Consider the following 72,089-nt stretch of genomic DNA (forward strand, 5'->3'; position numbering starts at 1 on the left):
CTTACCCTCTCGTGGTGACGTCATGCACCTCGAGCCAGCCCCAAGTGACCCACTCCACAAGCAGGGCACTTAGGGCTGACCCGGGTGATCCCCTGGAATGACGACAAAGCTATTCAAAGGTATCGGGGGTAGATCTGGGTCGACCCGGGGAAGCTAATCGAACGCACCCTATATGTATATACTTCCTGTCTATCTTCTGATACTTCTGTTACCTCTGAACTGTAATCTGGGTACCTGTGGGGGCAAAGATGGTTCTTGTGATTGGTTTAGCCAAGTAGCGCATATTTGTTGCACAGGCTGCATACTCCCCCACCAGGGAGTTGAGATGGTTTAAGGAATAATTTAAGGCCCAGTGACCAGGGGTAATAAATGTGAAGCACTTTGGGATGCCCTTTAGGTGTAAAAAGCACTATAGAAAATCTTATGTTATCATTTTTATTAATTGTACCACAGGACTCCATACTATCTGTAGCTGTAGTTGGCTACAAAATATATACAAACAAGTAAAGAACTTAATAAATCTGTTGACTATTTACACAAGACTATTTACAATTTGCGTCCTACTTCATCCAAGGTACATGCCCCAACTTTCACCAAAAGAACTGTTTTCCACCTTTTTTTCTCTGAAATAATACTGCCAGATAATGCTGCTTTAAAATGAAAAAAAATACAAAAACTTTCACATTTGCCACGGATAATGCACAAAATACATAGCAAAATTCTTTGTACACGGCTGATGGACGTGAAGATCCTGACAATAATCATGTTTTTGTTTTTAATAATCTATTGTTAATCATTAGCAGATTTTTCGAACAGCCAGTCCAATCGGCGCCCTTTCTACTTGCCTTGGTGCCCTCCAAAACGCAGACTGCTCCAAGACCAAAGAGGCCTTGGCCTAGAAATTGTGAAACTATGAGGCCCGTCTTATCAAACCTCCACCGAATTGATTCGAAAGCTGCGAATGGCACAAGGTAGATGGAGTCCGATTTTGGATTCATCAGTGCCAGACTTTAGTCCCAGGTGCGGGTATAATATTGTACGTCCTCTTCTTCTTTGCTTCACATCAAAAGCTAACAAGAAGAATCAGGCAAAAGGCCTGCCCGCACCAACCTCACCAACTCGCAGTGTTTGACGCTTGATGACGAAAACACAACAGCAACTCATTACATCAATGTCCAAAGAGACGCTCTCATTTTGTCACATGACTTTTTTTTGTCAGTAGCGATATCCTTTAAAGATGGGAGACTATTTTCTGGACTCCAAGATCAATCAATAGCCACAATACCCTGGTGTTCACCCTACTGCCGTCATTCATCTAAAAAGAGCTTATGAGGTTCCTCGCCAACCACTGTAGAACCACTTTCAGCCACATTAGTACTATTATCAAGTTCTCCACATACGATCGCCGCAATGGTCCCCTGAATTGGTTTGCACATGTATTTGTTTGACGCTACGCCGTAGATAAGTCTGTTTTGACCGATTCAGCCATAATGGGTTCAGTACATGGATCCTTCTTCCCATTAGGAATGGTGCTGTTGCACAATGTAGAGCCTTTCTCAACTAAACTTTGCGTGATAAGTTCATCGTATCTTTCTTGCTCACAAGGTGCTTGGCGTTGTGGACCTCCATTAAAGAGGTTAAAATTATCATGCTGTGAAGAAAGGAAAACAAAATTACTATTATCCGTTGTTTAGTATTCATGGTCAAAATAAAAAATTAATGAAGAAGATTAATATTCTGCCAGACCTATCTAGTTAACAAGTGACGCAAGACATGGGTCCAATTTCACGGCTTCCCTTACCGTATGCAAACAATCTGTGCTAAAGAAGTCAGGAAATTAAGCCCTTATGCCAAGCTATTTCGCGGGTTGGCAGGGAATTTTTGCTTGTGCTCATGTCTACTCCACATTACTAGGCATTCTTCGCTTACACAGCTAGCGCAGAAATTCTGCACTTACACAGTAAGCGGAGAATGGTGAATGTAAATGCAGTATTCATTGTGACAATGATATTCTAAATTGATTAATCAATCAATATCAATCAATTGTTAAATTTATTAGGCGCTCATCCAACAGTCGTTGCTCATAGCGTGGTACAGTAGGCTTTTTAAAAAAAAGGTGAGGTTCAGGCAAAGTTTTTAAATTGGCTAATGAAGTAGATTGCCTGATGTTCTGAGGAAGATGATTCCACATCTTTGGTGCTGCGATAGCACCCAAAAAACAATTTCCCAGCAAGTGAAAAACAAAAAACAAAAAACATTTTGGAAACCCCGGTACTATTTTTTTTGTTAATATAATACTTGGAAAACATAGATTCCCTTGGGAACAAATTTTGACAAATGATCTTTCTCAAGAAATAAATAGAACTAATATATTGAAAATTATATTCTAACACGATAACTGTGAGTGTCACTTGATAATATCAGGATAGTAGGCATACTAATGAAACTCCAAGACACTGTTCTCTATTCGCTAAATACAGTAAGAGTTTATTTAGAACTGTATATTTCTGAAGCGATACAAAGAGATCCAGAGAAGTGTCACGATGAGTGTATAAGACAAGGATAGAGAAGAAGGCTGGATTAGGCTCACATTGCATTTATTTCGCACTGGGCTAACCAGGGCCCAATTTCATGGCTCTGCTTACCGCCGAATTCTGCGCTAACGATTCCCCGCTTACGTGCAAGTGCCGAATTTCTGCGCTAGCCTTGTAAGCGTAGAATGCCTAGTTACGTGGAGTACGCACACGCAGAAGCCAAAATTCGCTGCTAACCCGTGAAATACGCTTGCCGTAAGCACAGAATTTCCTGCTTCCGTAAGCGCCAATTCCGTGCTTACGGTAAGCAGAGCCATGAAATTGGGCCCAGGTCTGTCAATGAGAGCAGACTAGAGAAGAATGACCTAAAGGGAAAATAGGACGTCTATACATTGGTCAGTGTAGGAGGAAGAACAGTGTGACATTGTCAATGAGGGGGGCCAGAAAACATTCAAATAGATACATAAATTATGTCAAGTCCCAGACAGAAAGTCTGGACACTGGTGGTCTGGATGGCCATTGTAATAGACCCTTCCCATGAAATATGTAAATTGCACATAGTGCGTGCGCACTAACGTTTTGGTTGGCAAAATGAGGGAACATCGCGCTGTTTTGTACATGACTAATGGCTGCGTGACGCAGATGCGATTGCCCGTCTGCTCAGTGCACAACTCTATGGCGTTTGCCAACCAACAGGGTCTGTACGCATGCGTGAATGTGATTAGCATAATTCATGGGAAGGGTCAATTGGAATGGGCTGTGTGGAAAATGAGAGGCCCTACAAAATACAAGCTTACAATATCAAGATTTACCTGGATGTGATGTGGCAGTTTGATTTCTGTAATCTTGGACTTCTTGAAACAAATATAGAACTTAAATGCGAGAATAAAAATGATTATGATGAGAGCTGCTCCCACGATAATGAGTACTTTGGAGACGACTGCAAATGGATCAGCTGGAACGAAGAACGAAGAAAAAAAAACAATAAATTAATTTTGTAGGATTTGAAAGTTTGCACGGTGGGACTATAATAAGGTGAGGTTTGCGTTAACCTGTATGTAAATCCATTTTGGGGTTGAACAAAGAACAATTTACGAGAGTGGGACTCGAACCAACGACCTCCGGATTAATGTGCAGGCACTCTACCAAATGAGCTATCTACAATGTAGCACTATGATGGAGGTCTCCCTATTTTGTCCATATCTTTGTTTGGTTTCATTTATATGAAGTCACTTTCGAGTAGTGTTGGCTCTTCTATGCGCCGTAGTTTTTATTTGCTTTTGAGTTAGGTTATAACGAGATGAACATGATGTATGTGGTGGTAATGTGTTCCAGTCTTCATAACTATTTTGAGTATGATTGAATAAACCCCCGGAAGTGATGACAAAATTGTTAAGAGCACCCTCATGTGGTCAAAAATACAGCAGATTGAGCTCAGCATTTAACCGTTCTCCGTTTGTATTGAATAATGGCTCACCACGAGGTAAGGCAGGAATGTAGCACTCGTCAGCATCTGATGTTCCAGCAGAATTACGGGCCACTATGCTTATGTTGTAGTCACTATACAGGTCAACACCTGCAACAGAAACACAACACGTTGTGAAAGAACAGTACAAAAAACAATGGGTGCATTTTATTAGCTTCCCTAGGTCGCCCCCGGTCTGCCCCCGGTAGGTTCAAATAGCTTTGACGTCATTCCAGGGGCTCACCCGGGTCATCCCCCAATGCCCTGCTCGTGGAGTGGGTCACATGGGGCTGGCTCAAGGTGCATGAATTCACCTCGAGAGGGTGAGTGATCGTTTGATTAGCTCTTGTCAGGGGCTCACCCAAGTGAGCACCACGGGGACACAGGGAAGCTAATCGAACGCACCCAATAATATTTTTAGCAGTTGAAAGTGAAAAGAAGACCCTATGGTGGTTGGAGAACTGGGGAAACATTGTGTTACCGCACAACCAAATATAAATTGATACCCCACCATGCAATGCCTCAAATCCTATATATATATATAATTCAGATTCAGATACATTGTAAGTTACACTAGAATTACCTTGCAGCAGGTGTTCTGTGACGTTCGGATCCTTTGATATGACAGTTGAGTTGTCACTTTTAGTTATGTCGTAGCTAAGAATCTTCCCATTTCTCTTGTCCTCGGGAAATGGCTGTTTCAGAAGAAGAAAAAAAATGAACTTTCGATTCAGATAATAATAATTATTTATGGTTTTTACCCATATTCACAGAACACCCAGCAGGGTGGATATGTGCACATTACAAGTCTTATTATTATTATTATTATTATTATTGTAATTATTATTATTATTTACTGTATCCTCAGTAATTACTTGATAATAATAATAATAATAATAATAATATTAGTGGCTTCTTTTATAGTGCTCATCACTCAGTGACCCTTCAACTTTCTGAACTTAACCCCAAAGGTATAGGTATATGGGGCTAGGTTTGGGGTCTTGGCTTGCTCTGGTACTGGTTTTATATTGACTGGTATAGGTATATGGGGCTAGGTTTGGGGTCTTGGCTTGCTCTGGTACTGGTTTTATATTGACTGGTATAGGTATATGGGGCTAGGTTTGGGGTCTTGGCTTGCTCTGGTACTGGTTTTATATTGACTGGTATAGGTATATGGGGCTAGGTTTGGGGTCTTGGCTTGCTCTGGTACTGGTTTTATATTGACTGGTATAGGTATATGGGGTTAGGTTTGGGGTCTTGGCTTGCTCTGGTACTGGTTTTATATTGACTGGTATAGGTATATGGGGCTAGGTTTGGGGTCTTGGCTTGCTCTGGTACTGGTTTTATATTGACTGGTATAGGTACATGTATATGGGGCTAGGTTTGGGGTCTTGGCTTGCTCTGGTACTGGTTTTATATTGACTGGTACAAAAACATCCACCAGGGCCCAATTTCATAAGCCGGTAAGCGGCCATTTTGTGCTTAATATTAATAATGGAGTCTTATATAGCACCGGTATCCGCCACAAAAAGGCGCTCATGGCGCTCGCTCATGATACAAAATAAACAGTTCAAAAGAACGGAACAGAAAAAAAGTTTGTAGAGAGTCACTGGTCATTGTTTAACTGCAAAGAGGTGGGTTTTGAGAACAGTTTTGAAAGAAGATGTTGTATTTGCAGTCCTGATGTGGGAGGTCCCTTAGCAGTATTTAAATATTTCATAAAGCTGTTTCCTGTTTGAGAACAGTTTTGAAAGAAGATGTTGTATTTGCAGTCCTGATGTGAGAGCGTCCCTTAGCAGAATTTAAATATTTCATAAAGCTGTTTCCTGTAAGCAAGGGTAAAAGCTGGCTAATCCGTGGTAAGCACATGAGTGATGTAACAATGCAAATCCATAGTGATTGTAATAATAACAATATTAATAATAATAATAATAATAGTGGCCTCTTATAGAGCACTCAGGTCAGTCAAGCATGATGCTCATGGCGCTGTACAAGCAAGAATTTATACAAATACAAAATAAAGTACAATGTATCTATACAACAATGACACTATATGAGACTAACTAAGGTAGAGATGCAGCCGCCGATTTCACAAAACTCTTCCTAACTTAGGATTAATCTTATGACTTAGGACGAGTCTCAACCCTGCACTGCAGCATGGAGACCTTAAGATTAATCCTAAGTTAGGACGAGTTACTCGTCCTAGACAAGTCCTAACTCTTTGTGAAATCGACGGCAGGGTAATCAGTGCAATGTGCACCTACAAATGTTCTGCTGAGTACTTGAGAAATCATGGTGAAACACATCTATGCTTAACAACATTTTTCTGCTACAGTAAGCACAAAAATTGGTTTACTGGTAAACAGCTTTATGAAATTGGGCCCAGAGCCCTAAGGCTTGAACCCATTCTTTATCCAGACTAGATGATTAATCAATATTTTCGTAGGATGTCCCCTAATAACAGTAATTTTCTATTACCATCCAACTGAGGTGAGTTTGATTGGCTCCCTTGATCCTTGGGCAGAGAAGTTTCAAAGTCACTCCAGCTTCTGGAGCTAAAGAGAAAAGCAAAACATACATTGTATAATTTTTCTTATAATAACAATAATAACTGTATATAAAAAGTGCCATATTACCAAAAGATACCAAAGGACAACTTTTTGTTCGTTTGTCGGGGTGTTCTGTTGGTTTGTTTGTTTGTTTGTTTGTTTGTTTGTTTGTTTTGATGATCTTTAGGGTCATCTAACAGGATGGATACAACTTTGGCTCAATTGGTCATCGAATTTGCAAGAAAATAATGGGGAAAAAACACCCATGTTGAACAAATTTGTGTGCTTTTAGATGCCTGAGAAAGGCTTCAGGCCTGAGGTTTTTCTCAGATTTAAAATATTTTAGTGAGAAATTACCTTTTTCTCAAAAACTAAGTTTCTTCAGAGGGAGTCGTTTCTCACAATTGGTTTGTACTACCAACATCTTTTCGTTGCTCAGTATTAAATGAGTTTTTTTACTAATATAAATTTTGAGTAATTACCAAATGTGTCCAGTGCCTAATGACAAAGGTGTCATGATTTTGAAGGCATTTTTGCTGGGATTTGAAAGTGCAATCTTTTAGTATGATAGTTTACTGTATCTCCAGATTTTGAAACGTCTTATGGGTAATAAATCTGTAGGAACTTTTGGCTAGGATTCAAACATCCTACAATCTTTCTGTATCATAAATCAATGCATACTTCATCTTCAACTTTCCAATCGTCCACGCACGACTACCCGCTATGGTCATAGAGCATTCTCAGTAGCTGTACCAACTTGCTGGAACAAGCTCCCTCTTCACATCCGTGACTCATCCTCAATCAGCTCATTCAAGACTCGGTTATAAAAACACATCTTTTCAAACAATGCTAAAGCGCTTTGAAACGCCTGTGGAAAGCGCCATACAAATGTTATTAATATACTCAAATTCTGCAGAGCCTCATGTATAATAACTCTTCCTAACAGTCTTTCCACATAATAAATAAAATCTAATAAAGCGTTGTGGTACCCATTTCTAAGGGTTCATAACTGCCTCTAGCCACCGGGCCATCACGGTTGTCTAGTGGTAAGAGCACTAGTGGCTCAAGCAATGCAAAGGTCGTGGGTACGAACGTGACTGTTTTTTGACATTTGAGGTTGTCTAGTGGTAAGAGCACTAGTGGCTCTAGCAATGCAAAGGTCGTGGGTACGAACGTGACTGTTTTTTTGACATTTGAGGTTGTCTAGTGGTAAGAGCACTAGTGGCTCTAGCAATGCAAAGGTCGTGGGTACGAACGTGACTGTTTTTTTGACATTTGAGGTTGTCTAGTGGTAAGAGCACTAGTGGCTCTAGCAATGCAAAGGTCGTGGGTACGAACGTGACTGTTTTTTGGGGTTTTTTTTTCCCCTAACAAATATGCCTCTTAAGAAGGTTCGGTTTGGATCAAAAGCAGAAGGCCATCTACCCTACTCATATAAAAAAACGAACTCACAAAATTCCTGTTTACCTATTTCATTTGTCGTTCCTTGAAGGCTGACTGTTTTACTTTCCATATTATAATCATCCAACACCACTGTTATGTTGATAGTGTACACACTATTGTGTTTAAGGCCATGGATAGAGCATTGCAACTCAGAATCCCGACACCCCTGAAACCCCTGAAAGGCAAAAACATTCAAATTAGTTCAAACAAAGACATGATCCCTAGCACACAACTGGCCCATGTCCAGAAATTTCAAGACACTACTACTTGTATTCTAAAAGCCCACTAGACATCTTTATTCATCTGATTCTTCAAAAATGAATACCTCGGATGGTTTCAAGTCTCTGATTTGTCAACACCCAATATCACAGGGGGGGGGGTGTATTAATGGGCGGTATAAAGACCCGCTTTGGGAAAATAGCGAGTAAATGGCATCTGAACCAAAGTTGCTCCAGAGTTGTTCCAAACGACCGCAACATTCGATCTTTCGACTTCTAGCGCGTCCAGTCGCTCCTTACTGTTTCAGACGCCAAACTTTTCATGTTCTTAATTAAGAATTTGGTACGGCGCAACTCTGGAGCGCCTGTCTGAAACGGGTGTTACTTGACACGTATCTACTGTCCCCAGTGCGTGTCCCCCCCCCCCCCAAAAAAAAAAAAAAAAACTCCCAAAACCTTACCGTGGTATTTTTTCTCTTTTGCGTATTCTCCAATTGATACGTCACCAAATATTCCAGTTTTAATTGTGCCAAAGCCCGATATTCTGAATATTCCTGAGAAGGACGCCATGACACCTGGAGTGATGTACTTGTTGCATTTGTTACTTTTGGAGAGCGTACTGGAGTTAGAGTAACTGGATGAAGAGAAATACAGATATTATTTTTCTGAACCTTTTTTGTGAGTTCCTTGAGTAATCATTTTCATTTGAAAATACCGTTGCCACAATGAATCCCTGACTTTAAAGGCAGTGGACACTATTGGTAATCACTCAAAATAATTGTTAGCAAATAAAAACGTACTTCAGTAACAAACAATGGAGAGCTGTTGATAGTATAAAACATTGTGAGAAACGGGAACTTCTGAAGTAACGTAGTTTTCAAGAAAGAAGTAATTTTCCACGAATTTGATTTCGAGACCTCAGAATTAGATTTTGAGGTCCCGAAATCAAGCATCTGTATGCACACAACTTCGTGTGACATTATTATCTTGCAACTTTGATGACCAATAGACCGATCCATTAGGCTCCGCCCACGGCGCAAGTGTGAGCAAGAACACGTGAGCCTCTCCAATGTTATTCTGTACAACTCTGTCGCGCGCGCCAAGCATACGTGCACGCATGTCAAACTTTATATTGTCGGACTTTTGGTTGCACATTGGGTTGTGATTGGTCAATAGGCAATGGGGCGGAGCATAATGGATTGGTCTATTGAGTTCAAATTTTCACAGGTTTGTTATTTTGTTCATATTTTGAGATACACCAAGTGAGAATACTGGTCTTCGACAAGTACCAACAGTGTCCACTGCCTTTAACAAAGAAAAGACATGAAAGGTTCTCATAATTACCATGTTTTTTTTTGTTTTTTTTAGTTTTGTCAGGTGAGAAATTTTGAAGGCACTCACCATGATTCACAGAACAATGGCCATGAGCCACGGCCAATAATGTGCAATGGTATGTGGGAATCTTGGAACACTCAAATGAACGAACCATTGAACCAAATACAATGAAAAACAATGGTTGCGTTCGATATAGCTTCCCCGGGTCGACCCCGATCTGCCCCTGGTAGGTTCGAATAGCTTTGACATCATTCCAGGGCTCACCCGGGTGAGCCCCAAGTGCCCTGCTTGTGGAACGGGTCACTTGGGGCTGGCCCGAGGTGCATGACGTCACCAAGAGAAGGTGAGTGATCTTTTGATAAGCTCTTGTCAGGGGCTCACCCGCATGAGCACTGCAGGTCGAACCAGGGAAGCTAATTGAATGCACACATGTGTACAACAAAAGAACTAAAGTCTGAAATCGCCATTTACACAATAACCCCAAGAAAAGGGATATTACAAGGCATGTTTTCCACTACCTAGTGCCCCACTTTGTACAGGTGAAACAAAGCATGGCACAATAGGTGCATGATTAAACATATCACACAACAGAAAGTCTAGGTGGATGTGTCCTACAGCTGTCCAACTGCCAGCAAAAACTTGAGGGCGCTCCAAAGTTGTTCCGGTGGCAATAAACCATCCGTCGTAAGTCGGTCCAGAAAAACTTGGCAGACATCCACATCATCCATCATAACACTAATAATAGTGGCTTCTTATATGCATGTACAGTGCATATTCGTCACTCAGTGACGATTCTGGCGCTGTGACAAACAGTATTTCCTGCAAGGTATTCGTAACTACAGTTGAATTATGAGACTAAATCATGAAGTGGTTTAATTGACAACAACTAGACCCTACCAATTCTGTACCCTTTTTTTTTTTAAATGAGGAAAACAAATTTACTTACGAATATCAAATACATTAATATTTGTTGTTTTAGATTTGACTCCATCAACAGCCAGGGCATTTGAAGAGATGACTGCGACATCAAAGTTAACATCCAGATCTTTCACGTTACATTCCTGATTCCTTTGGCAAGTTTTTCCATCTCTAAAAAACAAAAACAAAAAACCAAGAGATATTTAACAATGTCGGGGGGTGCCCATCGAGGCCCAATTTCATACAGCTGTTTAAAAGCACTGGACACTTTTGGTAATAACTAAAAAATAATTGTTTGCATAAAAACTAGCTTGGTTACGAGGCAATGGAGAGCCTGACAGCCCTTGATTTAAAGCCATTAGACAGTTTCGGAACAGAAAAAATAAAAAAGTTCACAGATTTGCAAATAACTTACAGGGTTTACAGAAGGTAATGGTAAAAGACTTCTCTTGAAATATTATTCCATGAAATGCTTTACTTTTTGAGAAAACATTGAAACAATTATCAATTCTCTACATCGAGAATTATGGATTTATAGTAAACACATGTCATGACACGGCGAAACATGAAAAAACAAGAGTGGGTTTTCCCGTTATTTTCTCCTGACTCTGATTGACCGATTGAGTTATTTTATATATAAGTTGTGATACACGAAGTGTGGGCCTTTGGACAATACTATTTACCAAAAGTGTCCAAAGGCTTTGGGTACTCTTTGTAATGCAAAACAAAATGTCCACAGATTTACACTTTACTTACAATGTTTGAAGACAATGATGGTAGAAAGCCAACCTTTAAAAAAAGTACCCGATGAGGTGCTTTAGTTTTTGAGAAATGTGTCAAACAATGTCAGGAAAGAAATTTTCGTCTCAGTTTTAGCAAGTAAAAGATGCAGTTACCATATTATAGGTAAATAGTTTACATGATAACATAATTTTTGTCTCACTGAAATTAAAATTATGATTGTGACTTTTTTTATTTTTAAACATTTTATATAAGTGCAAGCACTTTTTTTTAATTTCATACATAATACTATTTATTATTGTGACTTTTTTCTCAAAAACAACAGCACCTCAGCAAGTATAATTTTAAGGGAAGCTTACTACTATCATTATCTTCAAACCGAGTAAAATTATTGTAAATCTGTTGTCATTGTGTATTGTGTAACAAAGTGTACCAAAAGCTGTTAGTAGATGTCTAAACTTACATCATGCCACTTGAATAAAAGTGCAATACGTGTGTAGTCTCAATATTTGTTGGCCGTCCATTTGTCCACGAACAGTTCACGGATATAGTGTCCAAGCTATAACAACTGATGTTTGTGGCCTTCGTAGGAAGTACTGCGGACAGCAAAAAGAAAATGGTTCTCCATAACAGGTGATTAATGTAAAATCTTTTGTTTACCCAAAGAAATCACTCTGCGGCAGTTAAGTTATTAATGAGATCTCCCCATAATCCATGAAAGGAAAGTAGTAGTCCCGTCCGATCTCCTATCTTTCAACTGGGTAGTAAAGAGTTTTGAAAATCTATTCATAAATACCAGTTTCGCTATTCCTATTGGTGGAGAGCGCATCACGTGGGTGTGCATAAACCTTTTGTCAATGCACAGTAAAAAGTGTTAACAACATGGGCGTGACACGCGAGCTTATAAGACAGTTTCTTCATTCCTATTGGTCGAGAGCAACTGCCAGGACAGTTGTGCAACATCACGCAATACGTGCGACGTGAACAGCATTCCCTTATAAGGAGTTGTTTACCCGAGGGCGGCGGAGGGCTATTCCATTTCATAGCTGGAGGGGTGTTGTGTTGAAAGAAATCATTGAACAATTATAATTTTTGCATTTATTTCACTTTTTGATGTGTTGATGTTTTTTGACCGAAAAGGTATTTATGAATGGGAATCAAAGTGTGTTGAATCGGTTTTCAACTAGTGGTTTAAGCCCGCCGAGGACTGGTTCTTGATAACTTAAAATTATTAAGAACCAGGCCTCGATGGGATTAAACCACAAGTTGAAAACCTCTTCACCACACATTGATTCCCTTACTCGCGGCAGGAGAGAAGTCTCCCAAATAAAAAAATATATATACTCCAGGGCAGTAGAATATATATGTATAGCAAGAAAAATTCTTAAAGGGTATTTTATGTACTTTTTCCTAACACACAACACAATGTCCACAGATTTACATTAAACTTACACAGTTTGAAGATTATGATAGTAGAAAGCTTCCCTTGAAATTTTTTTAACTGAGGTGCTGTAGTTTTTGAGAAATGAGTAAATAATAACAAATAATTTTCGTCTCAGTTTTAGCATTTAAAAACATATTAACCAGTTATGCTATGGTTATGGTATAATACCATATCTGGTTAATGGGATTTTACATGCTTAAATAATTTGTGTCTTCCTGAGACAAATTATTTTGTGACTTGTTTTACTCATTTCACAAAAACTACAGAACCTCAGTTAGTGATATTTGAAGGGAAGCTTTCCACTACCATTATCTTCAAACCCTGTAAGTTTAATGTAAATCTGTGGACATTTTGAAAAAGTACCCAAATCCTTTAAATGAACGTAATCTATCCAGCATGATACACATTACCCCACCAAAAATACATAATTAATACTGAGTTCTTATAACAGCGCTTTATCATACCCAATAGGTGTATCAAAGCGCTCAGTATATTTTCCTGCAAGGTATGCCTATTCCTTTATAGCACCATGTAATGGTTTACAAGGTGCTGTGAGGCAATGCTGCCGATCAGACCAGGAAAACCTGACAAGTGCACTGGGTTCTTTTACCTGCATTACACAACACACGGGACCGACAGCTTTACGTCCCATCCTAAGGACACAGCACTAATGTTAAAGTGTCTCGCTTAAGGACACAAGTGCCATGACCAGGACTCAAATCAACACTCTGCTGATCAGAAACACTAGAGGTTGAGTCCGTAGTTCTTACCTGCTTGGCCACGACACAGTGATTAGCAATGTTTATTCTGTACCGTCATGATTATCTATGGGGGTGTGGGTGTGTGTGTGTGACAGTTATGGTGATGCAAAGGAAGTTACGAGCAAAGGAAGCAGAGTGTGGTTAGAGTCCCAGTCGCAACACCTGTGTCCTTAAACAAGACACTTAACCTTTGCTTTGTCCTTCGGATAGGACGTAAAGCCGATGGTCCTGAGTGTTTTGTAACGCACTTAAAGAACCAAGTGCACTTATCGAAAAGAGAAGGGGTGCGCCCCGGTGTTCTGGCTGGATTGGCAGCATATTGCGCCACAGCACCTTGTAAACCATTACATGGTGCTAACCATTACATGGTGCTAACCATTACATGGTGCTATGTAAAAGGAGTAGGCCTCATAAATCAAAACGTATTTTGTACCTTGCACAAAATACTGTACGCTTTTTAAGGCCCTTTGGTGAATAAAGCACTTAATAAAAACCCACTATTATTATTTATTATTAATGGTCTTGCTTGAAGGTCAATAATCAATGTTTGTTTAAGCTACCATTTCTTCGCAAGGGTGTTTTTAGGGAAAAGTTTGTTTAAAAAAATATTTGAGAAAAATGCCATAGAAAGTGTGGGTTAGATAACCCCTTGAATAGAGGTTAATTTACTTACACCCGACTTTGACATCCCATCTGGTAGTTTCCTTCTGGGTGTGCCCATCCACTTTGCATTCGTAAAATCCACTGTCCTCAAACTGGGCTTTCTCGATTACAAGCTGGGGCGTCGTCGCATTTAATACCTCACCGTCAACGGTCCACGTGATGCCAGTGGCGTTGTCGCTCTGATTGGAGTCATTCAAACTGCAGTTGATCCGTATCGTGGAATTGACGAGATAAACTTTCTCGACTGCTGTCAAGTTAACTAAAATACCCAAAAAATAAACTAAAGTGAAAGCAACATGTACGGGTTATGAGGTATTGCATGTTGAGGTATCAATATATATATGGTGTTCAATAACACCATATGTGTGTCTACTTGCCAGGTAGATTTTGTACTTTAGAGAACTGTCTTGCTATATATTCTACCGCTGCGGAGTAGATTTTCCGGAGACTTCTCTGTTCTGAAAAGAACTGTCCTGCTCTTTAACTAATACCTGCGCGGAAGAAAGAAAATCACTACACCGGAGTGAGTTCTTTATTTGTCTTAAAGCAGGACAGTCCTTTTTAGAAATGAGAAGTCTCCCAAAAATCCGAAAAAATCTACTCTGGGGGAATCAAGACAGTTCTTTAAACAACAAAATCTACCTGGCAAGTAGACACACAGAAAGCAACATGTGTATGAAGGATTTGAAGCTTTGCATGTTTAGCTTGAAAGTCTGACGCCACCCTTGGTATTGTATTCCTCGTCCGTTCTTGTTTCATGTTTTTTTTTAAATTCTTCTTGTGTAATTTTCTGACCGTTTTTACTTTTACTAATAACTGATTGTCAATCACATCCAATTTGACCTGGAGGCCACAAAATGTGTTGTTAATAAAATGATAGAAAATTAACAATTTTGGAGCGGCCTCACTTTGTTTCTTTGCTGGAAGACAAAATAACGACACGGAACGCTTTAGGCAAAAATATATCATGCATTTCAGCAGGAATTGTCTAATTTCTGCCTCAGAATCCCTTAAGGTTCCAGCAGCCAAGTTAGGACGAGTTACTGGTCCTAACTTAGGATGGGTTCAATGCGTCCCAACAGTTATGGATACGTAACTTAACTCGTCCATAAGTCCTAAGATTAACCCCAAGTTAGAAACTGAGGTTTTTAATTTGCTGTAAGGGTGGGGAAAGGAAGTTTAAGGAACACGTTGCCTTGGATCAGACGAGTTGGTCTTAAAAAAGCGTTTGAAACCGTTTATTATAAATGCATATGGGTAGAAAGAAAGTGCAAAAGTAGAATACAATGATCCACACAAACATGCCTCGAAATTGCACGGTTTTCCTTTTACCTCGTCGACTAACACGGTCGGCCATTTATGGGTGTCAAATTTTTGACTCCCATAATTGGCCGACCATGTTAGTTCGCAAAGTCTAAGGAAAACCACGCAATTTCGGGGCAAACTTGTGTGGATCATTGTATTCTACTTTTAAAACATCTTTCCAACCATATGCATTTTATAACAAATGGTTACAAACACTTTTTAAAGACCAACTCGTCCGATCCAAGGCAACGTGTTCCTTTAATGGTTGACTGAGGAATTGAGACATTAGACCTTTGTAAAGTTGTCTACAGTGTTTTAAAAGCCCCATTGACCCTTGCACTCACGTCACACGTGATGAATGTGCCATGCTCACCATTTTGGTGGTCAATAGGTTTAAGTGTCAACGCCGCATCGCCTAAAATGCGCACTTCACTAAATAACATGCAGTGACATTGCCAACCTAAAGGGTGCATCTAAGATTATTCTGATGAAGACGTCAGGTGAATTGGGTCAATTAGGCAATCTGAGAAGTTCTGATGAAGACGTCGGGTGAATTGGGTCAATTAGGCAATCTGAGAAGAAATTTTGTTTTTATCTCGATGGTTTTTGTGATCTATATATTGTTTTGCGTATCAGCCACAATTTGCAGTATAAGAACACAAATCGCGCAGAACGACCAGTGCATGAGGGAAAACCCTGACACTTGGTAAAAGCCATTGGACACTTTCGGTAAACAGAGTTGTTCAAAGTCCCACACTTCGTGTATCACAACTTATATATAAAATAACAAACCTGTGAAAATTTATGCTCAATCGGTCATCAGAGTCGGGAGAAAATAACGGGAAAACCCACCCTTGTTTCTGCATGTTTCGCCGTGTCATGACATGTGTTTAAAATAAATCCGTAATTCTCGATATCGAGAATTGATAATTGTTTAAATGTTTTCTCAAAAAGTAAAGCATTTCATGGAATAATATTTCAAGAGAAGTCTTTCACCATTACCTTCTGCAAACCCTGGAAGTTATTTGTAAATCTGTGAACTTTTATTATTATTTTTTTGGTTCCAAATGTGTATAATGGCTTTAAACTAAGAATAAACATTATCAATAATTACGGTTAGAAAAATGTCAACTTACAACCATCTCCAGTGCTAATGGACACGCCGACAACAACATACATGGACATATGTAACATAATCAAGATGTACGGAAGAATTGACTGGATCGGACTCCCATCTTTTGATCCAGACAAACTTGTCGATCTAAGACCACCCATAATTCAGCTGCAGTTAACGGGAGGGCATGTGGAACAGAAAAAATCACACCTGTATGAAAAAGGGGGGAATTATAAAGGACAAATTTGTTAAAGGCAGTGGACACTATTGGTAATTACTCAAAATAATTATTAGAATGAAACCTTACTTTGTGACGAGTAATTGGGAGAGGTTGATGGTATAAAACATTGTGAGAAACAGCTCCCTCTGAAGTAACCTAGTTTCCACTGCCTTTAAAAGACACTGACACTATTGGTTAACATTAAAATAATTATTACATGTAGCATAAAAACTTACTGGGTAACCAGCAATGGAGAGCTGTAGTATAAAACATTGTGAGAAATGGCTCCCTCTGAACATGGATAAAAAAGTGAATGTTTGCTCCATGCTCTGAATTAACAAAGTTTTTGAGAAAGAGGTGATTTCTCACTCAAATATTTCGGTCCTAAAACCTTTTATTCAGCATTTGAAAGCACACAAATTTGTACAACAAGGTTTTTTTTTTCTTTCTATTTTTCTCTAACAAAGTCGATTACCAACTGAGTCACAATTTTCACAGATTTTTTTATTCTATGCATATAATGTTGGGCTATACTAAGTGAGAATACTGGCATTTAACAATTACCAAAGGTGTCCAGTGTCTTTAAGAGAAGTACCAAATTTTATGTTCAGGTCATGTGGAAATCACCTGCCAATGATTAGTGTTGTTAATAAATAAATAAAAACCTTAAAGTAAATTATTGTTGGAATCCGACAAAGTCCACCAGCCGTGAACAAACAATTTTGCATTTTACATGTATTTTGTGCATTGTCTGTGGCGATAACGTGAAAGTGTTTGTATGTTCTTTATTTGACACTGCATCAATTGTGCAGAGATTTTTTTTTTCCCCCACTAAAATTTCTGCGAAAAACCGGGCCATGCAATTTTTAATGGAATCAACAAAAGAATTTCCAGACAGGCATGCAATCGCCTATGCAAACAAACCGAAATGTGCAGTAAAATGTTATCTGTAAAAAAATAGTTAATGGCATGGCGTTTCAATTCAACCCTAGCGGAAGCCTTTCTCAAAGGCCGAACTCTTAAGCCTACGAGAAAGACAATTAAACAATGTTTTGCACTTAAACCATAGGTACTTATGGTTGATAGGCAGTTTGCAACATCTAATATATATTTTGTATAATTAATTATAACCCCTCCCTGAGTAATCAGAAAACACCACACAGTAGAAAAAAATTAGGCACTGTGGTCGATTTAAAAAAAATAAAAATAGTCCTAACTTAGCCTAAGAAGATATTAAAAACTCAAGGCTCGTCCTAAGTTGGGACATTACTCAACTTAAACAAGCAAGTCAGGACTAGCTAATTCTAGATAAGACTAGTCTTAACTCTTTGTGAAATCCACCAAAGGATTTAAGAGCACGAAGTTAATTTCAGAAAGATAGTCCTATAGGAGTTAATAAAAACTTAAAGCTAGTCCAATAACTTAGTATAAATCATACTAACTCGAGATTAGACTAGTCTTAAATCTTTGTGAAAACCACCGCAGGTCCTGCAAACCTAAAGAGGAACTATACATGCTAAATAGTTGGCCTATAATAATATTAAAGGCAGTGGACACTACTGGTAATTAGTCAAAATAATTATAAGCATAAAACCTTACTTGGTGACGAGTAATGGGGAGAGGTTGATAATATACAACATTGTGAGAAACGGCTCCCTCTGAAGTAATGTAGTTTTCGAGAAAGAAGTAATTTTCCACGAATTTGATTTTGAGACCTCAGATTTAGAATTTGAGGTCTCAAAATCAAGCATCTGAAAGCACACAACTTCGTGTGACAAGGGTGTTTTTTTCTTTCATTATTATCTCGCAACTTCGACGACCGATTGAGCTCAAATTTTAACAGGTTTGTTATTTTATGCATATATTGACACACACCAACTGTGAAGGCTAGTCTTTGACAATTACCAATAGTGTCCATTGCTTTAATACAGTATTTACATAGCGCCAACATTAGTTTAGTTTATTACCTTTATTGCAAAAACATCAAAGTACATGTACATTGTGGTGCAAAAGGGAACCCTGAACAGGCACCAGGCCCACAAAATGGGGACCCTTGATCACACATTAGAACAAAACAAACAGACAGAGACAACAGCAACAATACACAAAACATCTGTGGAAACATTGAACTAAGTACATTGAACGTAGTAAACAAAAAGGTGACAAAATCACTATAGCGCCTTGAGTAAATTATTTGGTAGATATAATAATAATAATAATAATAATAATTAATAATGACGTATTTATAACGCGCCTTTTGCCAAAGGATACAAAGCGCCAGGTATTATTACTGCAAGGAGTGGTACGAAGTTTGAGATTATAAGACCTAATCCTTAAGCACCATGTAATGGTTTACAAGGTGCTGTGGCGCAATATGCTGTTAATCCAGCCAGGAGCACCGGGGCGAACCCCTTCTCTTTACGATAAGTGCACTGGGTTCTTTTACATGCGTTTACACAACACATGGGACCAACAACTTTACGTCCCATCCGAAGGACGAAGCAATGGTTAAGTGTCTTGCTTAAGGACACAAGTGTCATGGCTGGGGATTCGAACCCACACTCTGCCGATCAGAAACACCAGAGTTTGAATTCAGTGCTCTTAACCGCTCGGCCGCGACACTTCCACGAAGATATGATTCACCTCCACTTCCAAGATATGTGCGCTATATAACACTTTGATATCATTATTATTATTATTATAAAAATGTACAATTTATTTCAACAGGCAAATAAAAAAAAAATCTCTAATGAAAACCAAGCTCTAAGGGGCCATTCAGAATAGTAAATGATAAAAATGTCGATTTGTTTTTTTGGAAAATTGTTTTGACTCTACATTACCAATCCACCCCAAATTTTAGTACCAAATGGCTGCATAATATTTCAACATCAAAGGTCTCCAACATCAGTAGTTTTCAATGGCCTTTCCTGGCTCACAAACAACTTTTACTTTGAAGTTTATTCATGAATGAAATCGCTAATTCCTGGCCAGCTTGATATTTTGTCTTCTTCTTTTTTTTTTATTACTAAAAAACAAATTACAATTGAAGTTATACTTTTTGACCCCCACCACTCACAATTTTGAATAAGAATTTTGTTTAAAACATCGACTAGTCTAAATGGCCCTAAAGCGAACTACACACAAATTAGAAAACCAGCAAAGGACGGGTTCAAATCCCACCCAACTAAAATGCCTGTGAATTTTTGTTCATAGCACATGAGAAAGTACCGAGTATACAGTGCTAACACACATCGATGTAAGGGTAAAACCAAAATAAATCTAGTCTTTATCCCCGATGCAAACTTAACATCTAAATTAGAAAATAGTTACACATTAAAAAGTACCATTACAAACCTACCTTTCAGAGCTGACTATATTTTTCCCCGTAACAAACACTCTGATCATTGCTACACAAATGAGAACCTCAACAATTTTTGTTGTTGTAACAACCAATTTATCCTCCCAGCTCGTTCGTAGTTTTGATTGGCACAAAATTTCCATTACAAACTTTGATGGATCACTCCGAACAGTGACTTCGATGACAAAACCTCAACAGGTTTTATCTTTTTTTTTTAATGAATGTCATCCAAATTGGTACATATGAGAAGTAATTTCAAACAATAAAGCTGCAGGCAATTCTGGAAATGAACTGATCCATCATTGATGACTGACGCCTAAAAGAACATGTACATGATGCCATTGAAAAAAAAAAAAAACATATAAAAAAAACCTTGTTAGCTATTTTTAAGCGAGAGCACCTGCTTCAGCAACCATTTGTTCAACTGTGGCAGTGGTCCTTTTCAATTGTGGGCACTCATGCTTGTCATTATGGAAATTTTCACAGAGATAACAGAATGACTTTTCATTGAAAAGAAAAAAGGTTAGTTGCACTCTGGAGTATCCAATACAGACAGGGATTGTGTGTCGTTCTAAACTAATTAAAATGCACCTTGAACACACTCTCATCTCTTTGGGTTTCATGTGATGGATAATTATCTAAAGCTTGCCTGTAAGATCACGTACAATAAATCAACTGTTTCCTTGTTGTCTTCCGGAGCCCTAATGAACTTCATACATGTTCATTGTGAGAACAAGTCTTTTTTAGTAGACTTCAAAGAATTGGAATGATGAAGTCTTCAGGTGGACAGGAATAACTCCTGTTACGTGTATCTTCCCTTGTCGAGCGGAAATGTAAGAGGAAACTTTGTAATAATGACAGATATCATCTGTGTCTAAGTTGTCTTTTCTTTCCTTTTTCTTGTTCTAGTGGTATTACCTGATTGCTAGATTCAATATGACCAGGTGGATTTCACAAAGAGTTAAGACTAGTCTTATCTCGAGCCGTCCTAACTTAGAACTAGGCTGACATTTTGTATATCTCCTAGGACTAGTCCTCAGTTAAGACTCAGTCCTAACTCTTTGTGAAATTGACCCTAGGCCTGTATGCCTTGTTTTTTAAAGGGCAACAGCACCAAGGCTTTTTCTCCCTGGTAAAAGGCACCCTATGAGGAAATAGTCAATATCTACTGGAGAATTTTAAGGACACCAAGGCAATGATCAGGGGGCATGGAAGCAATCACATTTGTTGCCTCCATGAAGTATCATCAGGCCCATTCGACCATGTGGGTGTGTGTGTGTGTGTGTGTTAGTTCATAATTTTAGATATTTTTGTTGATTGTTATAGTTTTTAAATAACTTTTGTTCTTCCGGGAACCAGCTGCACAGAGAGGAGAGTCTCTTGTTTGTCTCAGGCTATCCACTGGCTCACTTCTTTGTTGCAAAGCCATGGTTAAAGGGACACGTTGCCATGCACCGAGCAAGTTGGTCTTTGAATAGCGTTTAAAAACTGTTTGTTATAAAAATGCATATTGTTGGAAAGATATTTTAAGTAGAACATAATGATCCACACAAAAAATTCCTCAAAAATTGCACGGTTTTACTAATACATCGTGAACTAACACGTCACGCCATTTACTGTGGAGTCAAGTTTTTGACTCCATAAAATGGCCACCCGTGTTAGTTCGCGAAGTAAAAGGAAAACCATGCGCTTTCGAGGCATTTTTGTGCGGATCATTATATTCTACTTTTAAAACATCTTTCTAACCATTATGCCTTTTATAACACACGGTTTCAAATGCTTTTCATGGACCAACTTGACTGATGCAAGGCAGCGTGTCCCTTTAAGAACTCGTCCCTTGTAGCAGAACATACATGCATAAAATTACCAAATAGTGCTTGACTATCCACAAAACCAGAATCAAAATAATAAAAACAAATGACCCAGTTTAACACATGTTAATGATTTGTATTTGAACAAGCACTAAGACATGTAAGAGAAGATTGATTTAATTTGTCCTAATATGGGTATTTTAAAGTAAACATCATTATGTCATTACTCAGTAGAATTGAAAGGTAATTTACATCAGACCCAAAGTCAACATTTCAACACATTGTTTGTATTTGAAGATAAGTCACAGTGAGGTATTATTCTTCAAAATAATTTTGTTTAATTAAAAAACACAAGAGCGCCAGACTTGTCTGGTCAAAAGTTTACTGGCCGAACACCAAAGCTACCTGGCCTTGGGCCAGCCTTTGGTCCAGGTGTTAAGTTCAAACCCTGTCAAGGCTGTTTACATCTACTTAGTAAACAATCTACAGTCCAAGGCCCAATTTCATAGAGCTGCTTAGCACAAAAATTTGCTTAGCTTCCTTGATAAAAACAGGATTACCAACCAAATTTCCATTTGTTGCATATTGCTAGTTACAGGTATTCAGCTGTTGTTTGCTTATCCTGAAAATCACGCAGAAATTTGGTTGGTAATCCTGTTTTTATCTAGGCAAAAATTTCATGCTAAGCAAATTTTTGTGCTTCGCAGCTCTATGAAAGTGGACCTAGGCCCACATCTCATTGGGTCCCCGGCCCCCAGGTCAATGTTGGCTCTCATTGCGCGGTATGCGCTCTAGTGTCCAGCAGGGGGAGTTCAAGGGGAGGGGACTTGTTTATTGTCTTGTAATGCATGTAAAAGAACGCAGTGCACTTTTTGTGAAGAGAAGGGGCTTGCTCCGGTGTTTCTGGTCTGATCGACTTAAAGATCGACTTGCCATAAAGAACTAGGTCTCATACTTAAATAGCACCTTGTAAACCATTACATTGTGCTACATATAAAGGACTAGGTAACATACTTCAATAGCACCTTTAAACCATTACATGGTGCCATAAAGGACTAGGTCTCATACTTAAATAGCACCTTGTAAACCATTACATTGTGCTACATATAAAGGACTAGGTAACATACTTCAATAGCACCTTTAAACCATTACATGGTGCCATAAAGAACTAGGTCTCATACTTAAATAGCACCTTGTAAACCATTACATTGTGCTACATATAAAGGACTAGGTAACATACTTCAATAGCACCTTTACACCATTACATGGTGCCATAAAAGACTAGGTCTCATACTTAAATAGCACCTAGTAAACCATTACATTGTGCTACATATAAAGGACTAGGTAACATACTTCAATAGCACCTTTACACCATTACATGGTGCCATAAAGGACTAGGTCTCATACTTAAATAGCACCTTGTAAACCATTACATTGTGCTACATATAAAGGACTAGGTAACATACTTCAATAGCACCTTTACACCATTACATGGTGCCATAAAAGACTAGGTCTCATACTTAAATAGCACCTAGTAAACCATTACATGATGCTAAAAAAGGAACAGGTCTCATACTTCAACACGAAGCTCCACACATACCTCGCAGTACATAATACTGAGTGCTTTGATACATCCGTAGTGGTGTGATAAAGCACTATATAAGAACTGAGTACTGTACGAACCAAGTGTTATTTTTGCCCGGATTGTAGCGGCCCATTATACACCACTCATGATGCATTGTCGCTACAAGTGGATGTTAAAACAACAATGACAAAACACAACTTTGCTTCAATTTCTATAGACACGCATTTTCAACTCAAAATAAAAAGCAACAGCAACGTTGTGGGCTCTTCAAGTATGACAATAATCAGACAGATAACAGACAGGAATGTTTATCTGGAGGGATACAATCAGTGAGCTTTCAGATTAACTTAATTTGTTTTATTTATTTACAGATAGCAATCCTGTCATCTGTATGTTAAAAGATCTGCTCTAAACAATAAAATTAATGGGTGTTGCAAACTACTTATCGACCGACGGACCTGATGATATAAACGCAATTGCTGGTAATGGCTTCACACTTCCACCCTTACCGAAAATGTTTGTCCCTAGCGGAGATTTTCTCGAAGGTAGAAAGCCCTAGAGAGAGTCTCTGCTTAGGTCGAAACATGACACGATTCCACTCTTTGGTTAAAGGCACTGGACACTATTGGTATAAAGTGAGCATAAAAATGTCTTTGGTAACGATCAATGGAGAGCTGTTGATAGCATAAAACATTGTGAGAAACGGCTCCCTCTGAAGTAACATAGTTTTTAAGAAAGAAGTAATTTCTCACTCAAATAATAAACGACTTCAGCTGAAGCCTTTTATCAGGGTGTTTTTTTCTGTCACTATTCTCACACAACTGCGATGAGCCATTGAGTCAAAATTTTCACAGATGTGTTATTTTATGCTTACATGAATGTTGGGATACACCAAGTGAGAAAATCCTTGACAGTTATCAAAGGTGTCTAGTGCCTTTAAACAAGAAAAAAACTCATAATAAAGTCCTTGAAGATTATGATCGTTCATGACGATCATGCCATCTTTTTATCCCTCCACATCCAGGGAGACAAACAAGTCGAAGGGAACGCTAAGCAAATACATCTTTTATTCCAATCCACCGGGCAGTGAGGATGTCGTGAATTCTTTTCACTGTACAAGTTGCACCAAAATGGTTTTATGGCAATGTTTACCCTTGCACTCAGTTTCAAAACGAAAGAACTTTACACTTGTTTTTTTTTTTTTTTTTTTTACATTATGGTGGGTCCAGGGCCCAATTTAATGGCTCTGCGTACCTTTAGCAAAGAAGCGGCGCTTATGGAAGCAGGGAATTCAGCGCTTATTTCACGGGTAAGCAGGGAATTTTTGCTTGTCCATGATCTTCACACTCTCCTTGCGTGAAGCACTCATAGGCAATTCAGCACACTTGCGATGTCTCTACACTCCCAGTGTAAGTGGAGTGCCAACGACACGCAGAGCAATGTAGGGCAGGCGGTGTGATAATGCATTTCAAATTCTTCATGAGTAAGCATGACTCCCCATATTATACAAAAACTCATTTTCCTCCACAATCTCCATGCAGGAAGTCTAGGTTCTTTCGTTTGAAACTGTATGTAAAGCCTGCAGAATCGTGCAACTTAGAGGGCGCCATGAGCAGTTGAAGTCTGCCGACGATTTCACAAAACTCTTCCTAACTTAAGACTTTTCTTAGGACTTGGGACGAGTCCCAACCCTGCACTGTAGCATGCAGACCTTAAGATTAATCCTAAGTTAGGACGAGTTACTCGTCCTAACTCGAGATAAGACGAGTCCTAACTCTTTGTGAAATCGACGGCTGTGGCGAGCACCATGTGAATGGGCCCAGTGTCACACACATGGAACATATCCAATAGACTCACTCATGGCCTGTGTCCTACATGTAGCTCGTTGAGTATACAAACAAAAAGCTGGTGTGTGAATTGATTTTCATTTACTTGATGCACATGTTGATTAATTTTGGTTTTACCCCTATACACCGATGTGTGTTAGCACTGTATACCTAGTGCTTTCCCGAGCTCTGATGACAGTAATCACAGGCTTATTACAGCCGTGGGATTCAAACCCACGACCTCGTTGTGATAAATAACACATTTAAACCAATCCTATAGATCCTTAAACTCGTAATAAATTTCTACAAAAAATCTCAAGCAGTATAACCATCATGACCACGGTGATTATCTTTTAAAGTGATGAGAACTTATTAAAATTCTCTAAAAAGTAAATTTACCTGGAAAAATTACGCCGACTTCTGTCAAGGGTTGAGTTAGGATTCGATCGACAGAAGCTCAGGTTTTACCGAGGGGAGTTCACAGATTATCCTTCCTAGCCTGGCTGGGTGTGAGGATGTTATTGCCAAACAGTGACACACTTCCATTACGCAGATGAGAACATAGTCTGCAAGAGACAAAGAAAGAGAACATTTGTTTAAAGGCAGTGGACACTATTGGTAATTACTCAAAATAATTATAAGCATAAAACCTTACTTGGTAACGAGTAATGGGGAGAGGTTGATAAAATATAACATTGTCAGAAACGACTCCCTCTGAAGTAATAAAGTTTTTGAGAAAGAAGTAATCTTCCACAATTTGATTTTGAGACCTCAAAAATGAGATTTTGAGGTCTCGTGTGACAAGGGTGTTTTTTTCTTTCATTATTATCTCGCAACTTCGACAACCAATTCAGCTCAAATTTTCACAGGTTTGATATTTTATGCATATGTTGAGATACACCAAGTGAGAAGACTGGTCTTTGACAATTACGAATAGTGTCCAGTGTCTTTAATACCTCGTTTACACAGTCCTGCAACCTTACGAAGACCATATGCCAATCACCAATCACCCCGATCTCAAGAAGGTATCGTGTCAAAATCCAGCAATCTGGCAAATCAAAGACTACATTGAGACTGTACTGCTTCTACGTCAAATTCATTGCTGACTGGCTGCCACTCTGAGTACAACTAGACCAACACAGACAAGTGTGTTTTTCTACATCGAAATAGTTTCCGATGGTGCTTCGTTTTTATCTCACCATGATGCTCACTCAAAATATTAAAAGGTTTCTTTTTCAGGCATCTTCAAGCACACAAATTTGTGCAACATTATTCTCTGGCAACTCTGATGACCAATTAAATCTAAATTACCAAATGTTTCCAGTTCCTTAAAAATATATAAATTTTAAAATCTTTGTTATCGATCTCATTGGGGCCTTGGGTTTATGTCCAACTACCAGGAGTTGGAATAATTCATCCATTACTTTCTTCATGCTTTCTTGAATACATATAACAATCTTGGCTTGTCCACTTCAATGCATCTGAAGTAGTTGTTGCTACTGGGCTCAATGCAGTTTTTAATGTAATTAGTTAGTCTTTATTAAGGGTACTTGACGCTATTGGTAATTACTCCATTCCTTGGTAATGAGCAATGGACAGCTGTTGATAGTATATAAAACACTGTGAGAAACAGCTCACCAAGTAAGTTTTTATACTCACAATTATTTTTAGTAATTACCAATAGTGTCCAGTGCCTATAAAACTAACATAGTTTTAGCCGTGATGAAGGTGAGAAGCTTAATGGCACTGGCATGACCATAGTGAGGTTTTAGTTGGCTGTTTAAGACCAATCACTATTCTTTCCCTTTTGTTAAAAAGTGTTATAATGTTGCAAAATCTGTAAACTTTTCTGTGAATTTTAAATTCCTGTCACGTCCGCAGACTTTGTTTCGTGAAGGGTCAAATTGCATGTGATGCTCAACAAATTGTGTGTACGTGCAGGCACATACTATGTTACATTAAGCGACAGTACCTATTGATTGTTTTACACCTAAATTCCACGAAAATTTTAGCTCAATGAAATCGAGTCCCATACTGCACGCAACATCCCAGCCCTTTTGTCTCCTTGCTTGCACGCCCCAGCGACTTTTACAACCATCCATTCTCTTGAACACAGTTTAATGTCACCCCAGAGATACATTGATTAAATTGGGGAAAAAGTACATGACCACATCATTGCGCAATGTTGATTAATATAATTGTACCATAAAGAATGGCTGCTAGCCAGTTGATGGAGATTAACAACTTCACTTCAGGAATAAACTCTTTCTGCCATTTTTTTTTTGGGGGGGAAACTAAAACTTCTGTTTAAAAAGAAATTCATAATAAAAAAAGGCATTTCTCACCGAACAAAATGTATCTTGCTTATAAGCAAAGACAAATAAATTTGTCTTGCCTTGATACATAAGAGATGAAGAGGTCGTCCAGCAAAATCTTGGATGAACAAAATTATTAAGAATTGGACTGGAAAGCAGCAGATCGTGATGGTTGGCGTAGATCTGGGCCCAATTTCATGGCTCTGCTTACCGTAAGCACAGAATCGCGCTTACGGAAGCAGGGAATTCTGTGCTTATGGCAAGCATATTTCATGGGTTAGCGGCGAATTTTGGCTTCTGTCATGCATACTCCACGTTACAAGGCATTCTACGCTTACAAGGCTAGCAGAGAAATTCGGCGCTTGCACGTCAAGCGGGGAATCGTGATCGTAAGCGCAGAAATTTTGGCTTCTGCCGTGCATACTCCACGTTACAAGGCATTCTACGCTTACAAGGCTAGCAGAGAAATTCGGCGCTTGCACGTCAAGCGGGGAATCGTGATCGTAAGCGCAGACATTTTGGCTTCTGCCGTGCATACTCCACGTTACAAGGCATTCTACGCTTACAAGGCTAGCACAGAAATTCGGCGCTTGCACGTCAAGCGGGGAATCGTGATCGTAAGCGCAGAAATTTGCGCCACCGGACTGAGAGAGAGAGAGACACATCCTTAAAGACAGTGGACACTATTGGTAATTGTCAAAGACCAGTCTTCTCACTTGGTGTTTCTCAACATATGCATAAAATAACAAACCTGTGAAAATTTGAGCTCAATCGGTTGTAGAAGTTGCGAGATAACAATGAAAGAAAAAAACACCATTGTCACACAAAGTTGTGTGCTTTCTGATTTCGAGACCTCAAGTTCTAAACTTGAGGTCTCGAAATCAAATTCGTGGAAAATTACTTCGTTCTCGGAAACTACTTCATTTCAGAGGGAGCTGTTTCTCACAATGTTTTATACTATCAACCTCTCCCCATTACTGGTAATCAAGAAAGGTTTTGTGATGATAATTATTTTGAGTAATTACCAATAGTGTCCACTGCCTTTAAGTCAATAGTATTTCTTGAGTGATAATTCTCAGCCTCTCTCCTGATTACTCGTTTATTATTATGGGTCATACATGTACGATTGATGACACCTCTCGAGTAAACAAACAAAATTGTACAGTGCATGTACGATAATGGAATACCTAAAATAGATCAAACATGTATGACCTTGCCACTGAAAGAGTTCAAAAACTTAAACTATGCCTATATGCCGTGGACAATTTTCGAAACTTTTGTCAAAATTTGTTTCGTTGAAAATAATCATAATCAAATAGTCATTTACAATGACACAAGTAAAGACAACAAATATTCTCTGTAGACTGTTTTTTTGTTTCTCTAAAGAGTGACAACTCAACTTGATGCTTTTGTTACGGATGGTGATGATGATGGCGTATGCAATCTATATTTCATAAGCCAGTTAATGTTTATAGGTTCCCAGTCCGATGATTGACTTGGCTAAGTGCATACCACTGTTAAAGGCACTGGACACCTTTGGTAATTGTCAAAGACCAGTATTTCTCACTTGGTAAACCAACATATGCATCAAATAACAAATCTGTAAAATTGCTGACTCAATTTGTCATCGCAGTTGCTAGAGCGTAATGAGAGGAAAAAACACCTTTGTTGCACAAATTTATCTGCTTTATTCAGATGCCTAAAAAAGGCTTCAGGCCTGAAGGCTTTAAATTGAGTAACAAATTACTTCTTTCTCAAAAACTACGCTACTTCAGAGGGAGCCGTTTCTCACAATGTTTTATACTATAAACAGCTCTCCATTGCTTGTTACCAAGTAAGTTTTTATGCTAATAATTATTTTGAGTAGTTACCAATAGTGTCCAGTGCCAAGAAGAAAGAGTGGGTGTGGTCGGCATCAATGGTTGTAGGATGTTAGAATGAATTGACTCTTTAATCATACAACAATCCTACAATTTTTATTTAGGTCATGTATTGTATCATGCGACCTTTTTAATCAACTTTTTGAGAGTATAACTCATACAAGCAAAGAGCAAATTGAAAAGAAAAAAAAAATTGAAAGCGATAAAAATTGTAAACATTAGGATTCCTAGAAACTCTTAAATTCAAGGTCATGGTCATTTATTGTGATAAACGGGGCCATGTGGTTGCAGACAAAAGCACTTAATCAAAAAACTTGTTCTCATCGTTTTCGTTGCATTCGTCCTGGTGCTATGGAAAGTATACAGTGCAATTTTCTTGATAATTTTTGCACCGATGGGGGACAACCAAGAGGAAACTTTTTCCTTAAGCATGCCAAGAGCACTTTTGTGGATACCGGCGCTGTAGAAGATTAATTATTCTTATTATTAGGGAGGTTTAGCTGCACGTTCCGCGAGCAACTTGAATGTGATTGTCAGAAAATTGTGTCGCTAAATCTCACGTTTTTAGCATTTGAGAAGCTACAATTTTTCACGTCAGGTACGTACATACGCGCAGCCGTCATACGTGAGCATGCAATAGCCCAAGGTTTAGCTGCACGTTCCGCGAACAACTTGAATGTAATTGTCAGAAAATTGTGTCGCTAATTTAACGTTTTTAGCATTTGAGAAGTTACTATTTTTCACGCCAGGTACGTACGTACGCACAGATGTCACACATGAGCATGCAATAAGCCCAAAGTGGCGACGTCACCTAGAAACGACACAATTTTTTTACTTTCACGTTCATGTGTTTGCTCGCATAACGTGCAGCTAAACCTCGCTATTATTATCACTTCTTAACATGTAGTTTTCTGATCAACAAAATGTTGTATTTGTTTGATACCTTTTGTAGATAATGTTTTTGGCCATGAAATCAACACATACTCACTGTGAACGAAGATGTATGTAATATAAATTATTGCTATAAATTTCAGCCTCATAAGTCGTCTAGTCATTTGAGAGAAAAATATAAATCATTGAGCAATGTTTTCAGGAGAGTCGTGTAAATACGTTGTACTGTATGCTTAAATAATTGTTTGACTCATTTCTCAAAAAACTATCAGCACCTCAGCAAATAACATTTCAAGGGAAGCTTTCTACCATCTTCAAACAGTATAAGGGTATGTTCAGACATCGTACTAAGTTAGACCCGAACCGGTTTAACTTTGACGAGCAGCAGGGGGTGATCGTAAAAATAAAACCCCTTTGCGTTCAGACAGCACTGAGTTAAACCCGATCCGGTTTATCTTTGGTTTTAAGAGGTCAAAGAAAACGCGAACCCGTTACTCTAACATCCTGTTTATTGTCCTGTTCATTGGTCACCGTGTGCTTACGTAATGATTACGGAGGTCAATGGGTCGCCTGTTGTGAGTTAAACCGGATGTGGTCTTTTTTATTCTGTCCACACACAGTGTTAAAAGATAAACCCGAAGCGGTCTAAAGATAAACCCCCTCCCTGGACGGTTTATCTTTTGTGGGTTGAACTCAATTCGGACTAACTTTAGATCCGTTCAGACACACTGAGTTGAACTCGATCGAGTTGAACCATGAGTTAAACCAACTTTAGTACCGTGTCTGAACGCACCCTAAGTTTAATGTAAATATGTGGACATGTGTCCTACAAAAAGTACCCAAACCTTTTGACACGCCTTGAACTAATGCTGGTATCAGCCTTGAATGTGTGGATTAACTGTGCAATGTATTTTTAGAACAAGTGCCATGAGCACTTTTGTGGATGCTTTGTTGTTTATGTACCAGTGCGAAACATGATTATTATTATTATTATTATTATTTTATTCGCCATAACAGTACAAAACAAAATACATTGACAACATTATACCCCAAGATGGGCAAGGGACAACAAAAGCAAATACATACTATGATCCGTAGATCTGTTGCCCCACACCTGGGGTACACAATAAAATTAATATAGATTTAACATAATATAGTACACAAAGCATTAATAAAAGCAGAAAATTAAAAATCAATAGAAAATGCTAAATATATATTAAGAATAAAAAATAAATTAAATTAAAAATAAATAAATAAGTAAAAATAACAGATGGGGTAAGGATAAACAATAAAGGGAAATAAATAAATAAATAAAACCTAAACTTGTAGATAAATTATAACGACTTAAAATATTGCACAAGTGATAGGGCTAAAGCTACTATTCAGTAGATTCATGAGGTTGACAGACAGAAAATCTAAGTGATTTGAGAAAGCTGTGGAAGGGCAAGAGCAGTAGTGAATTACGAATGTTTTCTGGCAAACTAGACCAAAGTCTGGGAAAAAGATGAGGAGCAGATAAGTGCAGAGCATCGGTTCTAGCATACAGGTGTTTGAAGGTGAGAACATTAGGATATCTATGGTTGACAGAAATGATGTCTGCCACATCGCAGTGAATAAGGTTAAACTTACACTTAATGATAAAATACATAAAAACAGAAAAATTACGACGAATTGACAGAGACGACCAGTTGAGGGACTTAAGTCTATCGGGGTAGGACATCTCACCCATCCTCTGCCCAAGAATAAACCGAGTAGCACGTTTTTGTACCCGTTCGAGGGCCTGAGTCTGGAGAGATGTATGAGGGAGCCAAGCTGGCATGCCATATTCTAAAATTGGGAGAACTAGGGATTTATAAAGACAGAACTTAGCTGAAACAGAAGAATTGAAAGCAATGGTCTTAATGAGGCCCAATGTTCTATTGGCACTTGAAACAACATTTTTTACATGGTTATTCCAAGAAAGCTGAGCATTCAGAGTGACTCCAGGGTATTTGACAGAAGATGGGAGTTGCACAGGAAAACCTGAAAGAGTGTAAACAGGGGGGTCGAGAGAGTGTTTATGGGAAATATGCATGATTTTGGACTTTGTAGGGTTGAACGTCATACCATTGGAAACACTCCAAGTGCTTAGCTCATCGCGGTCATGCTGGAGGGAACTTACATCTAAACAGGAACGGATTGGACGATAAATTAATACATCATAAGCGAAAAGAACACAGTTAGAACTGAGGTTGTAAGATATACCATTGATGAATAAATTGAATAACAGAGGCCCAAGAACACTTCCTTGAGGAACACCAGAGCTAACTACGGACCATGAGGAGTTCATACCAACAAATGTGACTCTTTGTTGACGATCAACCAGAAAATCTTTTATCCAGCTCCAGAGAGATCCACGGATGTTAAAGTTACTGGCAAGTTTACGAACAAGTATATGGTGGGGCATACGATCAAAGGCTTTGCTCATATCCAAGAAAACTGCATCAATCCTTGGGGGACTACGCTTATCTAAAGTTGTAGCCCATGAATGATACACATTCATAAGTTGGGTGACACAAGATTTGTAAGGAACAAAACCATGCTGCTTATCAGACAATAAACAATTAGAATTTAAATGATCTTTAACAGCATTAGCTAACAGTCTCTCCATGATCTTGCTAACGAGAGAAGTGAGAGCAATAGGCCTATAGTTGCTATGAAGGGAACGGTCACCAGATTTAAACACAGGGGTGATGTTGGCAAGCTTCCAACCACGGGGAAGGCGTCCACAGGCAATGGAATCATTGAAGATTCTACAGAGAACCGGAGAGATTGTAGAAACTGTGTTACGCAAGAATTTAGCGTTGATTCCATCTGGCCCAGGAGCCTTCCCCAGAGGTAAGGAAGATAAGGTACGCTGAATATCATCAACTGAGAAGTTAATACTAGACAGAGCTGGAATGGGAAAATCACATGTGGGAGGGTCTTGACAAACGGGGACATCAGCAGAAAAAACTGAAGCAAAATAAGTATTAAAAGCACAAGCTATTTCATGGGGGTTGACTAGTGTTTGGGCTCCATGTTTAAAAGACAATGGGGTAGGTGATCGTTTTCTACTACGAACAAAGGACCAAAACCGTTTTTTGTTATCCTTAGATGAAAACATGTTATCAACAAAGTGTTTATAAGCCTTGCGGGAGCAATATTTTAGCTGATTACGTACAAGTTTGTAAGTGCTCCAATCAACAAGAGATCCAGAGCACAAATGTTTCAGGTCAGCATCAACCCATGGAGAATTGTTTCTTTTCCTTGTCCGCTTCCTAGAACCAGGAATGGCGTCTTTGACAGCAGCATTAATCAGATCCAAAACACCTTCCCATGAAGAGTTGATGTCATCTTTGTCAAAAACAAGATCCCAGGGTGCATATTGGAGGAGAGCGTTGAGATGAGAGATAGAATCAGGATTGTAAGACAAAAACTGTCTAACAACAGAGGGATGCGGAGGAGAAGTGTTCAGACGAGTGACGAACTGAACGGCAAGGTGATCAATGTACCAGTGCGAAACATGATCAATTGAATACAAACAAAAGGTAGGTTCTCACAGAATCATGTGCCAACAACAAGTTAACTGTGCTACGAGAAACTTACTCCAGCCTATATAACACTTATTCTACTGTAATTAGACAACACCTGTTTTTGGGCAGGAACAACATGTTAACTGTGGAAATTTCTCAAATACAGTTTCTCAAAAGGTTACCAGAAACGTACTCCTATATACCGGTAACTATCAATTCTACTGTAATTGACAATATCTTTTTGGGGGATGGGTGAAAAACAGTTTGGTTTTTTTCAACGAGAATTATGTGTCAACTGTGGAATTTTCTTAGATTTAATTTTTCAATGGGTTACCAGAAACTTACTCCTAAATAACTGTCAATTCTACTGTAATTATACAACATCTTTTTGAGGGGTGGGTGAAAAACAACATATTTTTGCAATGGGCATCAAACAGGGATATGCATGTAAACAAACAAATACATATAAATAAAGTTAAAAGCTACTTCAACAAAGGCTTCATCCAAATATTTTGGTAATAAAATAGTGCAATTTCCCTAAAAATAGTTTGAAGAGCTATTCTTGAGGTTGCTATATACAGGTTGAGGGGTGAAATAGCCCCCACCTTTCCGTCCTTAGTTGTATTAGTGTCTTTAACCATTTGTTCTTGTTGTAACGTAAGAACCTTGCTAGCACCCAACTCATGGTATCAAGTTCAGTATATGTATTTACACGGTAATGAAAAACTTGGAAAAATACATCCCTCACAAAAGATTGAACTTCTTTTCAGCTCAGGATGTTTTGAAACAGAATGCTGTTGCTTTCAAATCCTACTGCTTAGTGACGACAACTTCGCCTTTAAAAAATCGTTTGTTTGGTTGCCGGGCTGAATAATATTCGGATGTGGGTATCATTGTAGCATTCATTATTTTTAGGGTGATTATTTATTTTTTTTATTTTTGAGATGTAAAATCATTCTTTCAATCTACATGGTTTCCAAGGAACACAGATTTAAACTAAACTGTGAAAATTACATATAACTTTTCCTTGTTTAGTATTTTTCCCTTTTTTTTTTATCAGGCCTCGAAATAAGCCACTGCACCGACAGCAATTGCTGTGCTGCCCAGTGCTTTCGCTATGGTGCCCTTTGCAAAGTTCCACTACAAATTTTAATTGTCCTCAAAGAAGTGCCCCCTACCAGAGGCAAATTGCTGTGCCCCTTCAAGAAAACAATTCAATGCCTGTTTAAAAAACTAAAAAAAAATATTCAAGTACAGCTGCAGAAACATTTGATAATATTTTCCTGTGGGAAGCAAAACATAATTACACTAACATGGAAATAGTTCTCAACCATTCATTAAAAAAACCCCACTAAACTTTGAAGTAATTTTCCAGAGTTTCCTACATTCATAAAACAAATTATATTATATCAACTAAAAACAAAAACCTACCTTGGGGGCAACGTAGGGATAGCTCTAGGGATGACTCAATTTCAATAACAAAATTACCAGAACTTTAATTATTGTACCAAGCATCACCACGTGTATAAATAGCTTTGAGAGCACTTTACGATCACTTGCACCAAAGGCAATCTTGTGAATAGGGTAATTTGAATAATGTCTTATACTTTATACCCAGCATGTCTAGTAATGTACACATTGGAAGTAATATGAACTTTAAATTAGTTCTTCAAGTATTTACCAAATTACAACTCAACCTTTGCCCTATCTAACGAAACATGCAAGGTAGAGACAGTTAAAGGCAAGGTTAAATCACTCTTAAAATAAATGGCAATAAAAAAGGGTTTTATAGAGGCACATGTTTCCTTCAGATATATGTTTCTCAGATTTTGTATTCCAACTTAGGATTTTTCTTCCTGTTATTCTAACTGCCCCGGATTTTCAGTGATTATCTCAAAATCGCTACTACGTTTTGAGCTGAAATTTTCAGTTTTTACAGGTTTGTACAACATACACATAGGCCTAAGATTAAAACAATCAAACGTTTCCAAAAACCAAATGTATAATTTTGTTTTTGGGGTATTTAAAAACTTCAACCCTAGCTTTAACCCATCTAATAAAAAAACGCAGGGTAGAAGCTGTTAAAGAAATGAGTTCTAGTCGAATAAAATTCCTTGAATTGGGTAAGGATTTATAGCCCAATCCACATGCCAGCCTCGACCATTCAGAGGTGATTTTGGAACAGAACCACAAACCACAAACCACAAACAAGCTGGGGTCTTTTCGTGTTGTTGATAGTGTTGTTGTGTTGCGATGACAGGGTTGTGGGTTGTTCAGTTTGGAATAATGATCACGGATTTGATAAATATTCCAGGAAGTATTGTTCAAATGTGTTAATAGATCTACAGTCAAAGTCTTGAACATAGTCAAAATTAATCGGGTAAAGGGATGGGGGAAAAAAACCTCACACTTTACCTTAATCTATGGTAGGAACGAAGAATCTATAAACACAATATCAATATTTCTCTAAACAGTAAAATAAATTTAATTTCTTGAAAAGAAAACAAATGCTGCACATTTTAAGAACATGAATTATTCACATAATTATTTCTGACTAAGGACACATTGTAAACATGACCCTTTCCAAATCGCACATCTCGCATGTTCACTAAGAAAACTGACGGAAAAATCAAGGGAACATCACGCCGTTTTGTGCTTGGCATTCGCGCTTGTGAATGTAACTACTGCGCACATCTAAATGTTTACCAACAAAATTGCATTTGTAAGAGAATACATGATTGTAGTTATCATATTTCATGGGTTGGGGGTAATTTCTGATTACGGACACAATAACATAACACTATATGTGTCTTAGTGCATGTGCACTTAGAACACTGCGTGAGGCAGACGCATTTTTGCATCTACCTACTGCACAAATCTACAAGTTTACCAACCCATTGCATCTGTACGAATACATGAACATTTATGAAACATGTATTTCATGGGATAGGGGTAATTATATAGTTGCTTCTTCTTCTTCTTCTTTTTTTACCAGTTCAAGAACGTGACATTTAATTACCCTCAGGTGGATCAACACACAAACCTTGTATGGGATCCCTCTACTTTATGTTTGCTTGCAAAATTCAAGGCTTTGACACTAATTTGATTTGTGTGTGTGTACACTGCACGTCTCTTTATGATAGTTGTGGATCTGTAGTTGCACTGATAATTAGTATGTAGAGATACATATGGGAGTGTCGTGGCCGAGCGGTTAAGAGCACCGAATTCAAACTCTGGTGTTTCTGATCAGCAGAGTGTGGGTTCGATTCCCCAGCCGTGACACTTGTGTCCTTAAGCAAGACACATAACCATTGCTTCGTCCTTCGGATGGGACGTAAAGCCGTTGGTCCCATGTGCTGTGTAAAACGCATGTAAAAGAACCCAGTGCACTTATCGAAAAGAGAAGGGGTTCGCCCCGGTGTTCCTGGCTGGATTGGCAGCATATTGCGCCACAGCACCTTGTAAACCATTACATGGCGCTTAAGGATTAGGTCTTATATCTCAAAAATTCACCCCACTCCTTGCAGTAATAATACCTGGCGCTTTGTATCCTTTGGCAAAAGGCGCGTTATAAATACGGTTATTATTATTATTATTATTATTACATGTAAAAAAAATGTGTGTTCATTCGCTTAATACACAAAATGCAAACATGAGAAAATAGAATTAGCTGAACGCAACCAACCAAAAGGACCTACAGTATTGTTTCAACCCTAGCAGAATCTTTCTCAAAGGATCATGTTGCACTCATATTTTATGTTGCACTCAAACATGATTTGTCTGTTTCCGTTTGTTTGTTTGTTTGTTTGTTTGTTTGTTTGTTTTTAAAATTTATGCAAACTACATCTATAGGTAAATGCACAGGTTGAATGTAATACAGATAAAACAGGCATATTGCATCGTGTTTTTAAACTCTTTTTGATGACTATTTAATTATTTCATTATTATTTTTTTAAACAAAGCAGCCTTATGAATTTTTCCCCCATCATTGAAAGGGACATTCTTCTTTTCAACACCATATCTTATCAACACCAAAAACCTAAGTTCCCTCAACACAGCCAAGTCTACACTGCTAAACATTTTGTCAAGGTTATGCTCCAAACAGTTAATTAACAATATCTTTCATAACATACAACCAAATATGTAGTAAGCTTTCCGATTTTATACACAAATTCTCAAACTCTTGTCCGTTATAATTTTAACAGGCATTAGACTAACATGTACACTGTACCCTCTGGTCAAACTGTATCGAATCTCATCGCATCAACTCTTCAAGAGTTGAGTTTCAAAACCTACCAAAGCGAACTGAGGCTGAATACCATTATTTATAAATCTATGAATCCCTGTTTATTCACCGACTACACACTTACACGTAGTTTGCTTTTTAGTCTTTCTTTAGGTTTGACATCACGTTGCCATGGCAACTTCATGCAAAATACTGATTTACGCCAGGGTCGCTGTTATCCGGTTAAGTTCTGTTTAAATGCTAACTTTAATACCTTGGATAAATTAAGCGGTTGGACTTGACAGTAATATAGATGGAGATAATCTGCCGATACTATCTTTCTTAAAACAACCACTTGAGCAAGATTTTAAAAAATGAGACCAAACTGGGAGACATAGGCCATGTTTGAACTGTACAGGCGATCATAGTACCATGGACTGAAATTTAACCCAATCAACAAGCAAGGCTCCGGTGTGAGGTTGGATTTGAACCGGGGAAAGCTACGGCAGGATTGTCTTAATAATAATTAACTAGATCTTATTTGGGCCAATAAATTTTTTTTTGTCAATCTCAGCTATAGAGATACAACTCAGGGCTGCAATGGCGCTTTAATGGTTTTTCCATACACAATAGACCGTATGCATTGACGTCATCCAGCCGCCATCTAAGAGGTAAAAAGATGACGAAACAATCAACGCGCACAGGTTTGGCCATAAACGGTCGCTTATTAACCTCTAGGTGAGCGCGCCCTACTGGTATGAAATCATGTGCATACCAACATCTACCCTTGCAGGTGCCATTTTATACCCCCTGGGTGAGTTCCAAGCATTTATAGTGAAGTGACTACCAAAATTTGAAGTTGATGATCTAACTCGCTCGGCCATATTGACCCCCACCTCCCATTGTAATTGTCATCAAGTGTATTTTAGGACATCCTTAAAGGAACACGTTACCTTGGATCGGACGAGTTGGTCTATAAAAAGTGTTTGAAACAGTTTGTTATGAAATGCATGTGGTTAGAAAGATGTGTAGAATATAATGATCCACACGGTTTTCCTTTTACGTCGTGAACTAACACGATCGGCCATTTATGGGAGTCAAAAATTTGACTCCCATATATGGCGGACCGTGTTAGTCGACGAGGTAAAACAAAACAAAACGTAATTTTCGAGGCATATTTCTGTAGATCATTGTGTTCTACTTTTACAACATGTTTTTACCCATAAGCATTTTATAACAAACGATTAGAACTTTTTTAAAGACCAACTCGACCAATCCAATCCTTTAACCATACGCTTAGCAACAGTCAAAGCAAAAAGTTCTAGCCACTAATCCGGATACGGCTGTACCTCATTTTCACCATGTCCAAGTCCCACTACTTCAGCTATGGCCATGGTTGTTACTCACAACATTGAAGAAAAATTATTTTTGCAAAAAATGTAATTTCTTCCATGAAAATGCTCCAGGCCAAAACATGTCGCTTTTTCATGGGAGAAATGACCTTTTTTGGGGGGGCAAAATCAAGATAAATTATTTTTCGTATTGTGCGTACACGTCTTGGCTATTTTAAGCGAGGTTCAACGTTTTGACAGTTTCAAACTCACTTAACAAACGCAGTGCTATTTTGGAAAATGTTTACATTTTATTAACGTTTTACGACAACACATGTCTGTAGGCCTATAAGTGCAGAATGAAATAATGGCAATAGCCCAGTACATTAAAGACTGTGGACACTATTGGTAAATGTCAAAGACCAGTCTTCTCACTTTGTGTAACTCAACATATGCATAAATAACAAACCTGTAAAAATTTGAGCTCAATTCGTTATCGAAGTTGCGAGATAGTAATGAAAGAAAAAACACCCTTGTTACACGAAGTTGTGTGCGTTTAGATGGTTGATTTTGAGACCTCAAATTCTAAATCTGAGGTCTCGAAATCAAATTTGTCGAAAATTACTTCTTTCTTGAAAACTGTGTCACTTCAGAGGGAGCCGTTTCTCGCAACGTTTTATACCATCAACCTCTCCCCATTTGTCGTCACCAAGTGAGGTTTTATTCCAACAATTATTTTGAGTAATTACCACTGCCTTTAAAATCCCATTATTAAATGTACATAAACCATTATTGCAGGCCTGATGCTTAGGCAACAAAGGCGATTGCCTCGGTGCCCCCTTGTCAATGCCTTTGCTCTTGAAATGCTCCAGTAGAAATTTACATTTTCATCATAGGGTTCCCTTTACCAATGAAAAATTGCCTTGGTGCCCTTCCCCTTTCAAAAACGAAGCATTCAGGCTTGCCTGTTATTTTCATGCATACTATAATTGCGTTTGGTGTACACCATGCATTACTGTTTGTTGGTAGGGCTCAGTAACCAAAGAGAGAGGTCCGAATTGCTTTGTCCAACAAGGAGCTATTGTGATGGCAACATGCTAACTACGCACCTGTTTTAATTGATGTATTAATTGCAAAAGCGGAAAAGATTATTTCTGGTGTAATTTTATGCGCTACCATATGTTCAAGAAATATTGTGTTTAATTTGTTTTTTACTAAGAGCAGGACTAGGGAGCAACCTACGGATTAATGTATCTGCGCTCTACCGATGGTGCTATCTAGCCCTCATGTTGGAGCCTTCCCTATTTCAAACTTATCTTTCAAACTGCCAAGCAGCCAGAAACCACACCCACATTAACAGTTTATTGCATGACAGATGTTAAAGACCTGCTTGAACGAAAATGTCAAGTCGTGAACTTTGCTGAATTCCACTTAAAATGTTTTCGATGAATAAGGAAATCGAGTCATATGATTATAAATAGGTTTCAATTGTGTACAAAAACAATCATTTTGTATGCCCTTGTCCAGAGCTTTTCTGCGAGATTTGCGAAAAGCCCCGTTACTTAATCACTCTCAAAACGTCATAAGTAGATAAAGCCGCTTTGTTGCAGCGTGGATGTATAACAAAGCAAACTCCCACAAATGACGTCAGCGGCATTGTCCTTTGACGCCCGCTATCAACGGCAGAAGTGTTTTTAGTTTTTCAAAAAACCTTTAGGTAGGGGCCTGATTTTTTACTCGATAATTACGAAAAGTTCAGAAGTGTTCACATATCAAAATTACATTAAAATGGTGAACAAGTGCATTATAAACAAGTAAAATCACCATATCTGTTGAAAACATTCCGCTCAGGTAGCTGTTTAAAGACAGTGGACACTATTGGTAATTACTCAAAATAATTATTGGCATAAAACCTTACTTGGTAGCGAGTAATGGGGAGAGGTTGATAGTATAAAACACTCTGAAGTAAGGTAGTTTTCGAGAAAGAAGTAATTTTCCACGAATTTCATTCTGAGACCTCAGATTTAGAATTTGAGGTCTCGAAATCAAGCATCTGAGAGCACACAACTTCTTGTGACGGAGGTGTTTTTTTCTTTCATAGTTATCTCACAACTTAGGCGATCAATTGAGCTCAAATTTTCTCAGGTTTGTTATTTTATGCATATGTTGAGATACAGCAAGTGACAAGACTGGTCTTTGACAATTACCAATAGTGTCCAGTGTCTTTAAAGAGCTATTATTATCGTTATGGCAATTACTCCAAAAATTAATGACCACAAAAACCTTCTTGCATAAGAAGCCCTGCAGCTGTTGATAATGTTTAAAGCCATTATACACTTTCGGTACAGAAAAGAAGAAAAAAAGTTCACAGATTTACAAATAACTTACAGGGTTTACAGAAGGTAATGGTGAAAGACTTCTCTCAAAATCTTATTCACTGAAATGCTTTACTTTTTGAGAAAACATTAAAACAATATCAATTCTCGATAGCGAGAATTACGGATTTATTTTAAACACATGTCATGACACGGCGAAACGTGCGGAAACAAGAGTGGGTTTTCCCGTTATTTTCTCCCTACACCGATGACTGATGAGCCAATTTTCACAGGTTTGTTATTTTATATATATAAGTTGTGATACACGAAGTGTGGGACTTGGACAATACTGTTTACCGAAAGTGTATAATGGCTTTAACATGTAGAGAAACAATACCTTTCAATATGGTCTTAGAGAGAGGGATTCAAAAACATTTTTTTTTTTTACTGTATAAAGCGTTTGTCTGATTAAGTATTCCACGAACGAATTATTGCTCCTGCATGGACATAATCGCTCAAGATCTTTTGGCAATCTCCCAAAAAACGCTTCCACCTTTTGAAAGGAAATTTTCAGAGGTTAGTTTAATTGCTTATACAATACTCATTAGCATTTTTGAGAAATTGCCAAAAAATCTTGAGCGATAATGTCCACGCAGGAGTAATAATTCATTATTGGAATACTTTCTATTGGAATACAATAATATAGGTTTAAAACAATCGAACGATTCCAAAAATTAAAGGTGCACTTTGTCTTTAAAGATAAAAAGGATCAACAAGATCTATGGCTATTCCATGCATAAAATTATATGCACCTGTGATGCTTTTTATACTGTGGTTGTTCGGGTTAGGATGTGGGCTATTACTTTGCAGCCCTCCAAAGTTTGCAAAAATGTCTGCACTTTTGTCGGCCAAAAAAGACACACTACTTCAGTGCAAATGTCGAGGCTTTGAGTTCCACCCGAGTGGTTTGCCTGTGTTAGTTATTCTACACATGTACTGAGTGTACACATGGAAACAGTCAAAGGGGTATAATAGCTTGTAAAAAAAAAACAAGTTTTGAAATCATAAAGGTTTCATAAAAATGTTTCTTATTTCAAATGATGGTTTAAAGCCATTATACACTTTCGGCACAGAAAAAAAACAAAACAAAAAGTTCACAGATTTATAAATAACTTACAGGGATAACAGAAGGTAATGGTGAAAGACTTCTCTTGAAATATTATTCCATGAAATGCTTTACTTTTCGAAAAAACATTTAAACAATTATCAATTCTTGTTGTCGAGAATTACGGATTTATTTTAAACACATGTCATGACATGGCTAAACGTGCGGAAACAAGGGTGGGTTTTCCCATTATTTTCTCCCGACTCCGATGACCGATTGAGCCTAAATTTTCACAGGTTTGGTATTTTATATATCAGTTGTGATACACGAAGTGTGGGCCTTTGGACAATACTGTTTACCGAAAGTGTCCAATGGCTTTAAGATTGAATGGTGTTTTATGTACATTCTATACACTGGAGAACGAAGTAATGCCGCACTTGAACCATTTTTTTCTTTTTTAGATCATGAATGTCTCCATATAGGTCGTTTTTAATGGCATAAGTCAGGAATAATGTTCATCTTGGCAAGCTACGAATTTCATCTGCTACTTTCTGTTGGTTTTAATTTAAAGACAGTGGACACTATTGGTAATTGTTAAAGACCAGTCTTCTCATTATATAAATAAAATAACAAACCTGTGCAAATTTGAGCTCAATCGGTCATCGAACTTGCGAGATAATAATGAAAGAAAAAATACCCTTGTCACATGAAGTTGTGTGCGTTTAGATCTAAAGTTAGATCTAAAGTTCTAAGCTTGAGGTCTCGAAATCAAATTTGTGGAAAATTACTTCTTTCTCGAAAACTATGGCACTACAGAGGGAGCCGTTTCTCACAATGATTTATACCATCAACTTCTCCCCATTACTCGTCACCAAGAAAGGTTTTACGCTAATAATTATTTTGAGTATTTACCAATAGTGTCCACTGCCTTTAAAAAAACAGAAGAACTGAGCTGGAATTCAGGTTACAATGGGCCCAACATTTTTATGGGTCAGGATGGCCCAGAAACTAGTAAGAACATTGGATTTTAACAGGAAGGATGTGTCAGATCAATCCATAGTTGGGTCATTAGGACTCAGATTCCGGGATAAATACTGACTCTGAATGGGTGAGATCCCACGAAAACCAGGTCAATTTCTGACCTAGGAGTTTTTAAATACCTTGCTGTTCGAAAATGAAGCATCTGACCTGAGGCAGGTGGCACATGTGGGGAAATTGTGCCTGGGGCGGTTGGTACGAAGTCGGATTCATTTCATTCCTTATGTTTATAGCATGCAATGGCACAGATGTTTGGTTAATGGACGAAAAAATGTTTGGCTGTAGGGCCATCACAAATTTGTCCTTTTCCTTAAAGGATTCGGGTACTTTTTCAGCGCTGAAAAAGACGTCGGACCGGACGTCTATTGCTCTTGTGAGTCTGACTTTCGCAGCCTATACTTGGGATCTGCAGGAAACACATGCAACCTGACTCCCATCTTTAGTTGTTTTGCCGTATCCAGCAGCAATACACCTGGTTGGCATTGCCGGAAAAATGAAAAAAAAAAATTGAAAAGTACAAACTCCTGACTTGGAGTGTACATGTACTTTGCTTGTGTCGCAAAGTCTGCCTCGATTGACGTCACAATAGGGGTAGGCGGAGTCAGCACTCCAAACAACTTAATCTATTTTTTTTAAACACATAATTTGTGACAAATAATTACTAAAAAAAATTGTTTTATTGTACATATAAGCATTATACTCTTATGTTTGAAAGAGAAAAAAAATTATTTCCAGGTGACTTTAAAGAAAAACAAAACTGTGATGGCCAATGTTGTAGCCACAGGGGTTGTGCCGGGCGGGCCTGCCCAGAACTAACAAATTACACCATGAAGGAAATCCTCTCCATGATTTCGCCGAGCACTCTGATCAAAATACACTGTGCTGCCCAGCAAAGATTTCCCCTAGATTGCACTTCAGCAATGATGGCCAAGCTATCTACCACCATTCTTAATACAAACATGAATCATTTTGTTTTAACCGATCTCCCTTTACGGACTAAATTGGATTTAGAGCCCACCACTAAAATTGGTCTAGCTACAACACTTAAGGCCGGTTTATAGTCGGTGGCGCGACGGAAATCTTGCGCCGTGTCTTTTTATGATGGCGTGTCAAGATTTCCGACCCCCGACCATCGCGCGACCGACTATAACTCGGCCTTAATGATGGCCCTTTTTCTGAAGTGAATATCTTTCTACCGACTGTGTGCCAAACTTCATGCTTGTGTCATCAAAGGAACAATTCCATGACACACCTGCTAGCTGTACCACATTGACCCTTCTATCTCCATGCAAGAATAAGCTTATTTTGTCTTGTTAGGATATCACTAAAGATTGTCAGTATATATCCATATACAAGAAGCGCAGGCATGACCAACCTTACAAAGAAGGCAAGCTTTCACCCAAGCGTGCTTTATGAATAAAAACGCATCAAGCATACTATTTTATAGTTTAAACTGGGGAACACAATTTTAAGTTTTTTTGTTTGTGAATCACCATGGCCAAAGATATACAATGAAAGACCACAACCCATAACCTCAACTTTCATTTTGGGGAATGCTATACAAATCCAGTTGAACTAGCAGCTGACACAGTCTATCGATTTGTATGTTAGCAGGATTTTATTGTTATCAGATTGATTTATTGTTCCTTGTGGTTTATTACCCGAAGTTTGAAGTTAAACAAAGTTGCATCCCCTTACTGTGCTGCTGCCGCATCCTAGATTGTATCAAACTTGGGTGTGATCCCTGGCTACACTAGTAGTTAACAGTTTTACGGCTTCTAACTGTCGACAAAAAAGGCTAACATAAGGCTTATCTATCCAGCTCAGTTGGTAGAGAGCTCGACACATTAATCTGGAGGTCCTTGGTTCGAATCTCCCTCCAATCCATTTCTCTATGCTTAAACCCAAATTCTTGATTGTTTTGTTATTCCAAACTCAGTCAGAAATTGCCAGTGATTTTCAACCGAATAACCACTCAACAAAAGAACACATTGTGATTTAAAATTATGTTTTGATTTTAGTATTGTTCTTTTCTAAGAGGAGGGGGACACGACTATTTGTTCAAAGTATTTGAGCAATAAGGCATTTCAGTGTCTTAAATTAAATATTCATAAATACCTAAGACAGCTTCGCTATTCCTATTGGCATTGGGTGTTTAAACCTTTGATAATATCCAGTAAAAAATGTTGAAACATGGGTGTGACACGCAGGCTTGCACCTGTGCTTATAAGACAGTTTCTTCATTCCTATTGGTCGAGAGCAACGGCTGGGACAGTTGTGCCACATCAAGCAATACGCGCGACGCGCACAGCAATCTCCTTATAAGGAGTTGTTTACTCGAGGGCCTTAACATTTCATAGCTGGAGGGGTGTTGTGTTGAAAGAAATCATTGAACAGTTATAATTTTTGCATTTATTTTACTTTTTGACCAAAAAGTGTTCATTTTTTTTGACCGAAAAGGTATTTATGAATGGGAATCAAAGTGTGTTGAATCAGTTTTCAACTAGTGGTTTAAACCCGCCGAGGCCTGGTTCTTGATTATTTACCTTGACTTCATCTCGGTAAAACTATCAAGAACCAGGCCTCAAAAAAACACTTTGTTACACAAAGTTGTGTGCTTTCATATGCTTGATTTTGAGACCTCAAATTCTCAATCTGAGGTCTCGAAATCAAATTCGTGGAACATTACTTCTTTCTCGAAAGCTACGTTACATCAGAGGGAGCCGTTTCTCACAATGTGTTATACTACCAACAGCTCTCCATTACTCATTAACAAGTGAGGTTTTATGCTAATAAATTATTTTGAATAATCACCAAAAGTGTCCACTGCCTTTAATACCAAAATGATAATCCACAGCTCAGTGTAGTTTGTAAGACATCTACTCTAGGATTACAAAGGTCATGGGTTCAAATCACACCAGAGTAAACTGCAACTAAATGCTTTTCAAATAATGCATTCAAATTACTGATTATTCTTCCTGCGTGGACATAACTGGCCAGGCCTTTCGGCTATATCTCAAAAACATAATTTTCACAGGTTAGTTTTATTGTTTACATTTATGGCTCCCATAAATGAAGGCAGGCCTAATATCTTGGGAGGAAACAAAGGCGAATACCCCCGTGCCCCCTGGTCATTGCCTTGGTGCCCTTAAAATGCTCCATTAGAAATTTATAATTTCCTCATAGGATGCCCCTTTACCAAGGACAAAATGCCTTGGTGCCCTTGCCTTTTCACAAACGAAGCATACAGGCATGCAAAGGTACCGGTACTTTGCATTTAACTTGAACATTTATTACAAGGAAACTGTTCGTGTTAGCATCACAGGAGATGTTAAAAGGTTAAAGCTCGAGATTGGCGATATCAGTTTCCTTGATCGAAACTAGCGGAAGACGGTAGCTCAGCTCCCGAAGGTACATTTAACACTAACATGACTAAAGTTGAAGTAACTCAACTCTATAATTCTATGAAAGTGTGTTAATACCTTTGATGTATTTGTCAAAGGAAAATTGGTAAGAAACAAAAATCGTGAAGATCACAGAGTTTACATTACACTTAAAACACAGTCTAATGATGATGATAGTCAGAAACATCTCTTGAAATATTTCTGTCTCTAATTCTATGAAAGTGTGTTAATACCTTTGACGTATTTGTTAAAGGAAAATTGGTAAGAAACAAAAATCGTGAAGATCACAGATTTACAGAACACTTAACACCCGGTCTATGATGATTGATGATAGTCAAAAACATCCCATGAAATATTTCTGTCTGAAATGTCATATTTAATGAAAAATAAATAATCTAATTTCGCTTTTGGGCTTTTTGAGCGTTTTATTCATTTTTTGTTTCAGCATCGACATCATGCAAAAATGTGTAATATTTGTCTTCACTATTTTCTCGTGACCCAGATGGCCAAAGTTTCTGTGTAATTCTCATCAAACTTACTAATCTTTCAGAAACTTGTAACTTTATAAAGTAAGTGGTGACTTTAAACTGAAGACTTTGAGGCTAGATCAAATTTAAATGTCCAACGGCCACCTTTTTGAGAAAAAACAAGAAAAAAACATAACAAAAAGGCCCTTATCCTCCTCATTTTTGAAGAAAAAAAAACTCCTATAAGACTTACATCACACTGGAAGGGCTTCTCAAATATTTGTTACTTAGTTGTACAGGTATGTAGAGATCAATAATGTTTGGAATTTTAAGACTTATACATAGTACACGTATATTTATAAAACCTTGTAATTGTTTACAAGATACATGCACTGTTGCATAAACTGAATGCACCCAACCAAGAAAGAAGCTCCAGGGACCTACCATGTATCTTAAAGGCAGTGAACACTATTGGTAAATGTCCAAGACTGGCCTTCACAGTTGGTGTATCTCAACATATGCATAAGACAACAAACCTGTGAAAATTTGAGCTCAATCGGTCATCAAAGTTGCGAGATAATAATGAAAGAAGAAAACACCCTTGTCACACAAAGTTGTGTGCGTTTAGATGGTTGATTTCGAGACCTCAAGTTCTAAATGTGAGGTCTCGAAATCAAATTTGTGGAAAATTACTTATTTCTCAAAAACTATGGCACTTCAGACGGAGCCGTTTCTCACAATGTTTTATACCATCAACCTCTCCCCATTACTCTTCACCAAGAAAGGTTTTATGTTAATAATTATTTTGAGAAATTACCAATAGTGTCCACTGCCTTTAACAAGCGGAACTGGGTTCTTCATTACACAAGGCCCATCCAAAGGACAAGGCAATTAATGGTTAGGTGCACCTGGTTAGGTGTCTTGCTTTTAAAGCCAGTGGACAGTATTGGTAACTACTCAAAATAATTATTAGCATAAAACCTTACTTGATTATGAGTAATGGGGAGAGGTTGATAGTATAAAACATTGTGAGAAACAGCTCCCTCTGAAGTAATGTAGTTTTCAAGAAAGACGAAATTTTCCATGAATTTGATTTTGAGACCTCAGGTTTAGAATTTCAGGCCTGAATAGGTTGAGGTACACCAACTGTGAGGACTAGTCTTTGACAATTACCAATAGTGTCCACTGCCTTTAAGGATACGAGTGTTCAGACTAGGACAGGAACCCATGGGCCCCCTAGATCAAGAATACCAGAGCTTCAAGCAGACCTGTATGCTTTGTTTTTGAAGGGGCAAGGGCACCAAGACATTTTCTCCTCGGGAAAGGGCACCCTATGAGTAAATTGTAAATTTCTACTGGAGCATTTCAAGGGCACCAAGGCAATGGCCAGGGTAGGCAATCACCTTCAACGGAGGCAATCACCTTTGTTTCCTCCGTGAAATATCAGGCCTGAGCTGGAGAGTCAATCCAGTGCACTGGACCGCTCAGCCACAAAACGACAAACGATGAAATTTCATAAAGTCAGCTCTACAATTCATTTTTAGGAAAACACCGTCAAATGGTTCCTGTTTTGTCGTGGATTCAGTTTTGCTCATTCATCAAAAAACCTTGTTTACTTGAAAGCGATGACATGGTCTGATCATTTTTTAAATGGTTCACGGCGCTGACCTGGGGAACGTAGCTGGCAGGTGTCAGCCTCCCATTTTGAGGTTTCCAAGACTCCACATGACCTTGACAAATTTTGACATCATTTAGGCGTGATATTAGTCCTTCAGGGAAATGTCCCCCAAAAAAACATTTTAGGAATCTAAAATTAATGCGCTTTATTGATTTTTTTCTTCAGGTTATTAATAAAAATGTCCTTGAAAAATCGCCCTGAGCAGTTCATTGAAAATAGATTAAAAAGTGAATGCTTGTTTAATTCAAACACCATAATATTGGTACTTTGTTAAGCATGTGACTAATGAGTACCAAATCCCAAGTATTTTTATGTCCACGGACGGTAACTCGTTAATTGATTTTAATTTAGTTTAATGATCCCGGCGGCAATTATCATGTTGTTTTTGGAGCGTCTGCTGTGCACGCAAGGATGTGGCTTATTCCGGGCGGGCCCAACACATGTTCCATCTACCATATTGTAATTTCATCACAGGGCACTCCTTTTTTCACCTTTCAGAGGTATTTTTTTTTATAGACTGAAAAGTCATCAGACATGATTAAGAAAAACAAGAAATTGTCAAAGAATATCGGTCAAAGTTTGAGTGTGATCTAGTTTTGATTGGGAAAGATAAGTAAATGGACTACTTCATTGGATTGTTATCATCTAGTGCTGGGCGAATAGTGAAATTTTGATATTCAGATACCGCTGGCCAATTCGAATAGTTTTTTTCGCCGCTAGAGGGCGCTAATAAAAAAAAAAATTAAAAAAAAATATTAATTTTAGACAGTGTCACTCGGTTCATTCATAAAAATAACCGGATCTAATTTAAAGATGGCGATTTGCTTTTTTTTTGATCGTGATTGACTCTACGTGAAGGAAAACTTTCGTAATCTTTGAACAAATTACGTCAGAAATGTGACTGTTTTAACTCTTCACTGTAGTGTGGAAGGTCTACAGGTAAAATAGTAACTGTCCAACCAATGTAAGCAGGTATGATGCAATGCACCCAAGGAGGAAGGAAATTTATACATCCTTCCTCTTTGCCAAGTTCAAATTACTTCTGCAGATGTCTATGCCTATTTGTAGGGCAACTGCTGGAAAAAATATATAAAAATCTCCATTCTTGACAGCGTTAGGAATGAATAGGCGATCGTTATAAACTATCACTAAGATGGCAACTTTCACATCTTTCAGTGAGAAGAATTTTGTACAACTATCAGGGAGATATTTATTTTTGTTTACCCATACACCGATGTATGTTAGCACTGTATAATCAGTACTTTCCCGAGTCCTGTGAAAAAAATATCACAGGCATGTTATTCTGGTGAGATTCGAACCCACGACCCATGCAAAAAGAACCCAAATTCATATTCTTTATCCTCAATGCAAACTTTACATCTTTTATAGATCAGGGAAATATTTAGAATTTTACACTCAACACACCAGGGGCAAAGTGTCCATGATCAGAATTTCTTTTTAAATGTGTTCATCAGAACATGGCAAGATTGGGTTACTTTCTGTGAACTTTCTGAACTATCAGGGAGAGTTCACAGCTTTGCTATCATTGGAGAGGGGGAGGAAGTAGTTACTGAGCACACTAGTCTCACTTTACTTTCAATATAATAAAATGTTGAGAAGACGAATTGGGAACTTGTTGAGCAACTACTTCACGGGCATCAGGTTAATTAAAAGACAACGTGCACCCTTGGTTTTTGAAACATACATTTCATTTCAAAAGATGGTCACGTTTGCTATCCCCCAAAAAACGTAGCAAATATTTCTACGCAGGAAGAAAAGTCCCTTATAAATTTATAGGATGACACAATCTGAGCAGCGTTACATCGTATAACACATCGCAGTAAAGCTTCTCAGATTCAAATTTGTTGGCCTAAAATCTGTTATCTTTGTACATAACCACATTACTTTGAGGTGAAATGTTTCTCAAAATGCTTTATACTATCAAACACTACTGTAGGCGTCTAGCCAAAGGTTTTTATTGCCGTTAATTTTAAGAGTGATTACCAAACTTAACTTTCATTTATAAGACTTTCTAAAACGGACTTTCCATAGTTTCTATCTATCCTAAATTACCATTGTTTATATCTACCTGTAATATATGCGTCATCTTTGATTCATAAATACCTCAGACAGTTTCGCTATTCCTATTGGTGGAGAGCGCGTCACGGGGGGTGTTTAAACCTTTGATAATGACCAGTGTTTATAACCGATTGTGAGCGGATACTCCGCGCTTGTCTTGATGCAAGACATTTCTGGATACGGGCGATGCAGGCGCTGTCGGTGAGTTGGCCGCACTGGTGTTGCACCAAGACTATACGCGCATGCGCACGAACGGAACCGGAAACTGTCGGAAATAGGCATGCCACACGGAGGTTATACATGTTCATGTAATGTACATACCATGGAAGTACAAACATACAGAGCTCAAGCACATTGGAAACAGATAAGTTTTACAGATGAGTTTCTTACTTTATTACGCCTTTTAACAAATAAGGTATTTATGAATGGGAATAAAAGGGTAGGTACTAGTTCTTTCACGGCCATTTAAAACCTTGCAGGGTTGAGTTGTCTTTGGCTCAGGCTTTTATCACACGGCAATTCGACCCTGCCAGTTTTAAACGGCCGTGAAAGAACTAGTTGCTACCCATTTATTCTCTTATTTACACCATCTCTAAAACACTGTCTTATTCGTTTCCATCAACCGACAGGCCTACTAAATTCATCCTTTGAACCTTTCCATAAACCTCTTGATCGCAATGTAAAGTACAGTTGTTTACTAAAAAGCATAAATCAGACAAGACCCATATATCATGCTACATGTACCTGTGAAAAAAGACAATGCTTTATGAGCTCTGCCCCCCAAAATATTTGCGTCTTTGAACCGTGTTTATAATCGTGACTTTTTCACCCATCAATGATCAAAAACATAACAGATCCCCTGAGCATAAATCATGTAAACCAAACCTGCTCCCTTTGAAATATGTCCACTTTACATTTGAATTAAACAAATGTGGAAATGAAACCAAAAACTGTTGACTTGCATTTATGACCTCTGCCCGAGCAATATTTACTTCTTTGAAAGGCGTTTTTGACCGTGCCTTTTTCATCTATCAATACTCTAGGACACATAAAAGAGCCCTCAAGCATAAATCATGTTAAACATAACTTTGGAATGAGCACTTAATAGAAATAATAGTAATAATAGTAATAATAATAATAATAATAATAATAATAATAATAATAAGACTTGTACTGCGCACATATCCACCCTGCTGGGTGTTCAAGGCGAAGTAAAACCAAAAACAAAAACAAAACAAAAGAAAAACAAACACAACAAAATTAGTCCTTGAAAACCTGTGACATAAGATAAGTTTTGAGAGGAGATTTGTTTTTTGTGTTAAAGAAAAATGTGTAAATGAAAAACCTGTCGCCTTATGTTTATGAGCTCTGCCTAAGAATGATTGATTGCATCTTTGAACCATGCCGACATTCTTAAAATTATTCATACGTCAGTTTGCACATTTATGTAAAAGTACACATTTATGTAACACTATTGTAATTGGCTGACCAGCATAAATCACAAAAATGACAAGCAGTCTCAATTTTCTTCTTGAAGAAAGAGCGCTGATATAAACAACGACTCCATAAAATGTACTTAAGGGAACGATAAATAAATAGGAAAGATTATGCTGGTTTTAGTTATCTTAAAGGTAGAGCCAACGACCTTGAATTTTTTGTGTGTAATTTTTTATTATGAAAGCTTACTTGTTGTAAAGATGGTATGGTAGTAAAGCATGCTACGATATGTCGCAGACTAGTCTGGCACCCTTTTTTCGCCAATGCATTAGGTGTGTGTTTTGACAACAAAAGTGGCACCTTTGGTAATTGTCAAAGACCAGTATTCTCACTTGGAGTATCCCAGCTAAAGGCCTATACGTGTATTAGGCCGTGTCCGAAACGGCGACTTCGGCTACAGCTACGGCTAGATCGCGCGCGTCTGCCTATTCTTTAACACTGGTAGACGCGCTGATCTAGACGTAGCTGTAGCCGAAGTCGTCGTTTCGGACACGGCCTTAACAAACCTGGGAAAAATTTGAACTCATCTGGTCATCGAATGCAAGATTGTGAAAGGAAAAACCATCTTATAGCACAAATTAATGTGTTGTGCTTTCAGATGCCTAAAAAAGGCTTCAGGCCTGAAGTCATTAATATGAAGTATGGAAACAAATATAAGTTTAAATGAATGAATGAATTTAATATTTCAGTATGAAATAACCTTTAAAAAAAATAACCTTTCGAGTCTTTCTCAAAAACTATCTTACATCGCTTCAGAGGGAGCCGTTTCTCACAATTTGTTATACTATCAACAGCTCTCCATTGCTCGTTACCAAGCAAGTTTTAATGCTAAAAATTATTTTGAGTAATTAAGTGCCTTTAAAACCATTCATTGAATGTCTGAAAAAATTTAAAACAGTATTTTTGTCATACTTACAGATAAAAGACTACCAAAGCAGCAGATGGACGGAGTACACTCATCTACAACAACAAAAACAGATTGGAAAAGATTTCACAAGGTGTTTAAAACCGATCTTTACAACCCAGATGAAAACAGAAAACTCTGAATGAAATAGAACAATACTGACATTTATAGCAAATTTTGTTTATAATTATTAGCCAACAGGTTTGTTTCCTTTTGGAGTTCTCTGAAACCGTAACTCAGGAACATTCTATGTCATTTGATACATGTGTCATGTGTCATACTTTATTTTTGTCATGTATCACCCCTGTGACATATGACGCTCCAAAATATAGGACACTTGGGATGCTTCGCACCGATTCTTAGCAGTGCTGTTTCCCAAATGTTAATGAAAGTAGGCCATGTCCTGGTGTTCAAGGTTGGTTTTTACCTGGAATTGTTCATGTTATTTAGAAGGTTTGTTCTAGAATGTTTAGTGTGGGGTGGTAATTCTTTGTCTATTTTGTGTTTATTGTGAAACAAATGCAAATGACAAGGATCTATTAAAGATGCTATGTCAGATTTTTGGCCCCAAACATAAAAATAAACAAATTAAAAAATGAACAAAAAAAAGTTTTAACTTTTACTTTTAATGATCAGGAACCATGACAAAGGCAGTGGACTCTATTGGTAATTACTCAAAATAATTATTGGCATAAAACCTTTCTTGGTGACGAGTAATGGGGAGGTTGATGATATAAAACATAATGAGAAACGGCTCCCTATGAAGTCCAATAGTTTTCGAGAAAGAAGTAATTTTCAACAAATTTGATTTCAAGACCTCAGATTTAGAACTTGAGGTCTCCAAATCAACCATCTAAATGCACACAACTGCGTGTGACAAGGGTTATTTTTCTTTCATTATTATCTCGCAACTTCGATGATCGATTGAGCTAAAATTTGTACAGGTTTGTTATTTTATGTATATGTTGAGATACACCAACTGTGAAGGCTAGCCTTGTGACAACTACCAATAGTGTCCACTGCCTTTAAGCCAAACATTTTTAAATGGAGTGACATTAACAAACAAACTAAAATCAAATTTGATCTGAAGAAAACCAATGCCAGATATGACAGGCACAGGTGTATCTAAAACTCCTTAAACTGATTTTAATCCACGGAGGATTATTAATCATAGGATACTCTCTGTCATTTTTTCTGAATCACTGGATTATCTAAGAATTATTTTGAAAGACCAAACTAATGGTCAAGGTTATGTGACTTTTGCCTGCTAACAATAGAGATGACCAGGCTGGACTTACGCGACCTTAACCTTATCACAACTAAAGGCACCGCTAGGATTAATCATTCCCTGGACCCAATACACACAGTAGAAGGCGAGGAAAGTTACCACTAAGCCAACCCGACCACTCACATTGGCTTAAAGACACTGAACACTGTTGGTAATTGTCAAAGACTATTGGTATATCTGAACATGCAGAAAATAACACAACCTGTGAAAATTTGAACTCAATTGGTCGTCAAAGTTGTGAAAGAATAATTGAAGAAAAATAACACCCTTTTCGCACAAGTTGTGTGCTTTCAGGTGCTTGAATTCGAGACCTCAGCTGAGGTCTAAAATTCAATTTAAATATTTTAGTGAGAAATTACTTCTTTCTCAAAAACTACGTCACTTCAGAGGGAGCCGTTTCTCACAATGTTTTATACTATCAACAGCTCTCCAAGTTTTTATGCTGACAATTATTTTGAGTAATTACCAATAGTCAGTGTCTTTAAAGGATCTATGTAACTTTGTGGGACAAAAAACACAATGTCCACAGATTTACACTAAACTTACAGTTTGAAGATAATGATAGTACAAAGCTTCCCTGAAAATATTACGTGCTGAGGTGCTGTAGTTTTTGGGAAATGAGTAAAACAATGTCATGAAAATTATTTTAATCATTTACAAACGTATTTTCATGCAATTTTTTACTCGTTTCTCAAAAACTACAGCACCTCAGTAAGTAATATTTGAAGGGAAGCTTTCCACTATCATTAACTTCAAACCCTTCAAGTTAAATGTAAATCTATGGACATTTTGAAAAAGTAACCAAATTCTTTAAATCACAAGCATCCATGCAGCATGATGTCTAAAACATATTTTATTTTTTTACCACCAGGCATCATGGGTGTGAATGTAGAAAATTGTTAAATCTTCAAAAATGGAAAGTGGACTCCCAAGAGTCTAGCGATAAATCCCCCTGAACTTTGGGGGTATTACAGTGCTGGATTTACGTACTCTCTACACCAACATTGAATGGAAAAACCAGAGACTTGGAAACGAGCTAACATCTCCAAGAACTTTTCAAGGAAGGTAAAGAGAAGGCCTTTCAAGAAAATACTGACAAGTCCTGAGAGCCTGTTTTATGGATTTCTGCTGCATGGATCCCTACGTCTTCAATAGTTTCACTGTTAGAGCTGAATGGCTTGATTGTCGCCGACATTTTATTTTATTTTATGAAAAGCTCTTTTCTCTGACCAAATTTTATTTTTTAAACAGATGATGCTATTTCTGTTCAAGATTTTACACAGTAAGTTCAGCCGTCATTTTCACAAAGAGTTAGGACTCGTCTTATCTCGAGTTAAGACGAGTAACTCGTCCTAACTTAGGAGTGATCTTAAGGTCTGCATGCTAAAGATCAGGGTTGGCTTGACATCTTAAATCTCTCCGGCAAAAATACATGACCTGCCCACCATAATTGAACGTGCTAACAGGTGGTACTTTTAACAGCCGAAATAGCAAGATCTCTAAAGTCTAATGCGCTTTCTATTGGCTTTATACACAAGGGAATTCAAATGCTAAGTCATGTAATGTAATATGTAAAAAGCACATGGGGATTGCCACATAAATTAAATTATTATAACATTTTGGGGTCACAAATTTTTACAGACCTTTTTTAGGAAGAAGAGGTGTGGGTCTGGAAAAAAGCCCGTTGATGTGTTCTCAATATTTCCATGAAAAGAGTGCACTTCTGCTTGTTTACGTCATAAATGATGAATGCATTTAACAGGTACGACATTTGGCCTAGAAGCTACTGAAGTTCATGTTCATGTGGTGTGGGCTATCATAAGAATTTTCAGGCTACTTAAAATCAATTTTACTGAAATTTAAAATCAGATTGAAACTACAGCAATGCACAGCCTTCTTTGATGGATAATGCAATATGTGTGTATTTTCAATTTTGTTAAGCATTGCACATTGCGGATTTCCAGCCTTGTATAGCCATGTAAAATGTGACTTTGTATCCCATCACAGGATGGTTCTCAACCAATAACAGTTCCCAATCTGTTACCATGGATATAACAATCCTAAATGTTTCACTACCTTTGTAATGGGGGAGATAACGATACAAGGGGCACCAAGGGGCACCTTCGGCCTCGTTGGATATGGGATGAATACGCGCTATATTTTTCCCTATTCCACTCTCGCTTGTGTGATAACTTATAATAACAAACGGTTACAAACGCTTTTCAAAGACCAACTCGACCGATCCAAGGCAACTGGTTCCTTTAAATTAGAGCCCCTGAAGACAGGTAACTACGGGTAACTACAGGTAACCCCTACATTGAAATATTTTTCCCCAGTCCAGGGAACAGTTTCGTCCAGCATTTTCAAATAGCAAAATATTCAGACTGTAAAGTTTTGTACACACTAAATGCTAAAAATTTACTAGCAAATGATGACGTTTGAGTAGCAATTGATACATTTTGTGTGCCATTTTGGGAAATTTTGGGAAGTGCTATGGGAAATCATTCAATTACAACCACATCCACAACATCTTGAAAGACACATTAGTGTATGGGCATGGATAGCATTATGACTTCAGCCCACCCAAGTCACATCATCCTTGCTCCATGGTTACATTGTGATTTGTTGCAATGCAATCTACCATCTCAGTGCATCATTAACCAATCTTAGAGTACAGTATATAGTGTAAAAGTGTTAATAAGGCCACCCAAACAGTGCTGCACCTAAATTAGTCTTGGTGCAAGACGTTTCTCGTTTCCTTTTCACGCACACCGCGGCCAATTCACCGACAGCGCGCGCACCGACTCACCTGACTTATAGTCCACTCACCGCCCGTTTCTCCGGGGCGGTGAGTGAACTATTAAAGTCAGATGAGTCGGCGCGCGCGCTGTCGGTGAATTGGCTGCGCTGTGCGTGAAAAGGAAACGAGAAACGTCTTGCACCAAGACTACACCTAAATATCTACATGTACTTATGTGTATACAATGTATACAGTCAAAAGTGCAAATGTTGAGGGCTATTTACCATGTGCATCAACCTAATAGCTGATTTTACATACAGGCCCATTTCTTGCAAATTTGTTGTGCGTTTGTTGCAACCTACATGTACCATCTTAAATGCTTCATTAAAGAATCTTAGGTATGATATACAAATTGTAGTACAATCTTGTGGTGTAATTTTATGTGTAAGTTATGTGTATACAGTGCCACCCAAATCTTTAATTAGCCTACAAGTTGCGGTATATGCCAGCATATTTTGAGGGTTAAAAACCGTGTACATCTTCAACTAGTTGGTTGTACACAGGTCTGTTATTTACAGTGCATTTGTTGCAACCTACATGTACATGTAATGTCTAAATGCATCCATAAATAACATCCTGGTATCCAAGACGATTGAACATCGCTGTGCGTGTTAAATCAAGAGGTTACAAATTACAATCATACATGTACACCATGTAGAAAGCATGATGAAGGCTCAGTCAGGATGGCGGACAGCTAGCTGTGCTTGGACAATTGAGGCGAGACAAACCATGGGTTAATTCATCTAGGGATCTCTGGTCACACATGGGTCACCTACGTACACTGTACCTGCAGATTTCTGCTTGAACAAACACAACGTCCTGTAGAACACATGCAAAGCACAGGTGTATGCTACATCATAGAGCTAGGGCATGGTTACATGTAAAACTAAGAACCATGTGCATCATCAACTAGCTGCAGGGCCCAATTTCATAGGACAGCTTAGCGGCCGATTTTGGGCTTGCAATTTCTATTTCATAGTGCTGCTAACCGTAAGCACACGAAAAGGCATGCTAACCTTCCGGTGCTTACCGCATGAAAATAAATGACGTCACAATGCAAATCCCATGCAAATTTGCATACCGTTAAGCAGCGCCATGAAATTTGTGCATTTGTTGCAACCTACCATAATAACATCCTGGTTATCCAAGACGATATGAACATCACCGTGCGTGTTACTTCAAGAATATACAAATTACAAACGTACATTATGTAGAAAGCATGATGGAGGCTCACAGTCAGAATGGTCGACAGCTAGCTACTTTAGATGACAATCGAGGAGCTATCCAAAGGATCCATCTAGGGGATCTCCGGTCACCTCCCTGCAGATTTCTGCTTGAACAAACACACCGACCTGCACACACTGTGTACATTTGAACACATGCATAGCACAGGACAAGACATGTTGGGTACTCGCAGAGGGGTGTGTGTGTACATGTACACTACATATACTTAACTTCAGACAGACCTGGGGACCATTTGACCTACTCCAGGGTCAAGGGTTCTAAGGGGAGGTTTCTCAAACAGGGCCTAATTTCAGAAAAGCCTGCGTCCATTTACTTGTGCTAAGAAAGGAAAACTAGTACTAAAGGCAGTGCACACTATTGGTAATTACTCAAAATAACCATTAGCACAAAACCTTACTTGGTAAGCAGTAATGGGGAGATGTTGATAGTATAAAACATTGCGAGAAACGGCTCCCTCTGAAGTAACGTAGTTTTTGAGAAAGATGTAATTTTTCACGAATTTGATTTTGAGACCTCAGAATTACATTTTGAGGTCTCAAAATCAAGCATCAGAAAGCACACAACTTCGTGTTACAAGGGTGCTTTTTTCTTTCATTATTATCTCACAACTTCGAAGGCCGATTGAGCTCAAATTTTCACAGGTTTGTTATTTTATGCATGTGTTGAGATCATAGAGCAAGGAATCTTTTTGAGAAAGTGAGAAGACTGGTCTTTGACAATTACCAATAGTGTCACCGGACAAAATTCTACAAAGATTACCTTGTTACACCTGGTGCCCCACTCATTGTTTGGCTCAGCAAAGAACAGTTACTAAGCAGTATTTTCTCCTTTAAAACAGCTTGAAATTGGGCCTTGTTGGGATGTCTACTACAGAATTCACTCAATACTATTGACGCAGACACTATGTACACAATACTAACAATTTACATGGTTGATTTGTCCGAATGCTTTCTGTACGTACAAAAAAAAACACCCATACTGACCTGGGGGCTATTACTGTGGATCTCTCATTGTACAAGCGCACACTGGTGTGAATCTACATTGTCCATAATGTCCAGGTGGTTGAATGTATAGTAACTGCATTGAGCACATCAATGTACACACAAGTTATCCGAGTTAAATACACAATGTAAATAGGTCCCTTGTTTACCCGTGTGGTCTCCTCTTGCTCAGACCATTCTAAGGGCTCAGAGTTGTCTCTAACCTCGTGTACAAACATTACTCTATTTATATTAGGCCAAATAAAAAAAAATACCAGTTGATCGTCCCCGCCCGCATCCTTTTTTGGGGCCGCATCCTTTTTTTTACTATTTACTATTTTTCAATTTTTGAAAAAAAAAGAAAAAAAATAAGTTTTTTTTCCTGTTATTATTTTTAATCCATCTTTTCAAAAGGACTGGCCTAGGAGCTTTTCCCGAATCTAACTTGATGCTCTGGAACACTTGTAACCGTCTGTTTCATAAAACAATATTAGTGAATGCCTACCAGAAATCGTTATCCGACCCTGTTAGTGTTAGTGTTAACACAGGTCCTCATGGAACCATAGAGTATTACTCTATGATGGAACTAATAGGTATAAATAAGTTTGCAGTTGATTCAAACTGAAGAATTGGTGGCCTGTTTGAAATACTTAGCGGCCATTTTGGAAAAAAATAGTAAATAGTAAATAATAAGGCCCTCATCCTCCTCTTTTTAGAAAAATCTGGACGATCAACTGGTATTTTTTGTTATTTGGCCTTAGCAGTCTATGCCCATCAAAACACCCATGGTCATCATATTAACACACCACATGCTGGTCAAAATTAATGCAGGCTATACATCTATTTACTGAGAGATCTATAAATAACGAGTACGGCGGTTGAACTTTGAACCGAAGCTTTAAACAAGGTTGTAGCCATGATTTGGTCAAACTAAAAAGGGCGTCCAAGTTTGATGGAAATTTGAAAACTGGGCGTCCACTAATACAATACAATTATTAACATTACATGGATGAAAAACACAAATTATTGGTATGGTAGCCTGATTCTACAAAATATTGTTTAGCATAAATGCTTACTTGGTAACAAGTAATGGAAAGCTGTTGATAGTAAAAAACATTGTGAGAAACGGCTCCCTCTGAATTAGCATAGTTTTTTTTATATATTTTAATAGAAGTCTTCAGCTGACGCATCTTGATAAGGCAGAGATGAAAGCACACAAATTTTGTCAAACAATTGTGGGGTTTTTTCCTTTCATTTTTTTCTTGCAACTTCAATGATTAATTTAGTAAAATTTTTCACAGAGTTGTTACTTTAAAGGCAGGTTGAGATGTACACCAACAGTGAGAATAATGGTCTTTGACAATTACCAAAGGTGTCCAGTGCCTTTAAAACAGGGTGTCCAAAAGAGGTCCAGGCACCCCTCTGACGTGCACTATGGCCCCTTTCCGAAACCACGTCTTCAAATCCAGATTCGGCTCAGGCTAGCGGTTGTTTCGGCTCAGGGCTTCAGACGAGAAAATAGAGCCTGCAATTCCAAAGCCAAAGCTGTGGATTCGAAAAGGGCCTGAGGCTTCAAAGGTACAACAAGGCACGAACAGTTCGGAGCTCAGTTGTGGAGTAACAACAATAAAATCTTGTTTTGTTACACCATGGAGGTAGTAATACACAAACCCTGTTTCTAAGTCAGGTTTTGTATTTGGGAGTTGGGGGTGGGGTTAGGAGAATCCACAAGACTGCATTGGCTTATTATCTCAAAATGTTTACCGGATAATAATTTTATTGCACGAGACCAGAATTAAAATGAGAAGAAATTTTACAAGACGCATTTTACTATTTTTATTTCCACACTAATTGCACTCGGACTATGCAAGAGAAGATTTATCTCATTCTTTATTTATAAAAAATAAATAAAACACAAGCGATACAACCGCACATTGTGACTATTAGCAAGTTATTGTACCCATAGAGAAAGGACAACCTTCAACCAGACATTATTCAAATCTAATTCGCAAATGGTTATTTATTGAAAAACAAAGACCGCCTGACCGTGGAGTTATTAAATTTGAGCCCTTTCTATGAAAAGTTACTCTGAGATTAAAAACTATTCACAGCGAACATAAAAAGGTGCCTTAGATTTCACATCACTGATTTCACATAACATTACACTGATTTGTCCGTTGCCTCATTCAACAACTGACCACATTTCATGTTATTTTGTCTGTCGAAGCAGGGAATTCTGCACTTAGGCCAAGCAATATTTCATGGGTTAGCAGAGACCTTTTGGTTGTGCATGCGCATACTCCACGTTATTTGGCATTCTTTGCTTACCTAGCTAGCACAGAAATTATGCACTTACATGTACATGTACACAGTACAACCGGACAATGGTGATCGTATAAAGTAAATGCAGAATTCGGCGGTAAGCAGAGTCATGAAATTGGGTCCGGGTGGTACTATGTACAGGAAGTTAACAATTTACAAAACACATTTCAGGAACTTCTTAGGGAAGTTTACTCAAAACAAGGAAGAATGACGAATGTAAAGTTTTAGTTTCCAGAAGTTGTTTACAATCCACTCCAATTCCTACAATAACACTTTAATTCTCAGCAACCCTACACCTGTGTTACGCTGTATCGGGTTCAATAGGTAATGGTGTGTTTCCGTTCATTTATGTGGAACCCAGTTCAAATCCTTCTTCGGGACTTGCAAATTGTAAATTCACAAAGTCTGATTTCAGAAAATTAGACTCAGAATGCTTTTAAGTTTTAAGTCCTGGGGTCGATTTCACACAGAGATATACAAAATGTATGGCTAGTCCTACGTTGGAATGAGTAACTCGTCCTAACTCGAGATTAGATATAGTTCTAACTCTTTGTGAACTCCACCCCGTAATTGTTAAACTTTTAGCATGCACATATGTCATCACACATTTTACAATGTACGAAACATCTTGAGAGTTGAAGGTAGGGGGACACTTGAACTTCAAGTCACTAAAAGGGGATTAATGTGGGCTTTTTAAGATGGTTTAAGAAGTTGAGATGGGTTTGGGCTCACAAAAAAAGCAGTGAGTTGAAGACAGACAGAGTCTTGAGTGTGACAATCCCCACTGGAGTTCTCACCCTAGGAGGGTAGAAACAATTAGTAACGGACTCCGCTGTTTTTAAAACTCAAAGTGTTTGTAAACAGTCAATGGCAAATTGAAAGGGGTCAACGACCTGTGCTTGCATCACATCCTCAAAGTTTATCAAATCTAAGCCAATCAAAACACTGGAATTTAAACATAATCCAAAGGAAAGCCATTAACAAAATCAGTGTCCACATTCAAAGTTTAGATTCAGAAATTACAACGTTAATGGTTTTGTGCCACATCCAAACATTCATCGAAAGATTGAACACCCTAACTCTCTGAAATCCTTGAATTTAGCTCTTTAATGGGGCACAGCAATTTACCTCCGGTAAGGGGCACTTTAATGAGGGAAATAGACTTTTGTATTGGAACTTTGCAAATGGCACCACAGCTATTTACAGGGCACCACATCAATTGCTGATGGGTTATTTTGGGGAGCTGAAACTACATGTACTTTATAATGTCTAATAGTAATGGTCTAATTCATTCGTGAATTTTGAAGAATTTAATAGACTGCAGGCTGAGATAACAAAGCTTATCACTGGGCAAGGCTTACCCATCCATTCATACCATGGAGCAATTGCTCCATGTTCATACCAACATTCTAGTGAAAGTCCAAACATGTTGGGGTTTCGAGACCATCTATATAGAGATGATGGTAATTAGGATCTAGGAGTGGAGGATTAAAGCAATCGCACAACATCGGTAAACAGTATTATCCAAAGGCCCACACTTTGTGCATCACAACTTATATATAAAATAACAAACCTGTGAAAATTTAGGCTCAATCGGTCATAGGAGTCGCGAGAAAATAACGGGAAAACCCACCCTTGTTTCCGCACATTTAGCCATGTCATGACGTGTGTTTCAAATAAATCTGTTATTCTCGTTGTTTTAATGTTTTCCCAAAAAGTAAAGCATTTCATGGAATAATATTTCAAGTATTTGAAGTGAAGTCTTTCACCATTACCTTCTGTAAACCCTGTAAGTTATTTGTAAATCTGTGAACTTTAAATTTATGTTCTGTTCAAAAAGTTGCAGCGTTGTTATGTAGTTGATACCACACAAAGTTCTACACATCAAAGTCCGAGACCAAGATCTCCTCTCTGAGACCAAGACCTCAATGTCCAAGACCTCAATGTCCAAGACCGAAAGACCAAGACCTCAGACTAATCAGTTGAGTCTTACACAGATCAAACCAAAAAAGATTTATCAACATGGTGTCACCTCAAAACTATTTCTTGTTATCCTTCCACCATGCAACCTTACAGTCTTAGCAAAAATCAGTAGGCCTATTTGTAAAAGAAAATCATCAAGAGCATCGTTCTTTATTTTCAACGAGCTTTTAATGCTGCATGCTTTGTCTTTGTATGATGGCTTAGTACATTGTATGAGTATGAGGTGCCACTGCCACATAGCAAAGACCAAGACCTAGTTAATCAAGACTTGGAAACAAACAGCAATGATCTCAACAAATTGGGTCTTTTTGTATTGAGACCTATAACACTGACAAATGGACCAAGAGAGTAAGGGTCACAAACCAATAGTTAACTTTTTAACAGCTATTTTAAAGGCGAGCCTCTGTATTTGACTAGATACTCAACTCAGCAGAATTGAATTAATAACCTCTCTGTACTCGTAATCCAAACAACTTCTAAAACTAACTAATAGAAACTAATCCATTAAGTCTACATTGGAGTCCAAAGGTTTGGGTTGCCATGGCTTAGTTTCGTATCTGCTACAGAGTAGACACTGGTCTGTGAAGTGATGTAATTGAAACGTCTGAGCTTTCTACTAAAGGCAAGGGGTTAACACTAGCCCAGGGGTCAACCCACAGAGATCGGTGCCAGAAAACCAGCCCAGCACTCAAGATTCCCCCAACCATCACTGGAAGAATTTCCTCTGTTTTTGTCCACCACACATCCTTTAAAAAGGTTCTAAAAGAATTTACAATTGGGTATTTATAAATAAAAATGGTATCCGAAGCCAGGAATGGAGCACTTTTTTTTACTTATGTCTACTAATTGATCTACCATGTAGGCCCTAACTGATCCATCTCGCAATGGTTTCCAGGGAAACAGAACCCTGCAAGCCCGGCGTTCATTGTCTAGAAAAGACTGATGTAGGCCCTAACTGATCCATCTCGCAATGGTTTCCAGGGAAACAGAACCCTGCAAGCCCGGCGTTCATTGTCTAGAAAAGACTGCTACGGGCTAATTAACACGACCTTTCAACTTGGCCCGTTAGGCTCGGGATAAAAAAATGTGCAACCTACTTGTTTAAAATGCTATTCTTCCACTGAGATGTAAAAATACATTTATTAAATATGTTAATTTATTTTTGAGTGTTTGAGTGTAACTTCATTTCCCTATTATACTCCAGTTGTGATTGCCATTAATGCATCGAAAAGATAGATAACTTTCAATAACCTCTCTTTCTATGTATACTTAGCGCCTTGAGTACCTTGCTGGTAGATACGTGCGCTACATAAGACAATGTGTAGTTTGTGTACTTTAAAAAATTAGAATTGGTTATAGAAAAGTTTGAAAATTCAGTATGAAAGGTATGCTCTTTTACAAGTCTTGAGAAGTGCCCCCTTTCATTTGGGGGGGGCTGTGGGTAGAGGGGGGCGTGGGTTCAGCTATAGTGTTGTGAACAAAGTATAGACGATGACCTGACATGACATCACATGTCAACAAAAGAGCCACAGAGCCTGGACTTCCTGCAGGCACGATTTGTACACAGCCTACAAAATTATGCAAGAAATCTTATATTTTATGGAGGTTGCACTGTCCAATTCTTATCAACTTTTGAAACGATGAAAGGGGGCTCTTCTCAAGACTTGTTCAGCTTTTACTTTCATATAACTATTGGGTTTATGTGGAAACTACGACACAAAATGTAAACTTTCCCATATGACCAGTGCAATATCTTGCCTTTTTAGCCAAAGAATGTGCAAGGTCTGGTCACACTAATTGTAAACAAAGGTCACATGGTCTATAACTTGAAAATTAGCTGAAACAAACAAAAGTAATGTTTATAAGGCCTAAAAAAATAAAATACCATTTGATCCCACACGATACCCTTTTTTTTATTATATTTATAATTTCACATAATTTCTTTTTCAAAAAGAAAAATTTTCTAATTATTTCTTATTCAACTAACATAAAAAAATTACAAAAGTACAAATTGTATTAAAAAGGTGACTTTAAACAGAAGAATCGGAAGCCAGATTTAATAAAAAATGCGGCGGCCACCCTCGAAAGAAATAAAAAACGAAAAATAAATAAAAAGGCCCTCATCCTCCTTATTTGGGGAGCACTGTTTTTTTTTTTTAATTGGCCTTATTTTCCTCACCCGCTTCCTTTTTTTTAGAGGCTGCCTGGTTTGGGGTTGTTGGGTTTTGTTTTACGAAAAAATGAATTTATTAAACCTGACAAGAAACCAATAATTTCAAAATAAACAAGATTGTATTTTAATATAATTTTTTGTTTTTCCTAGGCCTACATCAAACTTAAAATTCTTAATAATATTTTTTTATAAAGTGCCTGATTGTTAACATCTCTACACACTGGGTAGGTACGTAGGACTCCATCACATAAAAGATAAAACCCTGGGAAGGGTTTATTCGGATGGAGGAAGTTTTCCATGGTATGACCTACTCCTAGATTCCCTAGAACTATTTCGGTTTCGTCCGGGGCTATCGTCTCCCGTAACCTCATAGGTTTATATCTCTCACGCGTTAAACGATCATGGGAGACGATAGCCGGACAAAACCAAAATAGTTCTAGGAGTAGGTATGACCAAAATGAAGGAGGTAGAAATAAAATCCACACCCGGTAAACAATGCACGTAACATCAAACCGACAAACACTATGGGTCCATGTCAACCCAATTGTTGATGGAGAAAGCTGAAATGCGTTGTGTGACCATGGATGGTAGAAATGGTGTGACTAGCTAGCTAGAGTAGTAAAATTCAGTACATTTTTGCCTGCAAACTTGTGAATTTGAAAATACAAATACATACCTGGAAATGAAAACGCCGTGTACAATGCTTCACGGTATAGAGAAACAGACCGAAAACATAATGTCAAATAATCTCATGAATTCAATATGTCTTAGTCGAATCAGATGAAGTCCGGAGCTCAATTATTGGAGATTATTTTATCTATGGTTCCTCCATGGAGGGTTCATCCAGACTGACATCACTTCGAAGTGTCTTTAGCATGAAAAATTCGACCCGGCTAAACCCCGTTGATGTGTTTTTACAAAGTGAAGGTATCAGATTACATGATGGCTGCTCTGCACACACTATCTACCACCACTACACCGCCGTCGTCGGCCGGTTGTTGATGGGAGTTAGGGCGCCCTCTTTTTGTAAAGCATGCAAAAACTGGACTAGCCTTTTGTCAAGGTCTCCGTAATTTGGACGGCTTCGTAAACAGCGACGCGACTGGAACGGGAGACCACGCACACGAAATTCGCTAGTCGCTTGCGTGGTCTCCCTTCCAGTCGCTTGTGATCGCAGTTCTGCGACGATGTCCAAGCCACGGAGGTCTTGACAAAAGACTAATAAGTTTTTGGGGCAAAGGTTATCCTGAACCATCCTGAACTAGCCGCCGGCAGCGAGCTCTTTTCCCGGTGTGGCGGTTTCAGTCTTCCGCCGTGTTCAGTTTTCCGGGTGACGTAGCCGGACATTTCACCACGTTGTTCGAACGGTTTAAGCTTTCCGGCGTGTTCAGTTTTCCGGGTGACGTAGCCGGACATTTCACCGCGTTGTTCGAACGGTTTAAGCTTTCCGGCGTGTTCAGTTTTCCGGGTGACGTAGCCAGAATACCGCCGCGAGTACCCTGGCGAGTACTGTAGTTCTCTCAGTGACCCCAAATTGTTTATTATTACGATTCCTTTCTGTTTAGTCACATTCTTTTGCCCCATCTTTACACGTATTCATGCGAACAACTTTAAGCAGGTCACACTGCTTGTGCCACACCAAATTCTCTCATACGATCCACGCGTTCGCCGCTCGTTGTACTCGTGGACGCCGCCATGACAGCTACCGGAGAGTAACACGGATGACTCAATACAGCACTAAAAATTGACTACTTTTGCTTGCTGTGCGCAGGCATCACATGTTGTAATGTTACCGTATTTGGTCACGGCGGAAAGTTGAAACCGCCACACCGGTTTAGTAGTCGGTCGCGCCATGGAAATCTTGACGCGCGATGAAAAAAAACACACAGCGTCAAAATTTCCAAACCGGCCTTTACATACAGAATCCGGGAAAAAGTCACACTGAGGATGTCCTCGATTTGATTTCGTGTACAAAACCAATGGGGACTTCTAAAAAAAACTATGTCCAAACAATGGGAGAACAAAGAGAAGTCCTCTGTTGTGTGTGGTGGTGGGGGGGGGGGGGGGGGGGGAGGTTGGGGGTTGGAAAGTGCCCAAAACTATTATGTGTGGTGATGAGGCACTTACTACATCTTGAACATGGGCTGTGGTGGCAATTGGTAAAAGCCGGAACTGCCTGATCTGCCTGATCTGCCTGATCTGCCGGAACTGCTAAAAAAATGAAAGTCGGAACTCACATTGCTTGCAGTCCTACGCGGTCGCACATTGCAGGTCGGAACTCACATTGCTTGCAGTCCTACGCGGTCGCACATTGCAGATCGGAACTCACATTGCTTGCAGTTATGATGAGTTCACAGGGAAACTTTTTAAAATTCGGGCCACACGAACGCATTTTGACCGCGCGCGGGCGCCCTGTTTCTCGCCAAGTTCACATAAATCGCGCGTTGTGTTTACACAAAGACTCCAACGCGCAAGGTCAAACCGGATGTCGCACTACGTATCTCTCGGGGCCTACGTACTGACCGACAAGACTTAATAGACCTTATTGCAGATAGCAAAAATCCGACGTCCCGCAAAGGATTGTGGGAAATATTTTGCACCTCTAGTTATGGTTATAAGGTCGTCACGCACGTAACGTGTTCTACAAAGTTTTTTGTAAACAATAAGTTTGTAAACATTGACATTGTTTGTGGTGGACGGTCATGCTTCTGCTGTGGCGGAAGACAGTTTCACCCACGAATGGGTGTACCTCCATGCTTTATTTAGCCATGTCAGTTGTGTATACTATTATTAATATAAAAAACTACGACAATAATGCCATCGGACCAGTGTGTGTGCTTTGCGACTCCACGGAAGAACGAGGGACTGTCACTGTACATGTACGTACATACGTAGGTAGGTCCATGCATGTTCTTTTGACTTTGAATGAACACAAAAGAGTTTAATAAAATATCAATAAAGCTTGTTGATGATTTAATCATGACCGGGTCATGATTAAATCATCAAGCATGTCAAACCCAACAGGCTGTAGGCTACAATTTGAGTATTGTATAGGCTAGATTTATGTGTGATTGGTGGTAGAAACTAAAAAAGAAATATAGGCCTATTCAATTATATATTCCTCAACATTTTTTAGAGATGACAGATATTGATATTATATTCAGAATATAATATCAATATTCTGATAATGATACTGCTCATTAATTAGCTCATAGTCATATTAGTCATGACTGACTTTCAGGGCAGAGTGTTTGGTAATGATTTCCAAGGCAAAAGATCATTCATAAATACCTCAATCAGTTTCGCTATCTGCATTCCTGTTGTGGTGGAGAGCGCTTCACGTGGGGTCAGGGTGTTTAAAGTTAACGAGTGATAAAGACCAGCTGGAGCTGTTTATAACCGGTTGTTTTCGGATATGTTTAGATGCATAATATGTGCTGGTCTTGGTGCTAGATGTTTCACCGATACGGGCGATGTTTGTGAGTTGGTCGCGCTGGGTGTGAAAGCAAAACAAGAAACGTCTTGCACCAAGACTAACTACGCACACACCACACAATGCATCCGAAAACTGTCTCAGTCATTAAAATGCAACTCATGTCAGGTCATCAAATAAGATACGTAAAAGAGGAAACAAGGGCTGAACGACCACGACCCTGCCTGTTTTAAACGCCTTTTTAAGAACTTGTAACCACTCATTTATTCCCTTAGTTTTTGTCTGCTTTATCTTTCAGATAATTACTTGTGCATCAACATGCTTCGTGACAGGACTCATATTGGAAGCAGTTATTCTCCCAGTTCTGTGTTCACTCCAAAGATGTGATCTGTACTGTTGTTTTGTGGACTCGACCAACCACATCCTACTTCTTTTGCTGCAGGAGAGCTCATTGACCATCTTCTGAATTGACTAAAGGCTGTGTGTGTGTATGTGCGTCTTCATGCTCTTGAGGCCATTTTTGACTGATGACACGTAAATTGGCGATGAAAAGATAAATGTTAATTGCAGAGTGAACTGTGACGCAAGCGAAAGGTATCGCAAGTGCTTCTTAATATGTTTCCATAATAAAGCTGAGGGGGTGGAAAGTCTCGATTACCTACAGAGGTGAGGTAACCAATAATTATTTCTACTAGTTATTTGTTTTTCTTTGATTTTTTTATTATCTTGCAGTACTTTGATAACATCTTCTCCACATTGGGAGAGATTGAAAGAGAACAGGTGACGAGGAGGGTGACTCCAGGAATGCGGCCCCATTACAATGTGAGCATGAGGCGAACACGGACACATGTTTATGCCAGACTGCAACACTGTACTAATGAAACTCAATGCATGCATCAAGGACATTCACCAAAGAGCCACTGCAAACAAGATGATGCTTAATGCTGCAAAGCATTGGTTCTTCATTTTACATCAAGATTTTCACAACAGCCACTTCCAGTCATTTCCATCACGGTTGGTGATGTGAAACCACTCAACGAAAGCCAGAAATCTCTGTGCAGTCATGGATGAACATCTACATGTATCACCGAAGGCCCATGTCTCTACCCTATATGCCGCTCTTAAATTACTGTCATCCAAAGATGTTTTAAATTTAGAAAATAATGATCCACACAAATACACCTGGAAATTGTTCAGTTTTCCTTGGCCGTCTTGAACTAACATGATCTGCCATTTTGTTGAAGCAGTAGTTTGACTCCCCAAAATGGCAGACCATCATAGTTCACAAATTATTTGGAAAACCTCACAGTTTTTAGGATCACTTCTTCCCTGACATGTAAAAAATTCCGAGATTAAATTTTGAATAGTCTACCAACTAGTAGTTTCAAAACTAGCTAAACTTAAAACGTGGTTTTCTCGAAAAAGACATATTTTGCTGCTTTTTTGGCCCTTCGTGAAATTGCTGACAATATGATTGAAATTAGAAAATAATTTTCCACAAAAATATACCTGGAAATCGTTTGTATTTTCTTGTAACCCTCTTGAACTATAACACAATCTGCCATTTTTGTTGAAGCAAATTCATGACTCCTCAAAATGGCAGACTATTTTAGTGCACAGTATAAGTATTATGGAATTTTTGACTCCACAAAACACAAAGTAAAAGGAAAACCACACAGTTTTGAGGCACCTTGGTGTTGATAATTACACACAAATCTAAAAGCAATGTGTCTCTTGAAGAAGGTTTTGATGACTATGTGATTGAAATTGTTGAAATTTGAGATGTGATGAATTTTCAACAAGGTTTGATAAAAAGTACTGAGTTCGACTTTTTATTGTTGAATTATCCCCCATGCCTAAAGGGGACACGTCGCTTTCGAGTTGGGTGTTAC

General features: G+C 38.4%; 1 protein-coding gene across 2 annotated transcripts; it reads right to left on the reverse strand.

Moving 5' to 3' along the window:
- Positions 1-292: 292 nt before the first annotated feature.
- Positions 293-59,440, reverse strand: LOC117297521 (leukemia inhibitory factor receptor-like). 2 transcript variants are annotated; one of them, XM_033780608.1, is made up of 14 exons: positions 59,186-59,440; positions 53,986-54,029; positions 25,690-25,856; positions 16,513-16,700; positions 14,082-14,330; positions 11,667-11,799; positions 10,491-10,633; positions 8,671-8,843; positions 8,016-8,166; positions 6,478-6,554; positions 4,583-4,694; positions 4,012-4,110; positions 3,347-3,489; positions 293-1,651 (listed from the first exon to the last, which is right to left on the reverse strand). In XM_033780608.1, exons 4-14 carry the CDS (start codon positions 16,649-16,651, stop codon positions 1,451-1,453), a joined length of 1,620 nt encoding a protein of 539 aa, XP_033636499.1. In that variant the 5' UTR covers positions 16,652-16,700; positions 25,690-25,856; positions 53,986-54,029; positions 59,186-59,440; the 3' UTR covers positions 293-1,450. The 2 variants fall into 2 exon arrangements, with proteins under 2 accessions (XP_033636499.1, XP_033636498.1); XM_033780607.1 differs by lacking the exon at positions 59,186-59,440 and having other exon boundaries at positions 53,986-54,089.
- Between the last annotated feature and the right edge of the window lie 12,649 nt (positions 59,441-72,089).

Source organism: Asterias rubens, chromosome 12 (assembly GCF_902459465.1).
Source record: "Asterias rubens chromosome 12, eAstRub1.3, whole genome shotgun sequence".
NCBI classification, from domain to species: domain Eukaryota; kingdom Metazoa; phylum Echinodermata; class Asteroidea; order Forcipulatida; family Asteriidae; genus Asterias; species Asterias rubens.

Coding starts and splice junctions, on each gene's coding strand:
- LOC117297521 (XM_033780608.1), bottom strand. CDS start 16,651: ATGGGTGGTCTTAGATCGACAAGTTTGTCTGGATCAAAAGATGGGAGT. Junction 14,331..16,512: donor CATTAGCACTGGAGATGGTT/GTAAGTTGACAT, acceptor TGGGTATTTTAG/TTAACTTGACAGCAGTCGAG. Junction 8,167..8,670: donor AAAAGAGAAAAAATACCACG/GTAAGGTTTTGG, acceptor TTTGCCTTTCAG/GGGTTTCAGGGGTGTCGGGA.